This window comes from Lutjanus erythropterus, chromosome 7, assembly GCF_056507025.1.
Source record: "Lutjanus erythropterus isolate fLutEry1 chromosome 7, fLutEry1.hap2, whole genome shotgun sequence".
Classification (NCBI taxonomy): Eukaryota; Metazoa; Chordata; class Actinopteri; order Lutjaniformes; family Lutjanidae; genus Lutjanus; species Lutjanus erythropterus.
In genome coordinates, this window is record NC_139323.1 from 8,360,074 (window position 1) to 8,416,357 (window position 56,284).

General features: G+C 39.0%; 2 protein-coding genes across 6 annotated transcripts; both read left to right on the top strand.

Moving 5' to 3' along the window:
* The first annotated feature begins 1,594 nt into the window (after nt 1-1,594).
* Nucleotides 1,595-38,029, top strand: farp2 (FERM, RhoGEF and pleckstrin domain protein 2). 4 transcript variants are annotated; one of them, XM_084722522.1, is made up of 27 exons: nt 1,597-1,748; nt 2,403-2,636; nt 11,331-11,435; nt 14,155-14,197; nt 14,287-14,365; nt 14,707-14,804; nt 15,571-15,685; nt 18,195-18,342; nt 18,435-18,530; nt 18,672-18,835; nt 18,962-19,030; nt 19,176-19,233; nt 19,404-19,674; nt 25,771-25,955; nt 26,157-26,246; nt 27,684-27,817; nt 27,918-27,999; nt 28,089-28,326; nt 29,791-29,921; nt 30,016-30,084; nt 30,177-30,266; nt 30,934-31,016; nt 32,155-32,273; nt 33,114-33,253; nt 35,511-35,618; nt 35,708-35,859; nt 36,661-38,029. In XM_084722522.1, exons 2-27 carry the CDS (start codon nt 2,436-2,438, stop codon nt 36,752-36,754), a joined length of 3,162 nt encoding a protein of 1,053 aa, XP_084578648.1. In that variant the 5' UTR covers nt 1,597-1,748; nt 2,403-2,435; the 3' UTR covers nt 36,755-38,029. The 4 variants fall into 4 exon arrangements, with proteins under 4 accessions (XP_084578650.1, XP_084578648.1, XP_084578646.1 ...); XM_084722520.1 differs by lacking the exon at nt 33,114-33,253 and adding an exon at nt 32,509-32,672 and having other exon boundaries at nt 1,598-1,748; XM_084722523.1 differs by lacking the exon at nt 33,114-33,253 and adding an exon at nt 32,509-32,672 and having other exon boundaries at nt 1,598-1,748; nt 25,771-25,907.
* A 4,804-nt stretch (nt 38,030-42,833) lies between these two features.
* Nucleotides 42,834-54,370, top strand: boka (BCL2 family apoptosis regulator BOK a). Of its 2 annotated transcripts, none has more exons than XM_084722526.1 (5): nt 42,834-43,123; nt 43,252-43,704; nt 47,361-47,489; nt 51,666-51,829; nt 53,569-54,370. In XM_084722526.1, the coding sequence occupies exons 2-5, from the start codon at nt 43,491-43,493 to the stop codon at nt 53,692-53,694; spliced, it is 633 nt and encodes a 210-aa protein (XP_084578652.1). In that variant the 5' UTR covers nt 42,834-43,123; nt 43,252-43,490; the 3' UTR covers nt 53,695-54,370. The 2 variants fall into 2 exon arrangements, with proteins under 2 accessions (XP_084578652.1, XP_084578651.1); XM_084722525.1 differs by having other exon boundaries at nt 43,342-43,704.
* Nucleotides 54,371-56,284: the final 1,914 nt, after the last annotated feature.

A 56,284-nucleotide genomic window follows, 5' to 3' on the forward strand; every position in this document is an offset into this window, starting at 1 on the left:
TACTTTTCAGGCACTTAAAAAAGAGACAAATCACAGTTCACAGCTTACTGTGACCAATTTGGATTTGGTTTTCTAGTATCTAAAACCCAAATATTCAAGTTTGTCTAAAGAAGAAAAGTAAATTATCTCAACAAAAGATTATAGGTCAGCAAAGCTTTTTGAAGTTTATTTCAAAATTTGAGAGTTTGAGTTGTGTTCAAAACTCAAAAATCTATTGCAGTGTGTTGCCTTGAAATTTGAAGGGTTTTTTTCAGTGTATGTGTATATCACATTTATTTGAAATAGAAGTAAAAGTGGGTGTTTTCATACTATACAGACACACAACACACAGGCATGCATGTAAACCTTTTTTTATCGCATATTTTTATTGTTTTTTAAACATAGAAAATTACTTTTTCACAAGTTTGTTACACAGAGTTTATTTCTTTGACCCCCACACCTCCTCCAGAGATAAATCAATAATGATAACATCAGTAATAAAAACTAAGGTGCTATTTATACATACACACACACCCATGTATATACATGTATACATACATGTCTGTGTATTATCTGAGAAAAAGAAAATAGATAAGTGACACAAGTGGGGGAAAAATAAAAACAAAACAAAAGAACAAAACAGACAAAAACAACAACAAAAAACAAACAACAACAAACAAAGGGGGGAGTACAGTCTCATTCAGTAATTAGCTACATACAGTTACTATATCAGGTCTATCAGGTCTCTCCTATAGTTTATGAAAGATATGGCAATTTTGTTTGATTGTGCATGTAAGGCTTTCAATCGCTATGCAAGAAGAGAACTCATTAATCCAGTTTTACTGATACATGTATACATATATGTAATTAACATTATGATACAGTGTATGTACAATGCAAATATTTCCGCTTTATGTATATATATATTGTATATATATTGTATATATCAGATTGCTGTTTGGGATCTATCTATGCATCTTAAGTTGAATGCAGCTTTTTTAAATTTCATAATAATGAACAGTAGGGGGCGCTCCATTACAATGCGAGAAGTGACTTTTCCCTTTCCTCGTGATAGAAGTTCAATGTAACTCTTATCAATTAAGTGCTGATATAAAACAATGAATCTTGGCGTAAAATATAGAACAAATTCACCATGACTGATGTAATCAAGCTTTCAAGTGTTGAGAGACATGTAACAGTCTCGTGATGCACTCTCTCTCTCTCTCTCTCTCTCTCTCTCTCTCTCTCTATCACTTATTGTGTTCAGAGAAAGTTTAGTTATTTGAAGCGTTACGAAGAAAACCCACATCTATAACATTTTATCTACGGGTGAAACTTTAGCCCCAACTTAAACAAAGTTTCGCTTTGTGTGTCAAACCAAATAACAGTGATCAGATAAAAAAAAATCACTTTATTCCCTCTTGTTGTTGACAACCATTAGTCTGTAGATTAAACACACGTACAGTATACCATAAACTTTTTTAAAAACTTTCCAAGAGGCCTTATTAAAACTTCACAACATGTAATTTCTCAGGCGGACAAGTTTATTCTCCATCCATGCAGGCTATTTAAAGCAGAGGAAGGTAAATCTTCCTCCTCAGCCTAGAATCCTCAGCCACATTTGAACCAATGGTAAGACGAGCGAGACTGCTTCAGCCAATGACAAACTAGTCAGAGAGTGCACTCCGCTGGACGGCGACGACCATGGACTGGAGTAGTGTCCTCGGCGTAACAAACTTTTAGCGTTTAGTTTCGACACGGCCAAAACGGTAAGTTTAATATTATGATAATTTTTGAGCGTATTATCATAGTAAACTGTTCAAGTGTGACGACTTTTTCGGAGCGAAAGCTCGGTTAAGCGCATTAATACTTCGGCTCGCTTCTCGTCGGAAAACTAGCGTCCACTGAGCTCCCTCTCTCTGAAAGGAATAAACCTCTGCTTAAATATTTTAATTGGTTTAGTGTGACTTCGTGGAAGTCGTTTCGTTTGTTTTTCGGGCTTTAAAAGTGTTGGTAACTGCTTCACTCGAGTGTTACTGACCCAGTTAGGCCCACATGCACCGTAACGTCACGCTCAGAAACGCCAAATCGGTACGCCGTCGTTTCTTTTTGTAGTTTTCTGTAGTAGCGTTCAACATACACAGTTGTTGGACGCCACACAGATGGCTTAAGTGAATATTAGCTTTTCGTCTGAGAAAAGTCAAAGTGTGTGAGACACGTATTATGAATGAGCCTCAGCTCTCAGACAGACTTTTTGGAATGAAACATGCAGAAACTATGCTGAACCAGACATCATTAACAAAGTCCACCTACAACACTCAAACGTCTCATGACAGGTTTACTAACCCCAGGCATTCAACCGCAAAAGATTCATCATGTTGGATTTTTCTTAACTTTAATGCTGCTTTCCTCTGTGTTTGCAGGAGTGAGGTGGGGGGGAGCTACTGGGATCAGTAATGGGGGAGATTGAAGGTTCATACCGGGTCCTGCAGACCCCAGGCACCAGGCTGGGAGCCCAGTTCAATGCTGGTATCAGCACTTTGGAACCAGGCCAGAGTCTCAGTGGCAACATGGTCAGCGGGAGCAAAAGCCATGGGCGAGGACTACAAATCCGCGTGCAGGGGCTGGACGACTCCCAGGAGTTCTTTGATATAGATGTAAGTTTCTCCTCGTCTGCAGCACAGCCTCACATCCCTCTTTTATTTACACCGTGATAAGTCTGCAGTTTGTCACACAGCAGGATACATCTTGCCTTATAGTCATGGGTATGCCCAGCTTGCGTGTGGCTTGGGTTTGTGACAGCTGCCACATGGCTTTGGCGCTGAAATCCCTTCCTCCTTAAGGCTTCTTATTTCGGCAACTTAGTGTAACTCACCAGGGTACTTTTTAGTGTCTTAGCTCTGATAAAGAGCCAAGAAGTGGTAGTTATATTTCCCGTTCATAAGCCTTGACAAACTATCAAGGAGGTAGATAACATGGCCATTCAGCACTCTAGCTGTGAATATGTTCACAGGAACAAACAGATGTATTTTTTATTTTTATTTTCATGTCTGTGTGTTTAAAGAAAACAGAAACAGTCCACTTTGAATGATCAATCTGTGCTGAGCATGCTGTAATATGTAAATCACAGTAGGTCTGAAAGTCTACATAATGGAAAAAAAACTTTAATCTACCTCAGAATTTTCCAGATTTTGTTATCCTGTTTTGCTATTCCAGATAAATTTGATATTATAGGTTTTGTCCTGGTTTTTCAAAGAATTTTCAGATAGGATTGTTCTGATCAAAATATCACAAGATCAGGATTAGATTTGCAGTTTTTGGATAAGCCTCCATCTGTTAGTCAGAGTAAAATTTAATTAACACTGATGTGAAAATGTCAGGTTTATGAAAATGTTAAGTTTTATTATTATTGTCTAAATGTCTCGCTGGATAAAAAAGTAAACACATAACTCAGCATATTGCCATTTTTATTGATCAAAAGACTTAAGTAAAATTATTGTTCACCAGATTATTGTTGATATTGATCTTCCAGCTTGTTCATCTGGTTGCAGTGTTGCCAGGTGTAGGGCAGGGCCATCTGTTTGGGGCTATGAGTGATCATTCCTTTCATCACAGTCAGAAACATTGCGTTCTTCAGCAGTATTATAAAGCATGATGCATGTGGGTTTACACCAAGATCGTTCAAACATGCAAAGTGCCTTCAGTGTGTCATTTATGCAATACAGAATTTTAAAGTAATACAGACACATGCAGGGCTGCACAAATTACACTGAAATTTTAAAATCATGAGCTACAATTTAACATGAATCTATATCCAAGAGTGATAGGTGTTGGTCTTTCTTTTCGTTCTAATTGCATTACAGAGATATTGATCCTTTTTTAAAGATTGGCAGTTGCTTTGCACAAACTTTTTGATGCACTCTATTACAGTGCTTTCCCGTGTTTACTTGCCAAGTTGCTGCTGGAGTCATTCAGAAGGCAAATAGGAAGCAATAAGGAAGCCACTATATCAGAGCAAGTTTCCTGTCTTTTCTGTGGAGGGGGAAAAATCAAAGTGGAGTCTCCACAATGGATAAACAACCAAGTCAATGACTGATTAATGGAGGATTTTTGATTTGAATTGAAATATAGTTGGACTTGTGGGCTTCTCATTCTTTTAAAATAGGTTAGTGTAATTAATTTGTATATCCACTCTTCCATTAAATCCTTACGTAGCCACAACAGTAACTGTTATGGCAGGTGTAGACTGGGGGCACTGCTGAGACAGACATTTCATAATCTTATGCACCATATGTTGTCTCAAAGTCTTGAGCTAATAGAATGTGACAGACACGAGTTTAATTTGTATGGAAGTGGATCCCTGCACTGCTCCGTCTGGAGGAAAATAAACTTTTGTGTCAGTTTTAGGAAGATATTTAGCCTTATATACTGGGAGACAACTGAACTTGGCCTGCAGAGTTCAAAGTGAGCTCTGGACGTGGCGTCGATAGGAGATGGCAGACAGAAATACATGGCTGCAAAAGGGGAATGACGGCAATCCTGTTGTCAAGCAGACTGCAGTTTGTTGAGGACAAGATGGCCTCTGAGAGGATCTGTTGTTCAACACTGTTCCAACATTGTTTAATATTTCTTCCCATTCATACTGTGGAGTCGTGGGCTGGGGGAGGACAGTACTTGTCTATGTACAGAATCCTGCAGAGCTTCACATCCGCTACATGACTTATGTGTAATTTCCACTTACAAAGAACTGCCAGTGTTGCTGCATCATTAATACATTTATGTCTATTAGAGTTGCAATTAACAATATGGATTAATCTGTTGACCATTTTCTCACTTGATCAATTAGTTGTTCGGTCCATAGAATGCCAGATAATGGTGAAAAAGCTCTTCAGTTTAGAAGACTAAAGAAACCAGAAAATATTCACATTTGAGTGGTTGAAATCAGAGAATTGTTTCTTAAATGATTCAAAACCAGCTATTTTGATCAGTTATCAAAATAGTTGGTGGTTACTAAATAGTTAACAATTAACTGATTGATTGGCTAATCCTTGCAGTTTTAGTGTCTAGTGTGACCAGAGATCCTTTCACAGAAAAATGAATGAGGCAGCTAAACCTTTCCTACAGTGTAATTGTAGTTTTTCCCTTGTACATAGTACTGTATGCAAAAATAGACACAAAATTGCAGTGTTGAATGTTTGAAATGGTTGTGGCCTTCAAGCAACTGCCTCCCCTCATTGTGGCATTTTGGTTGCTCAGCTGCTCAAATACCTTTGTGTACAGTCTTTATAATCTGCCATTACCTGCCACTCTCACTGTGTACTGTGCAGTGAAGCGTAAACACCCTCACTTCCAAAATGTGTTGAAATTCTGCCCTCTTGTACACAAGTAGGAATATTGATACTTTTTCAATGCCACATGTTCAAAATGATATGATATCCGTTAATTATAGTATCAGAAGTACCAAAGCCATAGAAAAACAGAGCTAAGTGCTCATTCAGTTTTTATTGTCCTATCTGAAATTTGGCTTGCAGCATAGTGAAACCACACAGTGTATATTGTCTTTTACTGTATCAGCACCATGCAGGTTGTTAATGGGGGGGAAAAAAAGAGAATGATCCTATTTTGTGTACCAAAGATGAGTGTCAACAACCTTCGGCTCTTTTGCCCCTAACCAGTGGTTCAACCTGGCTTTGACAAAAACTTATATGGAAATGAGTAGTGGTTCTTTTATAACATATATTTTTTCGTTTATTGTTGTTGCAGGCCTAAAATGATTCTTACACTCTCCAAGTGTAAACATTTATAGCCTATACAACAAATTAAAGAAAGAATATAATACTTTGTCAACTAGAATGTGCGTCATAGCTGACGTCTGTGGCTCAGCGCCTCAATTATGCTCGAGTTTTCATAGGCTAGCCATGAATGCCAAATCCAAAAAAGAAGATTCTCAGGAAAGTAGACATTTTAATAGTTCTAAACAGATTTTTTTTCTTTCTGGGGCAAAATGGCTTTTTTGATAGCAAAGGTTGGTGACTTGTTTGTTTTTGCTGAGGTATTGAAAGAGGTATCATTTTTTAACACTAGTATCGCATTAAAGTTTAAAATTCTGAGCAACATTTGGACAAATGTGCTCCTGGCTTTGTCATGCTGCATAATATCTAACCTGAAAATGCACTACAGTTTTGATCTTGTGATGGTGGAAAACTGTGCATAACATATGGTGCAGGAGAACACGTGTATTTATGGTCGCATAATGTCTTTAGTCTGCACTGACAACAGACAAATCAGATCAGAGCGCGTGTGCTTTGATCTGTGGCCTGCAGGTACCTCGCATGGTCATCGTCAGCAGACATTTGCTTGCATGGCTCTCGTCCACAGAGGCTCCTCCCACAGCCAGCACAGGAGAAAGCTCAGCCTTGTGGTTTCTGGACAAGGAGGCAGGGCCGACAGGGCAGGGGAAACACAGGCTCCTTTTATCCCAGCAAAGCCAGCCCCTTTGCTGGCCTGAACTTCCAGCTCGAAACTCGCAAAAAGGGCCGAGGGTGAGATGTGGGACCTAGCTGTGTGAAAATGCAGTACAGTCAGGGCATCGGTGGGAGGAAGTCTGGGCAGCCTTTGCTTTAGTGTTAGCAAACAAGCACATAAATAGCAAGGTTGACAACTGAGTGGGTTGGAGGGGGGAGACAGAGGGGCAGCCTCTGGTGTTAAAAGAGCAGTTCAGAGGGAGCAGTCATGGCCAGTACAAAGTTTGAGCTGGGGTGGTGGGGGAGGGGACACACTCAGGAGTGAAGCCCTGCCGAAAAGTTTGGAATTTCAACCACTGGCCTCTAGCAGAGATCCCGTTTTGATTTTGTCAGTTCAGAATGATGGAACTCATGTAACTTGTGTGTTAGTGCTTTTGTCTGTTAGTCCAAATATTTTTACTGGTGTTTCATAGTCTTTTAATGCTGTCATGAGCTTTCTGTAATTAAAGTCATATCAAACTAGTATAGTTGGGTATAATGTCTGTGTAATAGAGCTGAATTGGGCATGTGTGTTTTGTGCATGCTCCAAAAAGAAGTACTCATGCTCTTCATTACAACCACTACAGCTGAGCACTCGGCTCTCATCTGTACAAAGCACTCACACTGTCCCACTGTGTACTGAAGTAGCTCATCTAATGGCTGTGCCTAGAAGGACTTGTTTAACATCTGAAACGGTCCCCTGTTTGGCTCTGCACAGTCCTGATCCCTCCTGTTGTTACTTATTTGCCTTTGGGAATAATTGGCTGCCACTCAAGGAGGTCCCACCTAGCTCAGGTGTTGTACAGGGCAGGCTTAGTTTGGAAAGTATCTGGGTTACACAGATGACCTGAGCAGAAGGCATACTAAAACACCTGATCCTGATTACCACTATGCAGTCGTGTTTATCTGCCAACAAACACACTGGCCAACTGTCCCACATGTATGTACTGACGCCAGGTAGAGAGAAGAATTCAGCACTAGTTCTTTAAAATGAAAGTTGATCCTTGAAATGTCTCTTCACACACTCGTGAAAGTGGCCACTGGTGTGCAGAGCTTTAAAACGTATGTCAGCAGGAAATCTCCTGGTGGCAAGGTCTAAACAATGTACATCCCACTGTGCCAGATACAAGCCCCAACACACCCCTGCTGTCAGTAGGAGGTTCTTCTAGTGCGCCATGCATGGGGAGCATCAAACTGCTCTGTTCCGTGCCTAACCTGTCCTACAAGGTACACCCAAGCCCTAGACTACAATCAGGCGGGAGGATATTTGGGTTACCTGTGTTTTTTGAGTGTTTTCTTCTTTGTTTTCTGTGCATAAAAAGACAGCCCTGCTCCCTCGTAGCTGGCTGCTTTTGTGTGCCCCTCTCATACACACACACACAGGAGAAGATTTGTCTCCCAGAGAAACATCTGTTTGTCATAATCCCTGCTGCTTTCAGAGCTTGATTGGGTGACCTACTGACCTGCCTTAATGTTAAAGCTCAGAGATGAGACCGCGGTCCATACCACAAGTTTGGTGTGAACAAACTGCAAAACTGCATGTGAACTCACTGTCACATCACAGATGTGCCTGAGCTGGAAAAGCCAGACGGGTTCTCAGGCAGCAGCCCACTGAATTGTGACACATTTGTTCGCACAGCAGAATGGATTTAGATGAATTATATGATGGTTGAAGACAGGTTTGGGTAGGACGGAGTGTTACAGCCACAATAAGGATTTTTTTAAACTAAAGTTGAAATGTCAAGAATAAAGTAAAACCTTTAGTATTAGTGCTAGGTATAAGAAAACACAAATCGAGGTGGAAGCATTGTTTAGTTTTTTTTTTGCATTTCAAGAATAAAGTCAATATGTTGAAAATAAAGTTGCAATACTATGTTGAGAATAAAGTCGAAATGGTATTTCAACTTGACATTTTGACTTTATTGTCAAAATGCAAAAATCTTTTCTATAACCCAGTAGAGAATATTCTTTCAGATCACATCTATTGGTACACTCCCAATATTTTTTGGGGTGACTATTTGTGCTGTCTAATCTTCTGATCTATAAAATGTCAGAATTGTTATAAATGCGTGTTAAAATTTCCAATAACCCATGGAAGGTACTGTCTCTCAGTTGCATATATTGTCTGAACACCGGTCCAAATCCCAAATATTTCTATTTGCAGCTCTATAAAACAGAGAAAAGCAGCAAATCAACAACTGGAACCAGGAAATTCTTAGTGTTTTTGTTATGTGTATTTGTGATAAATGGCTTGATCAATCAATCATCATAACAACAATTTTTGAATTATATCAGCTCTGGTAACCATTGAAGATTAGGGGGGGGGAGGTTGACCATGAAGCTGCCATGATAAGATGATCAAGAGAAAAATTATGGGCTGTTATTTTGACAATGGATTCATTGTTGTGCAAATTTTTAATGCAAAAAATAGTAGAAAATGCTGTTTTCACACTCAAATATGGAGATTTCCCGCTCATCTTTTGTAAATCATATGAAATTGAATATATTTTGGTTTTAACCTGACAAAACAAGAAAACAAGGCACTTATCTACATTACTTCTGACTTGAGAAACTGAGGTTTACATTTTTACACTATTTTTTGTCATTTTATGAACCAAATGATAAATCTAGAAAATGATCTGCAGATTAAGCAATAATGAAAATAATGGTTAGTTAGTAGCCCTAATTAACCAACAACTGTGTGCCCTCTGCCAGGCCAGGATCGTATACAGCTTTCATTTATATGATGTTTACGTATGCTTTGTCATTTTGTTGCTCTGTATTCAGGTTTGGCTCATCAGGCCTTTGTCACATGGCATTTCTCCTCCTCCTCCTTTTTTGTTATTGCCACTGAATGCAGCAATGCCAAGCATATCTAAACGATGGTATCTTTGCAGTGGCATGACAACTGTGTCCCCACAGTGTATACAATTACAGTAACTGATTTTTCACATAGATAATCCAGCTTGGTCATCAGTAAGAGGAAGCTATTTGATGGGAAATAATTTGCACTGGTCTTAATTGTGATGAAATTCCTTGTAGAAATTAGTCTGGGTATTAAATTAGGTAGCTCCAGTACATAATTGTCTGCGGCCGCTACACTGAATACTTTTTGTGTATTAATGCAGGAGCATGTGAAGGCAATTTACAGTTGCAGTACCATGTACTTGTTGCTAGCTGTCTCACAACAAATAGATCTGTGTTAAAATGTCATCTGTCCCTCTCAGATCTCTGTGGAAGATAAAACTGAATGTCCCAGAGTAGGATCTTACTCTCCCTCGAGACGAGAGTGCTGTGAATGCAGTGTTACATTCCTGCAGAGGGTTAATGAGTAACACAAAGGAGGGGCTTCTGAAAGCACACCAGTCAACACAGAGCAGTTTGCTTATGACTACTGCACTAAAGGAAAAAAATCTGTTAACAGTTTATTCTAATCTGCTGTTGGTTTCTGGTTTTCTTGCCAAACCAGTCACCCCTTGTAATTTTTCACTGCTTGGTAAAGAAACCTTTGAAGATGCAGAAGAGGTGGATATATTTTAAATGCCATGTCTGATTAGTGATTAGGCTTGTCATAACTATTTAACATTGCTATATATGCTTTAACGCAGTTTGAACTTTTGAATTTACACTAAATTACAAAATGAAAGTGGTCAACATTGTAAACATTAAGGGGAGACTTACAAAAACAGGGATTATTGTATGGAAATATTGTCTTAATCCACAGGGACGATTTGGTTTTGGTCTAATAACTTTGTTTACAAAGCACTTCAGACATTTGTTCCGTCTGCTCAGGGCTCAGTATATGATTACACTGACCCTTTGTTGAATTGGCATTCACTGAACACCACTGAACCAGTCAAACTGAGACAGAATACCTCAAAATGTTTCTTACATTTGGCCACTGACGCATTTCAAATACTTACTGGTGCTGTCTGCATAGTATGTTTGGCCTGCATTCAAAGACAGCCCCGACAAAGCATTTTAACACACCATTTTCTGCTCTCTGGATGAGATCAGCTGTAATCAGACACTGTAAATGCATGGAAAAAGGGCATTTTACAGTAGATTCCTCAATTTATGGACGTTGTGCCAATAAGTCTCACCTGCAATTTATAGATTCTGTGAATGCAGAACATGTGATTGTATCAAAGTAATGAAAAGGCAAGCTGCAGTAAATCTCCTGGCACTGTTTGAGTTGTAGTGCTTTACTTTCGCCGATGCAAAGCAGTTCTTTTTATAAGGCTTTTAAAAATACTATTTTACATTACAACCAGATGTTTCAGGCTATAATTTTCTCAAAAAGTCACAGGCCAGGACTCAAACCTCAAGTGCAGTGTGTTCTTAGTACATAGTAATTAGTTCTTCGTTTAGTGAAAACAAACCCCAGAGCGTTGAGAAGGTAAACTTCGGCAGATTTCCTGCTCGTGTGACTTTGCTGCTCTCTGTCCAATAGTGAATGTACAGTAGGACACATTTTTGCAGTTTACTTGCTCATCTAAGTCGAGGAAAGTATTTGAACCGACAGCTGGAACATAGGCAGCCATAAAACACACAATGAACTGTGGATCATTTACAGATGCCAAATATTTTCTGCACCACACAGACAGACAGCGTTTATTCTGTGCTTGTATTGAACATAAGTGTGGCCTTCATCACGTCAGCAAAAATGAGTTTTTGATGCTAATGTCTGTTAGCACTTGTGTTGATTAGCTATATTGTTCTTCAAACTATTTCAGTCAAAACAATGCAATTTCTCGTTCCATTGGTCCTCAGTGGATATTTAAGATCCCAGTGTGGACGTAGTGATGAAAATAATGAATCCTTTTTCTCTGTTGTTTTTTCTTTCAGCCAAAAGCGCTTGGACAGGCCCTCCTCTCTGAGGTTTTCCTGAGAGGCAACCTCATAGAGAGTGATTACTTTGGCCTGGAGTTTCAGAACATGCAGATGAACTGGGTACGTACACCACCAACTCTGTCTTTGTCCCCTCTTTGAAACACATCCCACGAATATCCAGGAAGTGGCATGCAAATGGATTCTATGTGTCAATCAAGTGCACTTAACAGCAGTCAGACAGCATTTCAAAGGTCACAGCTTGATGACAACATGTCGTGTCTCAGGCCACAATATGAAATCCGTAGTCATTTCTCAACTGATCGGTTGCTCTTCTTTAGCTTTCTGCAGCAGTGCACATAGTGATGTAGTATTGTTTTTCCTGGACGTGTACAGTGTATAATCCAGGAGTATTTTTAACTTGTCTGGCACAAGTGCCCATACACAAATATCAGACTTTCCATTGTTTTACTCTTCCAAAAGCATAAGTGGAATTCAAGACCACCTACAAGTTATTTATAAAGCAACAGAGAAGAGATATTAAAGGTACTGCATGTCTTCTTCAAAGAGAAGTCGCTGTTGAACATCAAAAAGCTAACTGCATATTTATATACACAGTACATTAGCTGCTTGGCAGCATTGTTTTTGAAGAAGCTTTCACATAAGTTAAGTGCTATATTTAAAAGCAAGTCTGGCAGCAACTGAAAATATAAAGAACTAAGTGCCTCTAACCAAAAAGGTAAATGATAATCTAGGTCAAATAGTTTCTACTGTGGCAGCTGTTTTTCTTTCTTTTGTCTGCACATGTATAAGAGTAGAGTTACTCCACCACAAAACTATAGAGGCATTGTTGCACTGTTGAGCTTTCGGTTTTACTTTAAAACCAGCGTCTGTAGCAGGTACAGGTGTCTGGAAGCTTCAGCTAATATTAGGTGTGCCAACTGACACTTAGAAACAACACTGAATGCAACTAACATCGAACATTTAATGACAAATAACTCAAATATACAGCTTATATATGAGTGAGTCCCCTGGTTCCTTCACTACATGCCAGGTGTCAACACTTTTCCATTAACAGAATTAATGTTTTTCCCCAAATTATGTGCTTTGCTGATTGTATGAGAGCATCTTTAGTACAGTTCTAGTCATGAACATATAAGTGGAGTAAACAGGGTTTTTGAGAATGTCTTGAAAGTTTGGAAATTTTTTAACCATTAATGTTCTCAAGGTTAGGGATATGCTTGAATTTGACTATATTCCTTGAAAGATGCTTGTTTTTCATCATACTCAGACTCCATACGTTCATCTACACAATCACTCCTGTAAACCAAAATCTTTAAATATTTAAAATGAAACAGCACCAATAAATAATAATGCAATCAAAGTTAATATGCACAGCTGGTACAATTAACAAAGTGACAATATACTGTGCATTGAATGCTGTGGGTATAAAGGAAAACTGTAATGTTGTAACTAGAAATTATTTTCATTATTATTTAATTGATCAGTTGTTTGGTCCATAAAATGTCAGTAAATGCTTTTCCAAAGCCCAACGGGACATCTTCTTATGTCTTGTTTTATCCAAACCCCAAAGATATCCAATTTACTGCTACAGAGGACTGAATAAACTGGAAAATATTCACATTTGAGAAGCTGAAATCAGAGAATTTGGCCTAGGACTGGTGATTAATTGAATAGCTGACAACTAATCAATGAATCAACCAACCATTGCAGCTGTAGAATACTTTAGACTTTGTTTTTTGCAGCTGCATTTATAATAATAATTTAGATGTGATAATAAATACTTTGGGAGTCTGGAAATTTATGGTTAGGTACCTTGAAAGTGTTTTCAAAGTGTTTGACTTTTACTCAGAAAAGGCTGTGTAAGCCCCGAGTAAAAAGTACATACTGATGTTTTGGTAACACTTGCTATGTTTGGATAAATGCAGGATGTTTGGACCTGATACTAATCTAAGTTTAGAGAACTAACTGAGATTTAAACAAGCTATCCATTGTTCATACAGCTATAACATTATAAGAAAAATGACACCAGTCAATATTATGTTTTCATCACTTAATGACTTTTTTAATTTTCTAGATCAACTAATATGTTATGACAGTTTTTTTTTCAGTTAAACAATTACTTATTTCAGCTAGAAAACAAAAAGAAATATTTCAAAATATTCCAAGTTTTGCTGAGTCCAAGTTGACATGCCCAAACAGTTTTTTTGTTTGACCAACAGCCCAAAACCCAAATACTGAGCATACTATGAAGAACTACAAGGAAAATCAGCAAATCCGGACATTTAAGTATCTGTAACCATCATGGAACCAAATGTCACATCCAGATGATTTTAGTATTTGCTTTTTCTTTTCAGTGAAAATAAAAATCATCATTCCCCCTTTTCTGAATCATATTACATATCTGTCAGAATAATTGCAATGTTATTTTTTTCTTTATTTTTTTTTACCATATTGTGCAGCCCTAGTATGAATTTATTTCGATGCCTTAACACATACGTAAGTGCATATGAAACCACAAACCGAGAGAATGATTCAGTGAAATATCAGCTGATACCAATTTCTCAATATATCTGTCTGGATTGCACACATTCCTTCCACAATCAGGCCCAGATGTAATAGCAGCTCCTGCGTCGAAACAGTGAAGCCAGTTTTTGCCCACAATGTTGCTACATCACTCTACTGTTATCTAGATGCTGAAACCATGTAAAATTACTATGTGGGAAGGGAGTCAGTTAAGGGAGAGCTGTCAGCACCTCTCAAATTTTGTAAAAAGTTCTCACATTATTGTGATGATGATACTGTTTCCCCTTTCCTTCAGGTTTGGCTGGAACCCACAAAACCTGTTGTGAAACAAGTCAGAAGTAAGTGAGCTCAGATATTAGCTCGATAGTAGCACCTAAAGAAGATTCGTGTTTGTGCTCTGCTGATGATCTGTTTTCATGTTTTTCAGGACCGGCAAATGCTCTCTTTAGACTGTCCGTGAAATTCTTTCCTCCAGACCCCGGTCAGCTGCAGGAGGAGTACACGAGGTCAGTGACTGTAATTTCCTACTGGATATTACTTATATCTCATGTCTGTTGGAGGGGCTTTAGAAACTACACAGATTTTTTCCCCTTTTCAGAAGCTCACAATTATGATTTTCAAGGTCTTATAATATTTGTCTGCCCTCCAAAAACTCAGTAGAATTTCAATGGAAGGTTTGAGATTCAGGGAGTCATTTTGTGAAGGGCTGTTACATGACATTTAACTTTGAGAAAAATACTTCCGATAATCCATCATAAGCTCTGGTTCTCTCCATTTTCTTTTACTGGACCTAAACAGATGGACACTAAGCTTCTCTGTGCTTTTATGTTTTGTTTTTTTTTCACAGGTACTTATTCTCGCTGCAGATGAAAAGAGATCTGATGGAGGGCAGATTGATCTGCACAGAAAATACTGGAGCCCTGCTGGCCTCTCACCTTGTACAGTGTAGGTGTAGTACTTTTTACACAATATTTGGTTTGGATTTCTAATAGAGATGAGATTCTTTATATTGTGCCACATTAATCCAAGTCTCTCAATGACTTCATTTCAATGTCTTATTTCAACATCTGTTGTAACATTGAAGTTGTTTGTTAGTGTGAGTGTTTGTGTGTGTGCTCAGTCAAAGCTGTCTAATGCACACACAAGCATGGATTCACAAGCTACAAAGTTTCTGTAATTTAGCCTATCCACACATATGAATGGGATAAAAATAGTAGAAAGGCCCTTCAGTGTAGCATGGTATAAGTGAACAGCACCACTGTAGTATCTAAAATGATCCTACAGTTGAAGCAACACGTTTCTCTCTTTCAACAAAAACTGAAAAATAATCTTCATAAAGGGAGGATTTATTGCAGGACTGTTGTACTACTGGACAGCATTTGTATTACCAAGCTGTAATTAATAAAGTGACTGAGTGGAAGTGCATATTGAACACGGTACAGCTGTTGTATTTTTGTATTTGATTACCATGACAGATATTCATAAATTCTTCATATTCAAACATTTAGTCTTGTAAGAAACTAATAGATCCAAAGGAATCAGGCACATCATTCTAATCTCATAAAACTAATAATTAAAGATATTTTTCACCAGTGATTTTGATCTAAAACTCCAGTATGCACACACTCACAGTAAATGGACCTTGCTTAATAGACATTTTCCTTAATGTGCAAAGAAAAAAAATGAAGTTTTACTCTTCCTTAAACCACAGCGGAGGTTGGCGACTATGATGATGTAGCAGACAGGGACTTCTTGAGGACGAACAAGCTGCTGCCTTACCAAGAGAAGGTGCAGGAGAGAATCATGGAGCTCCATCGCAGGCACCTGTAAGTCGCTCCCTCTGCTCGCTCAAACCTTGATTAATCTTGAGCTAAAGTTGAATGATATCATATTTGCATTTCTACTTTGATATTTTAATCTGCCTCTCTATTTCCTGTTGCAGCTTTTCCTTCACGACACTCTTAGCATTTGAATCTTACATAAACGTTCAAAACAACATCAGTTAGGTTGTTGACTAGTTTCATCTGAAGCTGGAGTGATCCATCTTCCCCAAATCATCATCTCTTCCAGCTGTGGTTATGTATATGTAATCAAGTACCATTTACTGCTGCATAGAGTCTCATCCCTGCCACAACACAGAGCAGCTGAGTGCCAGGCTGTCACTAGATTGTTCTATCACAGCTGCTGACTGGGCGCATCTGCTCAACTCTCTTGTGCACAGTTGATCATATTTTTTCATGGTTTTCATCTCAGTACAGTTGTTTTTATTTGAAGTTTGGACTGAAATCAAACCGTGTATTATAATTTAGGTTTTTTCTTTCTTTGTAAGTAGACAAACAACAGGGTAACAAGAGTACATGCAGGTCATCACTTTCTACTCCTGACCACATGTTAAGCCAGTTTTAAGCCAGTTTACTGTGACGTGGTCACAGCTCAGTTGAGCACAGGGACTGTTAGAGTTTTGACCTCGTAAACTACAAGCAGGGCCATAATATTGTGGGTTAAAGTGATTATTCCCTGCTCTAAGAATGCAGTGGAAGTAACAAATGAACAGCATCACCACAGCACAACAGAAGAGGCATCATTGTGGAACTACAACCTGACATTAGACAACACTAGCTGTTGTAAGAAGTGAAAAATGATATGCAGGTTCACTTGAGCTTACATATACAGACTTTGAGTGAATCTATTGTTTTGACATGTGGATTTATGCAAGCCTAAAGTTTGGTGCCACTTTTTCCAGAAGATTTTTAGCTAAATGTTGAACCAGCCACAAATGTTGAGTCATTAACTACACATTGCTGCTTCCAACCTTTTCAGACCATCTCAAATTCATAACCCACAAAGGGCATCACATGAATTACAATTTTTAGAATTTGTAAACAGTGGCACATTGTTTGTGCCACCTTTTTAATGTGGCTTTAAACACAAATGTTTAGTGTTAACCATGATGAGGTAACTGAACTGTGACAACTGTGTTCTTCCTAAACAACTATAATGAGAGGGTTTACCCCATCCCACAGCCCATAGTCTCACAAAACCACTTGCTACGCTTTTCCCACCATCAGCCTCCTTGTTAGCACAGTACTATTCTATAGCCAATACGGGCTCTTTTCAACCCACTGTATTAGGCGGCTCTAAAGACCTTTGCTAATCTCTTCCCTTGGTTGCCAGCGTGGAAGCACAAGCGGCGAGTTCCCTGGCCTAATCCCCTGCTCTGGCCGGTCTATTAGCCATAAGGCCAGTGGGGCAGGGGAGGGCCCTAAGGAGATTTCGCCGCTTAACGGATGAACAAAATTAGAATGTGGTGATGATTGGATGGATATGTCTTCCTAACATGCTGTTTGGTTGTAATCACATGGTTTTAGATAATGCCTCTGAAATCCTCGAAGTTATAAGAGATTTAAGGACACACTACTCCAGATACGAGTCATGATACGATCATTGTTGGAATTTCATGTGTTAAATCAAAAGGAACGCTTGCAAACCGGACACCAGGCTCCACACTATACTTGTTGCTCCAAAAGTCTGGTTATCTGTGGTTATTAAACTTACTGGATAATGAAGCAATTGTTTTACTTGCATTTTGGTGTTGTGTTGTATACTGTATATGAGAGGATCAAACTAAATATTTCAGCATTGTAGATTATTGTTCAGAATGTACGTACAAGGTGCATAATGGTGAGCAAAAAATTATAGAGATCTGCATCATTTAAACTCTATTCTGTAACATACTGCCAACCAGTGCACAGACCTAAACATTGGTGTGATGTGTTCCTTTTTTCTCCTTTCAGTTCATTTTGTCATTGACAGTATTTTGCTCTTAAAACACGAATTCTTACAGTACATTTTCAACAGGTTGAAATGAGCAGAATTTTTTGCCTTTATTATTTGTATCTCTTAGTTTATCCTGGTTTAACTGAAGGACCTGAGGTGAATCATCAATTTGTTTAGTTCACTTACCAAGGAAATCTACAGGATTTTAGTCATTTAAGTAATTGGATGTTGTCTGCAAGACTAAAATGGGTTATTTCTTTTATTGCATAATTTGGTCTAATGAAACCATGTAAAAGATAAATAAGGGGGGACTTTGACACTTTTTTTTGATTCATAGCTATGTTCAGAGAATTATTAGCATTTGCATATTAGCATTAATATTAGCATTATATAGTCAGCCAAGTCAACCAAAGTGCTAAAAAAACAGTAGGACGATGACTGAAATTTGGCATTAATGAGGAAATCAGACTTTTCAGTTTAGGTCAGATTCTGAATGCTGCTCAAATGAAAACCATGTTCTTACTCACAAGTGTTGATGTGTTTTATTGTCTTTTCCAGCAGCCAGACTCCAGCTGAATCAGATTTCCAAATCCTGGAAATTGCTCGTAAATTGGAGATGTATGGTGTTCGCTTCCACCCAGCAGCTGACCGGGAAGGCACCAAAATCAATCTGGCTGTTTCTCATATGGGCCTCCAGGTTTTTCAGGTGACTTTCTCTCATACCAGCTGTCTGCGTTGTGGACGTGACCCTCAGTCTCTAACAATGTGACGAAATGTTATTTCTCCTTTTTACCCCAGGGCAACACAAAAATAAACACCTTTAATTGGTCCAAGATTCGCAAACTGAGCTTCAAGAGAAAACGGTTCCTGATCAAGCTCCACCCAGAGGTTCATGTATGTATTCATGAAGAGATCAATGTGTTTATTGCGAAAACTGGATGTTATTTTGTCTGCATGTCACAGATTTCACATCCATTGTGGAAGAGACCAGCTTTACTGTGTGATATCACTGTCTTTCTCTTTATGTTTTTTTAGGGCCCCCATCAGGACACACTTGAGTTTTTGATGGCCAGTCGAGACCAATGTAAAATCTTTTGGAAGATTTGTGTGGAATACCATTCATTTTTCAGATTGTTTGACCAACCCCAACCCAAATCCAAAGCTATCCTCTTCACCAGAGGCTCTTCCTTCAGATACAGGTATTACATTCTGACATGAAACAAAGTCATGTCATCTTTAATGCTTGTTTAGAGGAAAACTGGGGTTTATTGAGCAATGAAACGTTTAAATTATTCAGTATTTTAATTCAGAACTCTTTGTCTCAGTGGAAGGACCCAGAAGCAACTTGTGGAGTACGTCAGGGAAAATGGAGCAAAGAGAACGCCATACCAGAGGTGTGTGTTTCCATATACAGACTGTGCCCTGTTTATTGGAAGGACAAGTTGTTTGCCTTACTAATTCTTCTTAAGTATTGACTGAGAAATGTTTCCACACTGCATTCATCATAATAATTCTGCTATTAAATTGTTTCTTAACCAGGAGGAACAGTAAAATACGAATGTCTGCTCGCTCCCTAGCCACAGATGTGCCAAAACAGGTCAGTGTCTCTACAAGGCTGATACATTTGTGCAACTGACACAAAAATTTCCACGTATTATACTACAGTGTATAAACTAATACAGTTCTCCTCTTTTTTTTAAATTCTTTCCACTTTCTTTTTCCTCCCTCTGTCTTTTCCACGTCCTGTCTTTGTTACTTTGTTTTCAGAGCTTGTCATTCAATGACAGTCTCAGGGCCCCAGGCTCCCCTTCCTCCGCGACTGTGTCCTTCTATCCACAAATATCTAGCATTCTCCCGCGACCTGAACTTCAGCCTCAGCCCCAGCCTTTGCCCTCACTGAGCCAGTCTCCAGCACCTCTCCAGCAGCAGCAGCACCAACAGCAGCAGCCTCAGTCCCCTCTTCAAGCCACCAGACCCCCCAGCCCTCCGAAGGAAGAACCTGTCAAGCCTGCTTCCCCACCTCACTACGCTTTTCAAGGTGCCCCTAGCAATCAGGCAGCAGGACACTGCAGCCCCATGTTTGTGTGTGTAGAGAGTGGCACTTCCCAATCACAGCCCTACAAAAATGGCAATGAGGATAATGAGCACGGTGGGAGAAGGGGAACCGGGTGCTCAGTGGGTGGGGGTGGAAGTAAGAGGAAGGGGGTTCTTACACCTGAGGCTTTTGAGGCGGAGCTTTTGCGTACAAAACAGAATCCCTTGTTCTCTATGTCCAACTCACCGCTGCATGTCACAGAGGAGTTCATAGATGATGATCCCACTGAGATTTCCTTTTATGGTGGGGGGGCTGAGGCCTTCTCTTTTGGGCTCGATGATAAAGTAGATCAGTTTGACTTTGTTGAGGGATCTGACCTCAGCAAAAACAGGATCTTTAGTGTGGGTATTGAAGACCTGAATGGGAACACTAATCCCTTCCCTGATAGCATTGTTGGTCATTCTGAGACTAGCTCCTTGGTTAATAACCGCTCTGAGTGCAGTTCTCTGGACAACCTGGGGCTCAGCTCTGCAGGCGAGTCCATGTCAGTGGGTTATGGAGGAAATGACTCCTCCTCGCTTCGCCTGCCAGGCTCAGACATCCAGTCAGAGGCCAGCTCGATGGTCAACTTCCCAGCATACTCAGTGCGATCTGAGAGCAGCTCTGCTGTGCAGTTCAGTGACCTGGTAGAGCAGCTCGAGCAGCTCAGCTACCCACCCACGGCCACTGAGGGCTCCGGAAACGGCAGCTCGGATTCAGACTCTGACTGGGGCTCTGACAGCGTCCTTCCTCCTGAGCAGAACCTGTTTTATAGTAATCCACTGATGGGGAGCAGTGGAATAGAGGGTTTCCTCCTTCAGTGCCACAACCTGCAGGCCCTGGCACTTGCAGACCCCCCTGGATCCCCTCATATTAAAATGTAAATCACACATTTTTAGAGCACTTGAGGGCTCTGTTGGGGCTGTCCAAATTACAGAGAAAACACTTAAACATTGTAATTAATAATGATAATAAGTAGCAGCAGCATAATTCACTCCTTAATAATACAGTTTAACCTTAGTCTCAACAACACTTTCGACATTCACTGTGCTTTTGTTCTAAGAGTTGATAACAAAGATGGCTGCACCATGTGAAGCTGTAAAGCTGATAAATTTACTGCTGGTGTCCGGCTTTCTTTATGTTTGTACTTGGAGTTATTTTCCAACAGACCATACTCCCATCTGCGTTGATGCACATTTTTATAGTGTACACTTGTTAAATGTCACATGCTTTCTTTTTGAACTCTCTCTGCTGAGAAGTGGAGGAAAACATCTGCTGTTCCATATGTTGGTTTCCTGCAGCAGCAGCGCTCTTCTTTTTGTTTGTGTCAGAGATTTGACCTGGTGTACCCCTGCCATGGTCAGCTTGTGGTGCTTTTGTTTTGTTTTGTTTTTCAAATCACTCCTGTTGCCTCATGAAACTTGGCTTATTAAGTTTTGGCCTTAAGTTTCATAAGATTCTTGAACGAAATAGTCTCCATTTGTCTTTTTGAGTTGTCTTATCTACAACATTCAGCCTATTTTTAGAGCAGATGTTTGCTCTAAATGATAATGCATTTTTGGATAATCCCTCAACCATGTCAGAAAATGCAAAACATTTTGTGCTTTTTCCTTGGTAGCTTTATATCTTTTTAATACGTTTCACATCCTTTAAAATGCTAATGTACACATTAGCATAGGAATGTCTTTTTAGATTTGCTTGCCTTTTGCTGAATACATTGTAATTTAACTCAGGATGTTAGAAAAATAATTTTCTGCATCCACCTTCCAATTTGATCACCTGTCTTAATAGTTTTAGTTTAAGGAATAGTTTGGATTATTTCATGTGAGGTTTGAGGTACTTAATGATAATCAAGTGTATTACCAACAGTAACAGTTTGTTTGTTTTGGAGAGATATTAGGCTTATATAATGGCAATCTCCTGTCGTGAAAAGCTGTGTAACTGAAAAGCGGTGTAACTATCCTAAACATAGCTTGCACTCAAAACGGTGTTTTGTTGTTTTTTGTTTAATTTTCATAAGAGTCTAAAATACCTGTTGTTGCCAACCCTGTCCACAGCAGTACATTTCTTAACCTCTGTGCTGCTACTCCTTTCTGCTTCTCCAAACTGTGGGTGTGCCGGCCGCCATCTACTGTAGGTAATACACTATTAGTTCCACATAATACCTCACAAAACCCTGCTTCAAATAATCCAAACTGCCTCTTTAATGGAACAGGTGTAGCTAACTAAAGGAAATTTGTAAGTAATGTTGATGATGATTTATGTTTATTTCTACCTATATTTTAACTATAACTTTGACCAATAAGTAAGCTTGAAAAATGTGATCTCTTAATTACGAAGTACTTAAATACTTAACAACTATTGTTATTACAAGTAGTAATAATAATCATCATTTGGCTTTAAATTCTCATTTCTTAGACGGTACTTCTAATGCAGTGTGGAGTTTTCCAGTAGATGGTGATGGTAATCTTTAATCGTTCTCTAATCTCAGGGTAAAAATAAAACGGAAAGTCGTCCAGGTTCAGTGATCCTCACAGGCCTCCTGTATTTAAAAACAAACATGCCATGGAGACACTTTTCTCTTTGCACTTGTGTGCTTTACTGACATCTGCTGGCTGAAGTAGTTGTCAGCATTCTTCACATCAGACTAGTCCACAGTAGGTTCATGATATCTGAAGGATAAAAATCATTTCACCAAACAAAATAGACACCAACTAACATTTTAGCTTTATGCTGAGCTACGTTGAAGAATGTAAGCAGTGTACTGATGAGCCATTAAGTACACTGTTAACACCACTTTCTACAAAATGAATGTATTATCTTACATGTATTGTAAGGCTTTGTGTAGTAAACCATGTATAATAGTTTTTGACACAGTCGTACTTCCTAATTTTTAAAACTTAGGATGCAGAGCATTTAGATGTAGCACTTATCATTATCATCATAACATTAGAAACCATCAATGGTTGTAACTTCCTGGAAACCCTTCGAATATAGTAGGTAAAGCTTTTATCGAAGCTTCCGTACACGATTAGAGACTGATGTAGTTTTTTCTCTTTTCCACATGTTTTTTGGGTATCGGTGTTAGTTGTTTCAGGGTACCAACTTCATGGTGTTCTGTTTGTTGGAAGGAAACGGGGGTCTTTTGCACATTAGCTATGAATTTCTTTTTTACATTAGCTGGACTTGTGTTTTGTTGTTTTTAAGTGTTGGTATAGGAATGATAGATTGCTGTCATGTTGTCAGTCACTAACATATTGGCATGCACAAAGCGTTTTTTTTTGTTTGTTTGTTTGTTTTGTTTTGTGTTTTTTTAAGCCTCCCTCCAGGCCTCCAGAGATTCATCTGTGGTGGCTGGTCTTGTCAAATTTGCCTTAAAACAAATTTACTTGTTCTGTAGAACACGGAAAACTAATACTGCAGTCATATCCATCTAAACTGTAGTATTTTGTTAATTCATCAATGTCATTTTCTCCTCAAAACTTGACTTGCCGAGTTGGATTTTAAAATTCCTTTCATTTTAACTCACTTAATCTGCTTGCAGGCGGACTTCACTTGGCTTTTGCAAAGTTTGCTCTTCTTTTTGTCTTGCACCGCCGTGCCTTAAAGCACTTACTTTCACTCTTTTCCTGCAACATGTTTTCGTGGTTGTCTCAGGTGTACGTTCCTGTTATTTTTCAGTAGTGTTGGGATGTTTCCAGTCAACATCTAAGGGGCTTTAAAGTAAGAGGGTTCCTCTTTAGTAATTAAGAGAGAAATACTCAGTGGTTCTCATTGTCATTTTGAAGGATGGCATGTAGCCATTTTTATTTTATTTTATTTTTTCCAGAAACAGTTGTTTCTGTGTCACGTTTAAGAGTGTGGAACTAGGGCTGGGCGATATGGACAAAATCAAATACCACAGTATTTTTGACCAAATACCTCTGTTGATATTTATTAATATTGTAGGGATGACTATTGGTGCACAAAATATTTACCCAATGAGTTTTTTGATAAATAATCATCATTAATGTGGACATTAATGACTGAGCAAGTTAAGGCAAATGATAAAAGAACAGCTAGATCAGTCTGGTGAGTTCATTACATCACTTTACTATAATGCACCTTTTAAAACCAGGAAAAGGCAGTACTTATGCCATATCACGAAAATCTAAGATCAGACAATATTAAGTGTTATGTCACAGTATTAACATCTTTCGATATATTGCCCAGCCCTATGTAACATGATTTTGTTTCAGGTGCCATCAGTTACCTAAACAGACCATGTACAGTTGGTCGGTCTAATTAAGGGTTTGTCTCAATTACTTTTTTTTTTCTTATTTTTGCCTTGACTCTTTTTCTGCCATGTGATTCTTCCCACATCTCAACTAAACATTTAATTAATAATGACGGGGCTGACACTTATAACCAGCTAAGTTAACTGCACTTAGGAATCAAGTAATCAACACTTAATCCTGAACATGTATATTGACTTATTATAAACAACCTGTACTTAATGTTTGTATGTTTTTACTCTCAAGAATAAAGTAATCACTTTTGGGTACCATGAATGTCAGACTTAAAATTCTTTTTGGGATGAAATCAAAGACACAATGATGATGTAATTTCTTTCACCTGCTTTAACAGAAACCCTGGTGGTGTTACACATTGCTTTAATGGCCAGAATGAAAGCTTGTGCACGGTCCAGATCATTTATCTTTGTCTTCGGGCCTAAATCTTACAGCAGCGCTGTAGATAGGGGATTCTTTCTCCTTCCACATGAGGTTTAGGGGGTTAAACTCAAATGTTGTGTCATGATTTTCCAAATAATTTGAAAACTAAATGAAACTCCAGGAAATTAGTTTCACATGCAGGAGCAACATACTCCAAATGGTCTCTGTTGACTCCTGAGCTCTCCTCAGCCAGTCCTTTTATATTCTGAATGAGTGGACCACACGTCCTTCTGGAGAAGTTAAGTATCCTTTTAGTATGGAGTGCTCTTCAGTTTGACAACATCAGAAAAAAAGTGTATATGCAACAGTCAACACACTGTTCTTTTTTTATATCTGAGGCGACAAACTTGTGTGCTGTTGCTGTTGGGGGTTGGGTCGGACTCATACACAAGGTTCCTCAGCCTAATTCCAGCTGAGTGTGTGTGTGAGTGTGCTCCCTGTTTGGACAGGCTTTGTGCCAAGTCATTCCACAGCAAACCCTCGTCCTCCCGCTGTGGAGCCCAACGTCCGCTCTGTTGATCCTCTCCTGTCATTCCCTGTGGGGCCCTTCAGATAAACTATAAACAACTATTTGCCCTCCAGACGAGCCACATTCCTGATAAGTTTTCGCGTGAGCAATTATTTCCGGGTCGAGTAGTGACTTTTTTTTTTCCCTCTCACTCAGCCTTCCCCCACTCCTTTTTTTTTCTCTCTCTCTAATAGAAGTGGAAGAACAGCTGTGGTGACCTGTGACTCAGTGAAGAGGATAGTTCAGCGTTTCATCTGCTTGTTTTGTCTCTTGATTTGTTGTGCTGCAAAGCTCACAGGCAGAACAAAAGCAGGAGAGCCAGTTCTGTGAAATGGACCAGGGCTCGTATAAGTTGGCAATGAATCATTTTGTCCTCCTTGTAGAGAGCTCTGAAAACAATAGCAGGGGAAAAAATGTGGGAACCATTACTTTCCTTGGTCTGCTCTGCCGTCTCCCCTTTCATTTGTGGCCAATGTGTGTGATGAACCGTTCCACTTGTTTTTGTTCAAAATGTACACTACTTTTCTGAGAGGAAATAAGATAATTGTGGAAAAACAGGTTAGGTGAAGATGAAGCTTAATGTGATATTTGACTGTATTGTAGTACAGTTGTGTTAAGTTCCACTTCTTCTAGAGTTGTAGAGATTATTGACTTTAACTCCGCCCATTTCTAAAGATCATGTTTGTCCTGTCTGGGCAGAGTCCATTAACCTTTGTGATTGCATTATTTTTTTACTTTCCCATCCTCCTAATTTTGCTTTTGGATGTTATTTATTTGACCTACATGATTTTAAAACAATGGTTTTATACTTTTTTTTTTTTCTTTTTCCCTCTTCCACAGATTCAGTCGTGGACAGCCCTCAGCTCTCGCCCTTTAGCCCCAAAGGTCCCCTCTGCCTGTCACCCTCCTTCCAGATGTCGACCCTCAGCCTGCCGGGCCAGGCCCCGTCGCCCTTGCAAAGCCCCATCCTGAGCGAGGTGGGCAGCAATGCCAGGCTAGAGGAGGAGGAGGAGGGCAGGAGGAAGGTACACTGCTCACATGCCACCCTTCCACCCCCCGCCTCACAACAGCCCCTTTTTAAGATTTGAAATCACTGAATTCAGACTTTCATCAAACATTTTGTTGGTATAATGGAGGAGGAGGAGGAGGAGGAAAGGTTAGAATATTCTCGTGAATACAATGTTTTCTTTCACTCATTTTGAAACTTCTGTCCCCTTTTTCCTCAGCGATATCCCACCGACAAGGCCTACTTCATTGCCAAAGAGATTCTGACCACAGAGCGGACGTACCTGAAAGACCTCGAGGTCATCACTGTGGTGAGTTTCATAGAAAAACACTTTTTCATAAATTAGATTTACCAAGAAGTGGTCATTGTTAAACCCCAGGTCTGTATGTGCTTTTTTGAAGGATGTGAAATGATTGCAGTGAAAATGTAAAAGCTAAATAAAACAACCGAGTGCATGGAAATTTTAAAAAGAGATGAAATAATAAAAGTAATCTTAGAGTTTTGGACTACTGTTTGGACCAAAGAAGCAATTGTGAAGCTTTTGACATTTGACAGACTAAGATTATCCTGAAAATGATCGGCAGATTAATTGATAATGAAAATAATTGTGTAACTGTTAGCATATTGAAAAAGCAAAACTTTCTATGGAACTGAGGGTTTATCTGGATGTTATTTAATATACAAGAGTCATGTTTATCTGTGAAAGCTCGGTACCTTTTCAAAATTTCAGTACCAATACCAGTACCCTTAAAGTGATGCTAATACCAGTAAAGTACTTTATTTGATAACTTCTTCACACAATGCAACTGTCCACCCTGAAGTTTTCTTCATACATTATCAGGTGCTTCAATATTTTACTCATATTCATAGTTTTTCCTGAAATAATCCCTCCACATGACACCACAGGTGTGTAATAAAGCCGTACCTTTGAACAATTTGGTGGCAGAACAACTCAAATAGTCATTATTTTTCAAGATCTGGTGACAGATCAAATGCAGGTACTGTTTGATTGTAGAGGTTTTGATACTTGGTACTGGATTATTTCAGTTCAGTACCAATGCCCAGCCCTATTATCTGTCACACTATTTATTGCCTTTGTTCATCATCTGTGATATGAAAATATCAGTTCTCCACAAAGTCAGAGAAAGAAAAGTCATGGTTCAGTCTTGAAATCGTAGCACATCATGGAGTGGAAGAATTAATCAAATGGGATTATAGTGGAGAAGATATTATTAGTATCTAATACTGATTCCAGCCGGGGACCTTTGCTAGATGTTACAGCCCTCTCTCCTCTTGTTTCTTGGCTGCATTGTCACCTTCACATGATGGCAAAAAATGCCAGAAAAATACTCACCAACAAAAACAGTTTAGCTCATTGCAAGCAGTAGAGAAGATGACTGTTGGACCAGGGAACAGAAATGTGCTCTGCCCTCTTGTTTCCATGACCCATCCTATCTCTGTTTATAATCAACATTTCGGGGACAGTCCTACAGGACGCCTTCAAATTTAAATGTGATATCTACTTAAAGTATGAAAAAAAACTTTGTGAACCTCTTGCCATAAAGGACAATGACAGAGACCAGAGAATATAATAATGATTTGAAACATTTACCTGTATAAAATCTCTTAGCAGGTTATTACTGCTTTTCCTTTATTGCCTTTAATTCTCTCATCATGTCTTCATACCAGTCCATATATTAAGAGAGTATTATGCATCAATAGCCTGTTGTTCCTCTCATGCTCGCAGTGGTTCCGCAGCGCTGTGATCAAAGAAAACGCCATGCCTGAAGGCCTGATGACCCTCCTCTTCTCCAACATCGACCCCATCTATGAGTTCCATCGAGGCTTCCTTAAGGAGTTAGACCAGAGGCTGGCTCTCTGGTGGGTGCTTCTTCAGCGTTTCTGTGTGTCATGAAAAGTGTCGAAGCCTCTAATGAGACGATAATAAAGACAAAATCTGACAATCTGCCTGTTTCCTCAGGGAGGGGCGCTCTAATGCTCATGTCAAAGGGGACTACCAGAGGATTGGTGACGTGATGTTGAGGAACATGTGTGCTCTTAAGGTGAAGATGCTTAGCTAGCTCTCCTTTACATGTTTGACTGACCAGCAGAACATCCTATATTTCATACTCTACGCATTTATCATCCTCAGGAATTCACCAGCTACCTGCAGAAACATGACGAGGTGTTAACGGAGCTGGAGAAAGCTACTAAGAGGCTGAAGAAGCTGGAGACTGTCTACAAAGAGTTTGAACTGCAGAAAGTCTGCTATCTGCCCCTCAACACATTCCTGCTCAAGCCCATCCAGCGTCTCATGCACTACAAACTCATCCTGGAGCGACTGTGCAAGCATTATTCTCCCAGCCACCGCGATCACGATGACTGCAAGGGTGAGTTTTCCATAATTTACGTTAATAGTATGACTCATCTCACTTTTTCTTTACATCACCCTTAAACCTGTAACATATAAACACATTAATAATTTTCATACCAAAATTCAGTTGGAAGTGCTTTAAATTAAAATATGAGAGAAATTTTAAAATGTTATATAGCAAACAAAAAATATTTAGTAGCACAGTTAACTGATGTAATAATGCTGGGATCAGACTACATATGTATTAATATTTTCATTTTTTGAGTTGCTCACTGTATCAAATTGGGTGATTATGGAGTCATAAATTCTCGACAAGATACATGAAAAGCCCGTTGGACCCCTTTCACAGTTTTCACAGTGAACATAGTTGATCAGTAAGGTGCCAGATAGTTTACTGTTCATCTGACAGCAACAACAACAAATGTTTACATGTAATCGTAGCTTTATGAATGAAAGTGTGGGAGCAGGCTGTATGTGGCCAAGGAACTGAAATGACTCTGACACCCCTGTTTTAGATGAAATTTGTGTTAATAACCATTCAACTCTATTATTCTATACAGCTATTCTGTAATATAATGTATATTTAATGCTAGCCAGTAACGGTTTAGATTAGATCTGCTGTCATTTAGGATGGAGAAACATGATTTAGAAAAGACGATGGCGGTTTGGGACATTTAGGCAAACATTCACAGCAGAATACATGTGAGTTATAGCACAGGTCTCTAAACTGCTTTTTCACCACTTTCCAAAACCTCACATTGTTTAACAGCAGCCACACTGACAAGGCTGCCTGCTGATGTGTCAACTTTGTGAGTACAGGCAACAGCCAATTATTTGGCCAATTAATTGATTTATCGATCTACTACTATCTCTACTTTCCATCTCTACTCGGAAAGTAACTGAAACAAAACAAAACCTCTTTATTGCTTTGCCATTTTTATGATTGTGCAGGGAAGAGTCATCTATGCTCCCACTGGTTAACATCACAGAACATTTTGTACGGACATGTCATGGGGCATCACAGATACTGAGTCAAATGTCTTCCACTATGGCACCCTACACAGAATAAAATTATCAGTTGTTGCGCCCCCGCACTCATTTTCATTCCTGACGCTCCCCATCTGCTGGGCCACATATTATGTAGTCTGATCTTGTGTATAAAGATAAAAGAGAGGCTACTTAAAAAATATGTTGACAGTATAAGAGTTTACTGTCACTGTGGGTATCATAAATGTAGCTCCAGTGCTACTATCACTATTCCAGGGATAGGAGGGATGCTTTATTACATATTTGTGGTTTTACTTCAAATATTATTCTTGGAAATACAATTACTTGTAATTTTTAATATAAAATGGCTACAAATTTAAGATAAAAACTGTATTTTCATAAAGTGGATTGATTCTGAAAGCTCTGTTATGTTGACATGATTAACACACTGTTGGAGGTATTTTGGATTCACATCATTTTTGTTTCTTCACAGAGGCTCTGAAGGAAGTGGCTGAGATAGCCACTCAGCTCCAGAGCAGTCTCATCCGGCTGGAGAATTTCCAGAAGCTGACAGAGCTGCAGAGAGACCTGATCGGCATAGAGAACTTAACAGCACCAGGCAGGGTGAGTGTAATGACACAGAGCAGAGGGTAGGGGGTGCTGGGAAACTGGCTGAAAGTGTAACAGAGGGCATCTGACAAACTTCTTGTGTTTTTAGGAGTTCATACGAGAGGGATGTCTGTACAAGCTGACCAAGAAAGGACTGCAGCAGAGAATGTTTTTCCTGGTTAGTGTGAAGCTTTGAAAGTGTCATTAAAGCTTTAATGCTTAAAATCAATTAACTTAAATGTCCTTAAAATGTTTCTGTCGTCTTCTCAGTTCTCAGACATGCTCCTCTACACAAGCAAAGGTGTGACAGCCACCAATCAGTTCAAAGTGCACGGACAGCTGCCCCTCCATGGCATGATAGTGAGTATATAAGCTCTAGTTCATCTTCATAAACCTTCATCAGCCCTGTAAAGACCCCATACAGCTCTGGGTGCACTATCAGAGGAGTAATACTACCTGGTGGTGAGATGTGTTGGTTAGAATTGTCAGTTTGATCTGATCAGTGTGGCGGTGTGTTGAGAAGGGAGGGCCTGGGTCTCCTAACTTTGCATGTCTCTGCTTCACTCCTGGCTGCAGCTCATAGTGCTGGATGCACCGGTAAGTCCTCTGAGCTCTGCCAGCTTGGATGCCCAAACCCTACCCTTCTTCTCCCATTCTCGAGTAGATAAAATCAGCAACAAGCACACCTAGCAGATTACTCAAGATGTAGAAAAAAAAATTCTTTGCAGCTATTCAGCCAAAACAAAACACGGACATTTTAAATGATGATATATGAGCAGGCAAAACTGATAGGTGTGTTTTGGAAGCTAAATATAAAGCAGGACATGAACTCATTGTGATTCACCTCCGTACAGACATATATAGATGCTCCAGTAGAGGCTCTTTGGCAGGTCTGAGTCAGACTCGCTGATTATGATTCCCCTTTCATTCCTCAGTTTTAAGTAATTTATTGTAAAAAAAAAAAAATGTTTAGATTGAGTGTTTCCATTGTTTGGTTAATGTTTTTGGATTTCTCTTTTGTTTGTAGGTGGAGGAAAGTGAAAATGAGTGGTCGGTTCCCCACTGCTTCACCATCTACTCTGCTCAGAGGACCATCGTAGTGGCTGCCAGGTGAGAAAGGGAGAGTTAAACTGTAGTGTTTCTCTAAATAGCATGATCGGTGGTCTGTGTGAGGGGCAATCAGATGACAAACTAGCAGGGTCCAAAATTCATGGTGCATTCAAGTTAAAGATGAAACGGTATGAAAATTTCATATCATGATAATAGTTACCAAAATTATCAGGGTTATCAGCATTATTGTGCTATTACTACAATGGGCTGATTGTTAAATACAGATACACTCACTGCAGCCATTTCACCAGTTTTTACAAACCTCTTTCTCTGTCTTTTAACATGAGGTCAGTGTTTTCATTGATGTAAAACAAACCCACATTGTTGCTGCACCTGCATTTAGTTGGTTGTTGCTGGACAGTGTTTACAGTGAGTTTTTTTTACAGTGCTGCAATCAAACATGGTATTAACGATAATGACATTTGGAACAAGAATTTTATGGTGCTTTTTCTTGTTTCATCCTTTATTCAAATACAACTTTAAAATCTATACTTGAGTGGCTACAAAGGTTGATTAAAACACTAAAGTTTCTTTTTTTTTTTAATAGCTTTTCTTTGTTGAAACATATAGCCCCACATCTGCCATTACTAAGTAAAACATTTTTAATAATTAGATGCTAAGATCTTAACAATATCCATTCATTCTTTAATTGGCAGATTTTAAATATTCCATTCAAAAAATCTTATCAAACTGTCAGCAGCAAACTTAACCATATTCCCGTACAGTGGGTCCCCAAGTACCTTTGTGATAATTTTCAAGTTGTTTTATACTTGCTTAATATATAATGTACTATAATTAATATACAATGTTGTTAGTAATAGTTATATAAATAAATAAATAATGGCTAAATAAAAGGCTTTAGATAGACTCTGTGATCAGTATCGGCCTATACTGCTTCCAGCAATCAGTAATTGATGAAGATCTGCCCCAAAAATTGTCATCTGCGCACCTTTTTTTGATGTTATCAGTAACTTTTGCTCATCAAAATGTATATCTCACTCTATTGTAATAGCTGACTCTGTGGTCATACAGATAGTTATGTCTTGTTAGGCTAATTCAAGAATGAGTGAAATTGCTCTCAGAGGAATAACTTAGTGCCCCGTTGTCCTGTCTTCTTTCTGTATGTTTGTTATTGCAGCTCTAAAGTAGAGATGGGCAAGTGGATCGAGGATCTGAACATGGCTATTGACATGGCCAAGAAGTCTCAAGAGAAATCCAGCATCTTCCTTGACGCTGGACTCGGCGATCACTCCAACCGTAAGAGCATCTATTGATCTCAGTGTTACATAAAGATGTACAGTGACTACAGTATCCACTGAGCGTGAAAGTGTGCCTTATCTGACTTTTTTATAAGTTCCTCAGCTGAGTAAGATAATCAATCAATCATCAATCTAAAGCTTTTTCCTTTAAATGTACAGTTAATCCCTCCCCTCCAAACAACTTCCTGTCCCGCTTCCTCCTCCCCCTCCTCCTCTTCCTCCTCCTCCCTCAGGATCATCTGACGAGGTCTCTCTGGAGCAGGAGTCGGAGGATGACATGAACTCCTCCCGTACTTCACTGGACAAGCAGACGCACCACCGTGCCAACACCACCATGCACGTGTGCTGGCACCGCAACACCAGTGTTTCTATGTCTGATCACAGCCTGGCTGTGGAGGTACTCCTCCTCCGCCCACATTAAGCCACACACACACAACTATTTACACATCCATTCACACATCCACATACTCACGCTCATGTAGAAGTGATTCATCACCGCTGCATCAGTGGATTTGTCAAAAACGCCTGTCATCACTCTGGAGTCCATCTCAGCATTTCACCTTCTCTTTCTAATCCCTTTCAGTTTCCTCCCATGTCCGTCTTTCCCCCTGTTTTTTTCCTGTGTTTCTTTGGAATGCTCTTCCTTCTTATTGCCTTATGCAGTATATGATATAATAGTAATAATGTTCAGTCTAAATTTCTCTGACACTAACATTCTTACTCCACAGACCTGGAGGACTTCCTAACTGCTCTTTCTTTTCCATTTTCCTCCTCTCAGAGCTAACATGCTAACATTTTCTCTACACATTTTCTTTCGTTTGTCTCTTCACCCTCTCAGTCTTCAGCTCTCCAGCTGTCTCACCAGAGCTTCCTCCTCGCTATCTCCTCGGTCAGGGCCAAAGACCAAACACCATCACACATGTTTGTTGGTACCGAAACCAGAACCTGTCTCTCACTGATTACCTGCGAATGAACCAGGTACCAGATCCATGGGCCACGATAGAGTACTAGACAAAGTCCAGTTATTGCACTGTCTCCCTGAAGTCTCAGCAGAAAGTATGGCTGGGTTGAAATGGCTAATTATGCATGTAATCACATGTTGGAATTCCATGAAAAACAAACATTGTTAGAGCTTTATTGAGATTTCACCCTGGTTTATTTTTTCATACGTCATATTTAATCCTCCATGTCACAGGAGATTCAAAACAGACTGCAAAGCAAACCTGCACACAAATCAAAACATCCATTCCAATCTATAATTACTCAACAAAACAAATAAAGTACAGATAATAGTAATAAACTAGAGGAAGAAAAATGCCAAAAAGAAAACATAAGGCCGCCCCAGCTCTCAGGTTTGAGAATTAAATAAGCCTACTGTACTGTCCTCTACCATACGTCAAGGAAACATTTCAGTCCCTGAATAGTCCTGTAATACTTTGATCTTTATCAAACAAAGTTCTTTTTCACTGCTTTTTTTGTGTGTTTTTTTTTAAAGCCATAACAGTTTAAAAGAACAAGAAAATAATTATAGAATTGAAATATTACATTGTCATGGAGAGTGGGAACGCTTGAAAGAAAAAAAAAAGTTCAACTTATGTAACCTAGACCCAAATATCCCTGATAAATCAGCATCTCCTCACACTTAATATCCACAATCCACAAAATCCTCAAAAATGAACAGTTCACAAATATGATAAATATAAACATATTTATTATGGATTTACAATTCTAAAATATTTTTCAGAAACAAGCTTTCACAACAGCAGATTCCTGCTTTGTTGATGTGCTTCAGAAATATTGCTTTGAAGAAAAGCATGAATTTTATATTTGTAGCTTTGGCCATTGGTTCTAACACTGATGATATGATATATGAAAATGAATATTCCAAGTTTGCATGCTGCCCTGCATACTCCAGTTAACATATTGACACGTCCTGTGGCTTGAGTTATATATCGTATCCAAAGCGTATCAAAAAAAATGTTGATATCCAAGTCTTTCTTAATGTTTAAAAGTAGGTGTATTTTGCCTTCCAACCAGAAATGTAGGCTTATCTTTTGTGCATGCATCTCTACCACAGCCTTGCAAACTATGGTCTAGTCAGTTTGTTTGCACTGAGCTGACCACAAACAGGCAATAGGCTGTGTGTCACATACTGAGCTAAAAACTCCAATTAAGACACTTATTCCAAATGTGCATTACACGTCCAAATAATGCTCCCAGAACCTGAATAATTTTGGCATATCCAACATGTCTTGATCTACATTTGGAATGAGGTCTTATTCAGAATATCCAAATGGATTATGGTGTTTACATGGCCTGTATCAAATCCACAATACTGATAGTGTGCATCTAAACTGGAGCTGTAATCCACAGTGTACTTAGACTGTACTCCCTGCTCCCTGTTAGCTGCTCAGGGAACATCAGTTAAGGAAACTTCCCTTAACAAAATTCCTCTGAGAACCCTGAAACGCCACCAACGTAGGCCTCACTTCTTCCAGTTGTTGGCTTGTTAATGTAAAACACCTGGTTACCTTTTGCTGCAACTATGGAAATTTTATATGACTGAAACAAAATTGAGTGAAACAAAACAAAAACTGATAGACTGTAGAACTTTTATCAAAATTTAGGCAATGTAGGTTGTGAATAAATGTGATTTGGTTAATTAATGGTTCATTGTAAAACAGATAAACATGCAGATTATTCCCTTCCCTTCAGAACGTACCCAGAGTCCCTGTATTCACCAAAATAACACGGCTGCCTGTGCTTGTTGTCCTGTTGGACCTATTTTCAGCGACATCTCTGCATTCCTAGATCTCCAGTTATTTTGGTGTGTGCAGTGTTATCTTAAGGAACCATGGGAGAGAGCTGATGAGACGAACATGAATGCCCAATAACAAAGAGTAAAAAGTGAATTTATCATATTGTCTTGTTTTAGTCTTGATAAAAATCAGCTTCTTCAGATTCTTGCTGATCAGAGTTGCAACAAAGCTTCTGACGTTTTTCAGTGGAAAACAAACAGAAAAACACAATTAACCTGATCAAAGCAAATGAACACACACTGTAACAGCTCTAATTAGCACACAGACGTCTTCTGTGTAATCAATATGTCACAACCAAGCACTCCCACACCGCCCCAAATCACTGACACTTAAAGTTTATGTTGAAACATCACTTACAATCATGTACTTGTCACTGCCACTAACCTTTCTGTTCTCTGCTGTGTCCCTCTGTGTAGAACCAGCTCTCTGGTTACCTCCTGAGGAAGTTCAAGAACAGTAATGGCTGGCAGAAACTGTGGGTCGTTTTCACCAACTTCTGCTTGTTCTTCTACAAGACTCACCAGGTTAGCTGACCCTTCCTGACATGTATTATTTCTGCTATGAGATATTTAAAACACTCGGCTGAGGCAAGTGTTTCCGTCTCCGTTTGCAGGATGACTTCCCGCTGGCTAGCCTCCCCTTGCTCGGCTACACGGTCAGCACTCCGGAAGAGTCCGACAGCATCCACAAGGAGTACGTCTTCAAACTGCAGTTCAAGTCCCATGTTTACTTTTTCCGGGCAGAAAGCGAGTACACCTTTGAAAGGTACGTGACGCATATCTAATGCTCAGAACGTTGTAGCACATTTCGCAGCCTTAAAGGGATAATTCAGCTTATTTGAAGTGGTGTTGTATGAGATGCTTATCCAGAGTGAGCGTGTTACCCACAGTAGATGGTGGTCACCATCCTCCCAATTTGGAGAAGCAGCAGCAGCACTGGCACAGTATTTAAACATTATACTGCTGTGGACACGGTCAACAGCAAAATGTATTATAGCCACCTAAAAAAATCTATATTTAGAATGTTTTCTCTGCTCTACCTTGCCGTTACACAAACTTTCCCAACAGGAAAGTGACGTTAAATCACTTGGTATATCGCTGTCATTTTGCTGAGTTGCTGGTCTACAGCTGGTTAGTGTGTTTGTGTTACTGTGTGACTTCTGTGGCAGCGGTAGACCAGCAACTTCCTTCTTCTGTGACATAAAATTACTGTTTTTGTCAAAGCAGTCTGGTGACTTTGGATAGAGCTTTAGAATGGCTGTTTCGTGCAGGAAAAGGCTATTGGACTGCAAGGCTAAATGATGAAAATATTGAGTATATATACACTTTAAACTAATATTGCGATTTAATTATTTGTTTGTTTTTTGAGGGGAACTAAAATACATTTGTTGTTTCAATTCATTGCCGAGTTCCATACAAATACTCCTCTATACTTCTCTGTTAGTATGCTACTGTAGATAATACACTGCCTATGAATAAGTACCTCATACATCCCCAACTCAAAAAACCTGAACTATTCCTTTGCAGTAACAGTTTTAAAACCGCCTCTGCTGTCGTCTTTTTGCAGATGGATGGAGGTGATCAAGAGTGCAGCCAGCACTACGGGCCGGATGAGCCTGCTCATACCCAAAGGAGGTCTCATGGAGATAAATGGAAACTGAATCAAACATCGCGTATCTGGAGGCTGGGCCCCCAGGACATCAGAAAGACTGTCCAGTCTCATTCTCACATTTGGACAGTAACAACTGGAGACTGAAAGATGCTGCCAGTTTAAGTGTTAACATTTCTCAGCTTAAAGATTTAATAACAGTCTGTGCTTTTTTTTCTTGATTAATGATGTAAATGATAACATTTGTTCCTCTATACAGGATATAATGAAAGGGAGACATGTATATTTTGATCTGTTTTTTTGCATGTGTAGCGCTCAGTTGGGCTGTTCATATAGACTGATGGGAAATACTGTTATATGGGACCAACTCCAACACAAAGGGCTTAAATTCAGGCTTTTTGGACGGCCCTTGTTTTTAGCACATGATGACTGAAGCTTTGTTGGGTACGGCACTGTGCTACGACTGGGCCACAGATGATATACAGTACGTGGAAAATGAAGGTACAGGATGGTATGTACTTTGAAAGAGGGAGAGACGTGTGCGAGGTGGAGGCGAGCAGAAGGTTCGTGGAATGTTGTAACGAGTTCATTTTGCAGACAGATGGGAAGTTTTAAGAAATTATGCTGCTGTTGCGGCTTTATTTGCCTGATAATGGAAGAATACAAAGGATGTTTCAAATGTTCAAAAGGGAGCTTTTCTGCTTAAATCTCCTGATTAGTTAGGCAGCATTTCGGCCAGTTTGGTGCTACATTTCTCTCATTTTAATATCAGATGTAATCAAATGTATCCTGTTTTTATTTTTGCATAGGGATAACAACTTGAGGAAATACTGTTTAGCGTTTACTGTGTACAAGTTGCAGATTTTTCTTCTAAAAACAACCCATAAGAACATATTTTGAAGTAATTGTACTTGGTGATGATGTCTTGCTGTGTCAGACTGTTTTAGACAAATGGAAGCTGACATACAGGAGACACCAATGACACCTGTTGTCAGTTATTTAGTGCATTACATGCAACCATGGTATTGTTTGGTATATTTTTTTTTTTTGTATGAAGACTGGAATCTTTTTCCCTGTGTGTGTGTGTCTGTGTGTTTGTGTGTGCGGAGAAGCCACTGGAGCTGTAACATAAGGTGATGATGGAGGTCATCTCCAAACCATCTGACATTCTGTGTGTGTAAGAGACTGACTGTTGCACAGTTAACATACAGTATGTTACTCCTATTTATTGTCTAGCATGTCATCAGGGCTGTGCTCCTGGATGCCCTCATGTAGTCCTCATGTTATTCCATTGAAAACCTAACAAATAAAAATCCTTTCAATTTCATCGGGGCTTTGCACAGACAGTTATCAGGTTTATTTTACATACTGTGTGTTGCAGATTTATCAGGAAACATCTTGCCTGCAGATGTCTGTATTTTACATTTAGGTATTTACCTTAAGTTCCTTTACAGCTCACCTGAATAAGAAGCTCCAGGTGCCGGATCATTGCAGCAACACTGATATTTGGCATTTACAGACTGTTTTTCATCACCAATTTGCATCAACAGTGAGACATTTCAAATTTATCATGACATTCAAAACAACCTGCAATCATCCATGAATAAAAAACAAATCAAACTTCACCTTGAGTACAGGGTTAATGCTATTCAAAGTGCTTTACATGAGTGACAAGCTGATAACAACACCAACTGTGTGAGATGAATGCACATGAGAAAGATAATTAAAATGTAATAAAAATTGATAAGGGGAAATAAAACATTTAAATACATTAAATTAAATCTAAATAATGCACATTCTAAAAAAACATGCTAAAGAGGTTTTAGGTTAAGGTGTGATATCAATTCAAATATATCGCTTGTATCATAAAAACTAAAAGTTGCCTCACCAAATGTTTTTGTCCTGCACAACTGTAAGACTTGTGCCAACCTGGGACCTGAGGGTTTTGTCCTGGTTTGTTGATCGGAAGTGTTTCAGACAAGTTGGCTGGTGCAAAAACATAAGGTGCTTAAAGACATGTACAAGAATACTGAAACTGAAAAGAAACTAATGTATGGATTTTAGAATAGGTTCAATGTGTCCTCTCCATCTGATCCTCGTCAGTACCCTGCTGTACTAATTCACAAACCTGAGTCTGCCAAAGCAAATGAAACATGAGCTTGCAGATTCATCTGGTTCCCAGGCTTCCTAGTGAGCACGCAGGCAACAAAATTCTGTTCAATTGTAATTGATTTATAAATTTAAATAATGTCAAAAATATAAATTGATATGTGACAGACATTAAGAATAACAAGAAACAACCAAGCATCTTGCATTTGCTTATGTAGGTCATATAGAGGAATCAGTGTTAAGTTAAAATGACTACATAAGCAGTTAAAAACTCCTTGTGGTATATCAGCTGTAGAGATGTCTGTCCTCTCTCCAGTATAGTGGGACTAAATGGCATTCAGCTTGTGGTGCTCAAAGCACCAAAAACTAAGTTTGAAAAATTCAAAATCAGCGTCTCTCTCCAAAAATCATGACCCGGTTACTCAAGATAATCCAGACTTTGTTGTGAGCAGTTTTTGTTCTAGTAGAAAAGAAACATTCCGGTAGATCCAACTCCAGAAAGAAAGTAATTTCTCACATTTAAACTGTGTTGTGAAAACTGAGCCAAATCAATAGTTAACTACTGTGTCAACACCTGAGCTGATATATGAGAAAAGGTAACGTTGCTTTAACACAGAAGGTTCTGTGCTGCAAAGATATTCTCAAATGACAAGAAAAAAGTTTCACTGAGCCTTTATTCGTGAGCAGGTTGTCTGTTAAAGCTTGAAGAGTTTGCCTTTTCAGTATTTCCAGATCTGCTGAGTCATAAACAAAGCGAGGCATTCCTCAGGCAGGTCCAAACAGCTTGATCACAGGGTGGGGTGGCTTCCCCAGAAATGACATTACAGCTCATCTGCCGAGGAAGTCTATTTGAAGTGTCTTCTGTTAGGGAGTGGAGAAGGTGTGTAGTTACTCGCTGTCTGATATAATGTGTTGCTCTCAAAACAACATGGATACACAGCACCACCACATCCACTGGTGTTATGACATATTTTTAAGAGTTATACAACCGAAAGGCACAATTTATGCTTGTTTAGTTTCCTCTGTCACAATGTTTAGATCTGCAAGTACTGCACTTTATACGTTTACTCCTCTACCATTATCTAACAGGTCTAGTTAATAGACGGGTTGCAGGTTACACACATCAAACATGCTGTATTCCATGTGACTGACAGAATACAATGTGTTTGTCTCAAATCCTCACCATGACTAAGCTTGCTGGATTAGACTGTCAGAAAGGGATCACGTAAGAAATGATCTTCCTCGTTGGTAACACAGTATAATGAGTAGGCAGATTCCATGTCATTGCATGCTTTCACCTTATTTCCTCCTGTTAAAAAGCACAAGCAGGGCTGTATAGAAACACTGAGTCATCTAGCGCCCCAGAGGATAAATTACAGCTCCATCCTAAAGTGACTAATAATGCCTCTAATGACTGCTATTAGACATATGATCATTTGTTTAATCCAGACTAGCTGTTTCCCTCTGATGCCAGCCTTTATGCTAAGATAAACTAACTAGCTGCTGGCCGTCCCTTCAAATTTTAACAGTGGTTGTCAACCTTTTTGAGTCGCAACCTCGCCCTCCAAAATGTAGGATTCAGTGTTTTCTAAGTAGTTATTCTTCATGCATGCCACAGTTTTGGATTCTTCTTCAAATCCGATGAAACAGTTTTGTGAACAGGGAGAGCCTATATTTATATTTTCCCAGACAAAGTTACATTAGCCAGTTAAAGAGAGGCAGGAGGTGATTTCTGTTTAGATAATTTTATTCTTGACATTATATTTTGGGATTATTATAGTGGAAACACTGCTGTTTTTCTCCACAGGCGTCTCCAAAATCAACATAACATGAAAGTTCCTTGAAGCGGCTTTAAAGTCAGAATTTCATAACCTTTGTGGGTTTGAACTTGACCATCTTTTTTCTCTCTGACATGCCCCCCCCCCCCCCCCCCCCCCCCCCACACTTTATGGAAGTGCAATAATAAAACATTGTCGTGCCCCTTTAAGACTTGTCAAATGCTTATTTATCCTTCATGTATTTCCCTACTGAAGTTTGTATTAGTATAATACTAATTATTATCAATAATTATTATTAATTTAGTATATTAGTATATATATTTAATGTGGACAGCATTTCATCCTCTAACAATTTTGAATCTCTGCTGCACAGTTTTCACCCAAAAATGAAAATTCAGTTGCTTAATTTTTCCAGTTTTTTATTGAGAATTATGCAGTTTGATGTCTCATTGTACTCTGAAATGAAATCATAGAACAAATAAACAATTGAAGTTTAAAAATAAATCATGGAATCAATTTATAAACCAAAATGCATTTTAAACGTTTGACTCATCAAAGTAGCGACCACTTGTAGGTTGCTTTGCTTTCACTCTTCTGTTCAGTTCATCTGAAACCAGCTCGATGGGGTTTAAGTCTGGAGACTGTGTTGGCCACTCCATGTTTTCAAGCTTACTATCTTGTTCTTTTTTCCTAAGGTAGTTCTGGTATAGCTTGGACTTTTGTTTTGGGTCATTATCTTGCTGTAGGATGAATTCCTGATCAACTAGACGCATACCAGAGGTTACTGCATGGCGCTGCAGAATGCTGTGGTAGCCGTTTTGGTTCAGGGTGCCTCTCACTCTGTACAAGTCACTTGCAAAACAGCCCCAGACCATCACGCTTCCTCCTCCATGTTCGACAGTTGATGTCACACACTGAGGAACCATCCTTTCACCTACTTGACAGCGTATAAAAATCCTGTGTGATGAACTGAAAATTTAAATTTTTGATTGATCAGTCCATAACACCTTCTTCCAGTCTTCAGTAGTCCATTGGCAGTGTTTCATGGCCCAGGCAAGCCTCTTTTTCATATTCTGACGTCTTAACAATGGCTTTCTTGCTGCAACTCGACTTGTCAAACCTGCAACTCGAAGTCTTCTCTTCACAGTTGAAACTGAGACTTGTTTACTACGACCACTATTAGCTGTTATCCTGTGAGCCACCTATCACACAAGCTGTTGACTCTCAGAAACTTGTCTTGTGATTCTGTTGTGGCTTTGGGTCTACCAGAGCTCTTCCTGTCAGAGTTCCCCCAGTTTCTGAGTGCCTTTTGTACTCACTGACATCTTGACTTTCCTCGCTATTTCTCTGTAGGAAAGACCTACAGTTTTAAGTGTTATGATGGTCTGTCTCTCTTCCATTGTTAATTGCCTTTTTCTTGCCATTTTTATAGCAACACACTACTTTCTGCAGTACAATACTGTTCAAATAATGCTCATGGGGGTATGCTACCATAGTGTGTTCAAATACTACTTTTATGCAGACAGAGGAGATTGTAAAGAATCAAGAAAAGTTGGGACACCTGTAGGAATTAGTAGCACCAACTTTCAAGGCTTGATCAACCTCCATTGCTGCAGAACACCTTTAAGTTGTTAACCCTGAAAAAGGCCTTTTTGTATAATTCTGAAATGTACATTATTTTTCAGTTTTGGGTAACCTTATCATTTTTTTTTAACCTCTAGCAGTTCACCACTTACCTTTGTACCATTTCAAGCTATTCATTGGACTTGAACAGCTTGAATTTCAATAAAAACTGGAAAAATTGGGGTGTTCTAAAACTTTTGACCAGTAGTGTACTGCACGTCTGGCATAACCCAAGTCTGCTAAAGCCCTGACACGCTGTTCACTTGCATGAGCACACCGTAACACCACACACACATGCACACACATGTGAACGTGGCTCCAAGCTAAGGATCTACAGTGAAAATTCAGGCTAAAAACAAGGTGTAAATGGTATCTCTCAAGTCAACTTGGCATGTTGGGGCTTTAGGAGACTTGGATTACACCAGACGAGCAGTATGGAGGCTTTTTTTTTTTTCTTTAAAGTTACAAGATCCTGCAACACTGTTTTCCTGTGAAACTCCAGCAGTGCTTTGTGGATTAAAAAACTAATCCTGACCTTCAATCCACATGCGGGTAAGTAAATAATGACTGAATTTCCATTTTGGGGTGAACTATCCCTTTAAATGACCCCAGTCACGATAGCAGTAGTGATACTGTGTGTGTCTGTGTGTGTGTATTAATCTGAGTTGGGATGGGGGCGGAGGGGCGGGGCTTATGTCGCTCTGCCTCTCCGCCTTTGGACTTCACAATAAGTGCCCTTAGAAGGAAAGCCTGTCAGACTATAAATTTGGGGCACATTTTTTTTATGTGGCAGCAAATCTTCAGTTCATAAACGTCAGATATCAAAAGCACTTTTCTGCTCAGAGACAAGCCAGGATGCGGCCCGCTTAGGACACCACTGAATCTGCTGCATATTTGCCTGTTCATTGTCGGTAAGTGTGATTTCAATGTCCTTACCTTTATTATTAGCGTGTATGGGCGCGTTTACTGTAACTTTATGGATTCATATAACTTTTCTGGTCCGTTGTCAAACTTTTCTCTCTCTCCTCTTGGGTGTTAGATCTTGCAGTCTCAGTGCTGCGTTTGCGTCGGACAGCTTTATCCAGGCTATCAAAAGATGTCCACGAACTAATCCGTGTTTGTTATGCAGGATAATCTCCAGAGGTCGTACCCTCCACAGGACCAGAAAAGGGACGGAAAAGGGGGGGTACGTGTGCTAGGGGAGAAGTGGCCGCTGTGCGAGGCGGCGGAGGCGGGGAGGCGAGCAGCGCAGTCCGCGGCGGATGACCGGACAGGGGCATGGAGATGTTGCGCCGCTCCTCTGTGTTTGCGGCCGAAGTGTTTGACCGCTCTCCCACCGACAAGGAGCTGGTGTCCCAGGCCAAAGCGCTGTGCAGGGACTATATTCACTCCAGGCTGAACCGAGCCGGGATAGGCTGGTCGAAACCTGAACACGGACTGGCTGCATCAGGTGGGACTCTGGGGGAGATCTCGTCGGTCCTGCTGTGGCTGGGTAAGTTCTGGACATGGTCTATCAAGCACTGTAGGAACTTTATGTTTATGCATGCAGAACATCATGTCACCATAACATATAAGATCATATAACATCTGAGATCACAGCATGAAAACCCATATAGTTTTCCTACAATAGGGGAGACCTGGGGCAATTGTCACTTCTTCTTCTTTTTTTTTTAAAGATTTTCCTTCATAACTCACAGACTGCTTGAAATACACCAAACATATTTTGATATAAGAACATATATTATGTGCACTAATTAATAATACAGTTGATATATTTTCAGCAACAAGGACAAGACACTGCTGTAATATCTAATAATGTCACTTTTTTGTATATGGTTCAGACTCTATTATGTCAGGCGTCATATGCATTTAAAGCGAAAGTCTATTTCTATTTTTGCAGATAACTAGACAGCTGTTGTAGTTGAAACTAGATTGTAGTTATTTGAATTGAGTTCAAAATCATTTTACACATTTTACATGTCAGCACAGACAAACAATGTGCTTACATTGGGCCGTCTTGCAGCCATGACAAAATCTTGTATGCTAGCTAGCAACACCTCAATGAGCGTAATTTTTTGTTCATGTTCATTTTTAACCAGTAACCTAGAGATGAAAGTTCAAATTCACAGTCATCTAATTTTAAACAGCAGAAGAAAAATCCTGAACATCCAAAAAGTAAATTTCATACCTCAAAAACAGTTTATTGTTGAAAACTTTTGCTGAGGTGAAATTATCCCAATCCCGTTCCACAGGTAGAGAAAGAATCCTACTGAGCATGTACAAGAGTTGGTGTCATCACTCTAGCTTGTTTTTGATTGGAGGAATTAAGCAATTTATATTTGATCATTTAAATTTACGCAACATGGGTTTTTAAAAACACAGAGACTAATATTTCTAGACTCAGTGTGCTTAAATTTGACTCCTTTTAGTCAAGAAACATGAAGACACCCAAGAAGACAAAAAAGAAAAGAAAAGAAAAGAAAAAAGAAAAAAGAGCATTGTAAAAGGATGGTTCACCTTAAAATCAAAAATACATATTTCCTCTGACCTGTAGTGCCATTTAGCCATCCAGATTGTTTTGGAGATACCAGCTGTGGAGATGACTGCCTGCTCCAGAATGTTACTGAACTACATAGCACTCGGGTTGTGGTGCTCAATGCACCAACAATGATGTTAGAAAAACTCAATCATGACTTTATCAAGATAATCCACAGACCTTGTTATGAGACCTTGCATGTTGGAACAATTTTCTGTCTATAGAACTTCACCCATGAACGGCATCACCATTCAGAGGAAATAAAAACATTAATGGCGTCCTCATATGAGCTGTAACATTTGCACCACTAAGCCAGCTCACACGGTCATGTGGTTGATGGATGTTATTCAATAGAAAGAAAGTAGTTCCAGATATCTCCAAAACTTGCCAACACACACCAAAACTAGATCAATAAATAGCAATGCTGGTAAAAGAAAAAATATGTGTATTTGATTTTGGGGTGGACTGTCCCTTTAACAATGAAGCAATAGCACATATCTGTCTGAAAAGAGAACAAACTATAAAAAACTACTTTCAGATCTTCATTTAGAGATACTTATACTCAACAGTTCTTAAAATAATTTTTTTAAAAATGATGCAAAAATCCACTAAACATGGGAAAAATCCAAATTATAACAGATAATTTTATAGAATTTTGGTTTGGGCTCAGGATTTATAAACAGATTTGATAATCCTGGCTGTGATCCTGTTCAACATAACATCTCATAAATCAGACATTTGATGTTAGATTACCTTTCGTTTTCATTAGCGGACCTGCAGGTGATTCCTGGGAATCCCTACAAAAAATGAGGGACGCAGTTTCATTTAAGTCATATTTTCCTCCCTGGATGATTGCCCAGTATGACAACTGATAGACAACAGATGGCTCCTCCAGTCTGAGGTTTCACTTAACCATTTGTGGTTATCACCCCACCTCCAGTGTAGGTAGTTATTCAATTCACTGGAAATTCAGATCTGACAAAGACAGTGTTTGGGAACACTTTCCAGGAAAGAATCTTTCAGATGATTAAAAAAACAATTAAAACAGAGTTGGCAAACCAGTGAGAAGAAATATCAAGACATGAATGACTTTTGGACTTTGTTTCCTTTGAAGTCTACTGGATAAGAAGTTATTCCAGGTTACAGCAACACATCTACTGCTCATACATTAAAATTCAGGTAAAATCAGACTTTAAAGGAATATGTTTTTTTTTTTGTTTTTTGGTTTTTTTTTCAGTTTTGGAAAATACATTTACTTTACTGCTGAGAGCTAGATGAAAAGATGGATATTACTGTCACGTTTCTCTGATAAATTTATATCTGGAGCCAGCAGCTGATTAGCTTAGCACAAAAACTTGAAACAGCTAGCCTGCCTCTGTCCAACAAAATCTGCCTACTAGCACCTCTAAACTCACTAATCAACATGTTACTTCTTTATTTAATCCATACAAAAATAACAGTAATGTGCCTGGCTATTTCTTGTCTGGTACCAGTTGCCAGACTACCAGCAGAGACTCTGGGAAGTTACCTTTGGATAGAGCAAAGCTAGGTGTTTCCCCCTGCCTCCAGTCTTTAAGTTGCACGAACCAAAGCTAAGATCCAGACAAGTATTTAGACAAGACATGAGAGAAGTATCAAATTTCTCATCTAACTTTCAGCATAAAAGTGAATGAGTGCATTTCTTAAAATGTTGACCTAGTCCTTTAAGTTAAAAAAGTAGATTTTATCCATTTGATATTCTTTAATTAGGATAATACTTTCACAGCCACTCAGAGTGATACAATTTGTAAAAATGTTATCACTGTAGGCCTCCTGTCTTTATTTGAATCAGATCAGGGGCATGAAAAAATAAAAAGTTTTAGTTTTATTAATCAGACTGTTCTTTTAAAGTCAAGAGACTATGTAGCTTTTTGCTAAATAGTGACCACTGTGGCTACAAGTGACAAAACAGGATAGGTAAGATGCAAAACTCTTGTTATAGTAGCACAAGTGGAGAAAAAATATAAAGTCAGCTAACTGACTCAGTTTTGGCTTATGGCAAGGTTCAACTTAAGTTTTCTAACATTAGCTAGTACTAGCTACTGTAATCAACTAGTCATATCAGAACAAGTAAGGCTGTACTAGCAAAACCACTGAGGGTATTGAACTGAGCAAGGGTTCTTTCTATTACTAAAGAAGTCAGCTATTCTTTTGTTTTGAGTTTGATGATGTCATGAAGTAGCATGGAGTCATGGGAATTGTTTTCAGTGTTTAACAACCACCATTACCAATTAAAATAAACAGTCATGCTCCATCACAGCCAAGCAATGTGAACACAGTGAACAATAGAGGCTAGCTAGTTGACGCACTAAAAAATGAAACACCCTGTTACCTTGAATAAAATTATGGATTCTTCGTTCGTTCTTTGTTCTTAGTTTACAACATTGTCAGAAACATTTGAGATAATACAGTGTACAACAAAATATGTAACATAGGTCTCATTTGTAGACATTTTAATGTGAAAAATGTATATATTACATATTACTTTAGCTGTGTGTATAGCCTAAATGCAAAGCCAAAGATGCTGCAAACGCTTTTTTTTAATGATTTTATTCTCTTATGTTTTTTGCCAGGTGATGAGCTGGAATACCTTCGACCCAACGTTTACCGCAATGTAGCGCGACAGCTCAACATCACAGTGGCGTCAGAGAGCATTGTGTCTGATGCTTTCCTGGCTGTGGCTGCAGACATTTTCTCTACAGGTAGGTCCACATCAACATCAGGATTGGGAGGGTTTATTTTGAAAATGTATTCTGATACAAGTACTGATTACCTGTTAAAAAATGTAATCAATAAACTAATCTAAGTATCCCAATACTCTAGAGGCCATGTTAATGGATTAACTGAAAGAAAGATAATCCTGTTTAATAATCCCCATTTTCACAAAATGTAATTGTAATCTGATTACATTTTTTCCCTGTAATTGTAATGGAATTCAATTACCTTTTTTGTATCCTGATTATGTAATCCTGTTATTCCCCAAGCCTGATCGGCATGTGGTTGTACTGTAAACCAGGCCACGCATGCAGTCGTGGATCAAGGGAACTAACTTTAGTGCTTTGTTATCAGGTTTATTTCTGAGTGACACTACTTGGACTTGAAAATAAAGGAAGCTAACAGAGCGTTTGTCCTTTTAGGGAAGTTCTTCATTTTGTTGTCATTGGGAAGGAGGAACTTAAGAGCTTCAGGCAAATATAATAAAGATATTGACTGTTTGGAGAACTTGAATTACTGGAACAATTCAGAGTTTCTCCTATCCAATTCCAGCCTACTTTTCATATAAACACCTCTTATCCAGGGTGACCGCAGGACCCTTCAGTTAGTCAGAAACATTTTTTGCTGTCATTATCTTCTTACAGGAAAGGAACAGTAGGGAAAACATTCAGTCCATATTAGGTGAAGTTGTTGGTAGAGCAAGTGATTGTTACAGACAGTTTGGACCCCACCCAGGGAGATCAGTCATGAACCTCAGCTGGCTTATTCCTCAGGGAATGTAACAAAGCAAATGGTTGCGAGCCCAAATCAGGTTGGTCTGGTCGTCAGCATGTGCATGTGCATGTTACTAACAAAAATCTCTGACCACTTCAGGCATTTTAAAGTGAAAGAACAGCTACTTTAACCCAAACATCCTCTTGTGGTTAAAAGTAAAAGTGTGGTGTTTAATTAGGAATTTATGTAGGGTAAAACAAGTTGCAGTGAGGTTTTAGTTTCAGTTTGCAAAATGAAGCCCTCAATGATTACAGGGTAAATTTCAACATACAGTAAAAACTGACAGTCTAGACGTGTCGCTGGGTGAGGAGGAAGTCATGGGCAGCGGAAGATTATGACCACAGACTTGTCTGATGTGTATGAGCTCCGTCACAAACATCTTGCTGTCTTCAACTAAAACATGTGCTCACATCCTACATGTTACACCACGCAGTGACAACGTGAGATAATATGACATTTTGGGAAACCTACAACATATTGCTCCTTTTTCAAGCAATGATGGGACCTGAGGGCAACAAAGAATAAGTTTTCCAACATAAGGGTGCCGTTGTGCAAGACCCTCACTTTTAATGAGGGACAGACAATAATATTGGCACATCATCGGTATTTAAAAGATTTCAAATTGATTACTACATGGCTTTGTGAAATACTCAATTCTGACTGGTCAGTTACAGCATTCTAAGGTCTGTTGTTTCTGTTCACGAGACCATGGCTTTGTGTAACAGACAGTTGCTATGAAGAACAGACTGTTGCTGTGGACACAGATCTGATCATAGACGATGGAGGAAGAATGAAATCAAAATCAGTGACATTAATATTTTGTGTCCATTTTTTTTTTGTCAGTAAGTAACCATGTAATAAGAAGGACAATGTATAGTGAATAGGTGATTATTGTGAAATAAATTCCTTCCCTTCCTGCATCATCCTGTTGGGGTTTATTTTGCAACAATGACCCACTCACTGTACATTATACCTATATAAGAGCATGCATAATAATATCTTAATTACAGGAGAGACTTGATGTTCTTTGCAATTAGGTGGTAAGAGAATGTGTGCATATATGAGTATCAACATTTTCATTGGCCAAAATCAGTTAGAAAACATCAGGATATCAGAAAAAATCCAATATTGTGCACCCCCACTTTTAACCTGAAAGGGCATCCTTATGGGATACGTGGTTCCTTTTTGCCCTTATGTTAAGAAAAGCATGTTTTTTCTATCATGTCAGTCTGTATACAGTAACAGCCAATCTGGCTGCTTGGGTGGAACCCCATGTAAGGCCACACTGAAGGTATCAAGGTTCATTTATTGTCATTTTACAACACAGGGTTGCACAATAAATGTGCACTGCGCTGCACTGATTTTACACATAAAAGTCAGTTTACTAGTTCTGAAAAGTACAACCCAGTCTGTCTTTAAACAAGCCTCGTCAAGTAAGAGAAAATACCCCCTATGATGTCATCATGGTTGTCTCAGCTTGGGCTGATTTGCATGATATGGTCATTTTACATCCCTTATAGTGCAGCTTGAGTGAAGGTTTTATTGAACACACATTATTTGCATTTTATTGTCTGATTCAGGATACTTAAAAATGAATTACTATCACAACTTGTTGACTGTTCAAACTGACAGTCTTTATTCTGTTGCTCTGGTCTTCACACAGTCTTAGTAGAATGAAACAGGATGGAGCTGCCAGGTTTCTCAAATCTTTTATGTTATGCAATCTAGCAAAAAGTTACTTTACCTTAATCTCTAAACTCACCATACACTCTTACAAATAAAGGTGCTGACCAGAACCATTAAGGATTCTTCAGATTGTCTCCATAGGAGAACCCGTTCGGTCCTCTTTTATAAAGGTTCCACTTGGAACTCCCCCAGAGAGCTCTACCTAGAACCCAACATAACTGGTTTTACCTGAAGCCATCTGTGAAATGTTCCACCCAGAACCACCTATGAGAGGTTCTACAGAAAACTCTTTTATATTCCAAGGGTTTCATCTAGAGCCCAGCCAGCGGGTTATTCAGAGAACCTTTTTATATTCCAAGAGTTTTATCTTGAGTAGTATTTCTGAAAGTTTTCACACCGTGTGCCACTTCAAATAAAAAATATTAAGCTCTTCAAGAACCGCACCATTTTCTGCTTGCAGGAAACTTCACCAGCGCTTATTAAGTAGCCACGAGCACTTACACTTGGTTTGCTCAAAATATTCTGCCTGTGATCATACTAGTTCCTGTTTGGAGCCACGATTGCTGTGTTTTTGAACCATTCATTTTCATTAACTTCATTATAGCTCCACTCACTATCTCACCATCCCAGTTCAGCTCCTAACTACTGCTAATTAGGCTGATGTTGGAACAAAAATACAGGAAAAACAGTTGTTTTAAATTGCATTACAGTGATCTAATATTTCATGTATTTGTATCAAAATTTGTTGTAGAAAGAGCTTGTGTACCACCAATGGTACAAGTAGCACAGTTTGAGAATCTAGGATCTAGAACATACTGAGGGGGTTCCACAGAGAACATTTTTATATATCCAAGGGTTTGATCTAAAACATACTAAAGGGGTTCCACCAAGAACCTTTTTATATTCCAAGTGTTTTTTTTAGAACCCATCCAGGGGAGTTCTACTGCAAACCTTTCTATATTATGCTATAAAGAACCCTTGACGAAAGAGTATTCAAGGATTTCAACAATCTTTGAAGAACTTTCTTCCAAAAAGGGTTCTTTGGATGAAAATGGTTCTTAATGGAACCATTAGTCTTACAAAGATCCCTCAATAAACCTTTTCTTCAAAATAGAGTTCATTAGAAGCAAATGGTTTTGGGTAGAACCTTATTTCTAAGAGTGTAAATTAGACAGCATTGTCCTGCGAATACCAGATATCTTAGTTAAAGAGAACCGTGACCTACATTTAGGAGACTCTAGGAATGAATCAGAGGACAGTTCCAGAAGATGGATGGAGTTGAGGCTCAGCTTGTATGTGCTGGACATGTAAACACTGCAAAAATAGTCTGAAGCTTTGACTGCAAATGGCGTGGCGGCAGAAAGCGTTACTCAACATGTGAACTGAGTTGGAAGAATGATCTGCTCACTAATCTACCGAAGCGCACCGCCTGCCTGCTGCTCCAAGCCTTGTGTTTGGGTTTTCGTCTCTGTGGGACAGACAGACATGAAGGCATACTGCCTGGCTGCTGCTGGGGTTTTTATTTTGTCCATCCATCTTTGAAGAGAGCTGCTGACAGACGTTTGCTGCCCTAAAAACTCGCCCAGCTCTTCGAAAAGAGCAGGCTCCACACATCAGAAGGCTGCACAGACAGTAAACGACTGTGTATAAAGCTTTGAGTGGTTAGATATGTTCTAATGATGGTACGACTTGTCTCCTATCAGGTGTGACGTGGGGAAAGGTGGTGTCTTTGTACGCTGTGGCAGGAGCCTTGGCAGTGGATTGTGTTCGCCACGGTCATCCAGCTATGGTCCATACCATTGTCGACTGCATGGGGGAGTTTGTCCGCAAGAGCCTGACCTCCTGGTTGAAAAGGAGAGGCGGCTGGGTAAGAGAAACTTCTTGTTTTTATATTTGATAACTTGTTTGTGTGAGTGTTGCTGTTCATAGAACTCTGAGGCCTCTTTTCTAGGTAAGGTTGTGTGTTTTCTCCTGTTTGCGCCATGCTGGGTGTGTCAAAGTATGTCAGTTCTTAAAACAGTGAAAAATACAAAAAAGAGCTCAAGATGACTTCAACAAAATTTGCTCTTTTTGTCTGAGTCCCAAATCCAAACATTTATTTTATAAGACATTCAAACATCTGAGTCCAAAACTTTGCTTGAAATTTTGACTAATAAGAATAGTATGAGAGAAATGAATCAAATTTAACTTTTTAAAGATTTGTTTTGGTTTGCAAAAGCTAACAGCTACACATAGAGAAGAGGCAGTGCTTCAGACAGAGTAGTAAACATGTCCTCTGTGGAATCCTGTTAATGGGAAAAGTCTGTCTGATAAAATCCTGCAGAAACAATAAAATGAAAGACGGAACAAGGCCTGGCAGCGTGCCTCTGTCTGTGTTCTGCTCTGCTGGAAAGAGCACAACAAATGAACAAATGAATGCCCGGGTGCTCTGAGAAACAGCACCCAAGTCAGCTCTGTTTTGAAGATAAGTGGAGTGTGACAAAGTGAAGAGCAATGCTTTGTATAACCGACCTCATCTGCACAAGTGAGTCGCAGACTAAACTCAAACTGCAATATTTCTACACTGGGACATGATGACAGCGTGTAGGAAACTGAAATAACATCCAGTGATATAAAGGAGGGTCTGAGAGGGAGATTTAATGTCAGGACTGACGCTCTCTATTGAATTTTATTGTTAAATAAGTTGATTTCTGAAGTATTTCTGAAGTAAGCATAGCTGAGATCACAGTGTTGGCTTTGGCTTTTAAATAACATATTTGTGGGCAAGTTGTGGCTGCAGATTGACAAATCAAGAGCACATGTAGGGTTTATAAGGTCTCTTTGTTGCATATTTGCTTCAAATGTGACTTTTTTGTATGTGTGTAGAGATGGTCCGATCCAGTATTGGTAACAGGGGGCCATACTGACGGAATTCACCCATCAGACACTGAGCTAATGTCAACAACCTGTCCGCATACCAATCCAAAGTTCGACGTTTTACGATTCTGTTAAGTGTAATTACTGAATGCCGCTAACCTGACCTTGTGTGGCCTTTGTCACACAGCACCATCTGGGAAATCATCCTTAGAAACTGTTTGGAAAAGGGCAGGCACTTTCAGGGAAGCTAAAACAGGAGCTAAAGCATCTTTTCCATTGAGAAGAGCCTTCAGTGCTCTGCTCTCAGTGAAGAAATACTCTCCAGTTCTGATAGAAGTGAATCAAGTTGAGAATATCCCAACATGTAACCAAAACCATTTACCAGTAATAATATCAAGTCTGAGGTTTTTAAACACTACAGATGCAGACCCCAGTGCTACTTGACAAGCTAAGTGGGACTGAAGAAATGTTCTCGCCAGCTCATTCGTGGTTCTAAGTTTCTAAACCAGCACAAAATTTACAATTACCAACATTAACCTCCATGTTTGGAACAGACACATTACAAACTAACAAAAAGAAACATTTCTATTTTGAAGCATAAAATGGCAAACTAAAATCACAGCAGCAATAATAATAAAAATTATAATAATAAACATCAAGAAAAAAGAGCTCTGGTATCAGTGTAGTATGTTCTCAGTCAGTTTACCTGGTGAACTCTTGTATGACTCTGCGTCCTCTCTGCTGCTACAGGTGGACGTAACAAAATGCGTGGTGAACACCGATCCCAGCTTTCGCTCTCACTGGCTGGTGTCTGCTGTCTGTGCCTTTGGACACTATCTGAAGGCCACCGTGTTGTACCTCCTCAGGGAGAAGTGAGACAAAGTCACACACTGGATTCGGAGCAGGATGACCGGCTCTGTACACCACAACCACTCCACTAAACGCATCCACTTTGGATTATGTTTACACGTGTTTACACTGAGCCTTCATTGATGAACACCTACCCCTTCACAGAAAACAGACTGTCTGTGCTTCTTGTGCTTCCACTGCTAGATTGTCTATTTATTGTTAGAGTTATATTACGCACACGTTTGATATGAATGTATAAAATTACACACTATGTTTTTAGCTCTTCATTTTACCACAAACAGCAGAACTGCCCTTTTTGCTGCCTGTTTGGCAGTGGTTTGGCTGCCCCTAGTGGTTGAAAATGGTAACTGCTGTCTGTTGACATACAGAGAAAATTCCTGAAGATCCTGAGGCTGAAGAGCTCTACTTCTCACCTGGACAGCATATATGGCCCAACACACTGGTGCATGCTAGATGCAAAATACAATATATTTCCCCCTAGTTAAGGGACTGTATGAAAATTATTAGCGTGAGGGGGTTCAGAAAAGGGCAAGGGTTTATTTATTTTTGCTTTTTGCTGAAGGGAGGATAGTCTGAATTGTTTTAGGGAGAGCAGGGTAGTGTTTTTATTTATTTATTTTTCTCACTCCAAATTTATGTTTTATTTCTATGGAAGAATATTAGGGCCAGACATGAGGAAAAAGAGAAAAGGAAGGTTGAAATCTAGCTTTTCAAGAATAAATCCAAAATGTTGAGAATAAAGTCGAACTTCCAGTAAAAAAAATTAGAGGAGGAAGATTTTCTTTAATTCTGCATTTTAAGGATAAAGTTGAGAGTCAAGGTAAAACAGAGAATTAAGTTGAAATACCAAGGCGAGAATGAAGTTGTAATAGTATTTCAACTTTATTCTTGACATTTTGACTTTATTCTCAACATTTTGACTTTATTCTCAAAATGCAAAGTAAAGGCCCCAATACTCTTTCGTAATTTTTCTTATACATGGCAATAAATACTGAAAATACTGACATTTGACTTTATTCTTACAATTTTGACTTTATTCTTGATATTTTGACTTAATTTTAAACATCCAAAATTGAAAAAGAATCTTCTGACTTTTTTCCTTAATGTGGCCCCAATGCTTAGTCAAATCTTTCAACCTGCCTTAGCAATAATACTTTGAAAAATTACACATGATGGCTTTAATGTGAGCAATGGGTCATAGCGCAACTCCTTGTCATATAGGACAGTGATCCAGGCTTCATCAAGGCTTTATTTCTGTCATCACAATCAGCTAAAAGCAAACAGGAACAATATCTACTTTATCTTTTAAATGTGTCCTAAAAAGGTGGCCTGTAATATAGCTGAGTTCTCCTGCACCACTGATGTAGTTGGCATTAATGGTGTGATATACCATCAGCACTGACTGGACAGTCACATAAAAAAATGATAAATTCTCCCTTTAATTATGCCTGGACAGGCCTTATTTGTTTGTTTGTATAATTTTCATACAGTCCCTGTTTAATCTGTTAATTGAGCCTACAATTACTACATGTACAGTTTGTATTCAGACAGCACTATACATTTAATGCAACCTTTTCTCTCTCTTCGTTGTTCACTGTGAGGCTGTGTATTATATTGCTGTGCTGTAACTGCATAATGCAAGTGACAGTATATTTTCTCTGAGTTAGAGCACTTTGATAACATTTCTTTTCATGAGTAGAATTTATTCCATGAATAATTTCACTTTTTTGAGGCATGTAGCACTAGGAGTCCTAGAAAATCAGCAAATGTTTGTGAGTCATCTGCAGTTGTAAATATGAGCAATAATAAATGGTTCTTACATAAATCTGTCAAGTCTGCAGTGGTAAAACAAATGATAATAAACATATTCTGTTTTGCAGCTGTTTTCCAGGAGGTAAGCAGTCAAACAGTCCATTGTAGGGGTCTGGTGATGCATAATCCCAGACTGGTGTGAGTTAGTGATTGCATGTCAACTAATGAACATTTGAATACTGTTATAATATGAAGTAGCTGCACTCTGCGAGTAGAGGATGTAATATTGAAATTCATACTTCCAGATGTTTGTATCCAGGTGTAGTTAAGCAAGGCATTTCATAAGGCTTTTGGCATTCAGTGTTTTTCACACTGAACTTACTGAGTGAAAGCAATCTAAAAAATCTGTATCAGAAGTGTGTGGTAAAGTTATCTCTTTGTTTATGCTAGTGTCTAGACTATATTTCACTTGCCTTAACCAAAATCTTTCTTTGGTGGAACTACTAACAACTCAGAAACATCTGAACTCACAGACACTATTTTTGAAGAGTAAAGACTAAAATAGTGGGGAAACACTGGTTTAATCTTTGATCATGTAAAATCTATAGCTATCTGCCATATCTGTAGTTGTCAAATAAATCTATTAGGGTAAAAAGCACAATATGTTCTGAAGAAAAGTTGTGAAGTAGAAGTGTAAAGCAGCATAAAATGGAAATACTTAAGTGATTCAAATGTGCTCTTAAGCACATTACACAAGTAAATGTATTCAGTGACTTTCCACCACTGTCGTAAACATGTTTGGTACCACAGTGTTACATGTAGTCTTATGTATACTAATTATTTA

Coding starts and splice junctions, on each gene's coding strand:
- boka (XM_084722526.1), top strand. CDS start 43,491: ATGGAGATGTTGCGCCGCTCCTCTGTGTTTGCGGCCGAAGTGTTTGAC. Junction 43,705..47,360: donor GTCGGTCCTGCTGTGGCTGG/GTAAGTTCTGGA, acceptor GTTTTTTGCCAG/GTGATGAGCTGGAATACCTT. Junction 47,490..51,665: donor TGCAGACATTTTCTCTACAG/GTAGGTCCACAT, acceptor GTCTCCTATCAG/GTGTGACGTGGGGAAAGGTG.
- farp2 (XM_084722520.1), top strand. CDS start 2,436: ATGGGGGAGATTGAAGGTTCATACCGGGTCCTGCAGACCCCAGGCACC. Junction 18,836..18,961: donor GGCTCTTCCTTCAGATACAG/GTATTACATTCT, acceptor TCTTTGTCTCAG/TGGAAGGACCCAGAAGCAAC. Junction 35,860..36,660: donor AGCGAGTACACCTTTGAAAG/GTACGTGACGCA, acceptor GTCTTTTTGCAG/ATGGATGGAGGTGATCAAGA.